Source organism: Pan troglodytes, chromosome 2 (assembly GCF_028858775.2).
Source record: "Pan troglodytes isolate AG18354 chromosome 2, NHGRI_mPanTro3-v2.0_pri, whole genome shotgun sequence".
Classification (NCBI taxonomy): domain Eukaryota; kingdom Metazoa; phylum Chordata; class Mammalia; order Primates; family Hominidae; genus Pan; species Pan troglodytes.
In genome coordinates this window covers 114,789,140-114,861,228 of record NC_086015.1, presented here as the reverse complement: position 1 = coordinate 114,861,228, position 72,089 = coordinate 114,789,140, and the positions used below count along the sequence as shown (strand labels likewise).

Sequence of the window (72,089 nt, the reverse complement as noted above, 5' to 3'; positions counted from 1 at the left end):
TAAATGTTTGCCAGGTGCCAAGTGTGAATTGGGGCTTGACAGCTTAAAGTCCCTACTGTGTGACCTCAGAATCATTTCAAGCTGTCTCTTCATCTTTTATAAATGTTATGTGAGCCAATAACACTGATAAGTAATTCTTTTTAGCATTTTAAGTCTTAGAATAATACTTCATTTTTAAAGAATATTTCGTAAAATGAGTGAATTATGGTTGAAATTAATGCAGTGTCAAAATTGGTATTTTAATCACATAGAAAGGCAGAACATGTAAAGTCATGACTCTCTGTGCTACCGCAATACAATGTCCTAGCAAATTTTTTTTAAAAATTTAATAAATATGGTATTCTTTCCCTCTCTGCTGGTACAATGGGTTCTGCTATGTTTGCCTTGGGATTTTACTTTTGGGATTTTTGCTTGCATTTACATGATTAAAGACACGGCATTAATTTTGCCCTAATACTTAGTTGTGATTTATTTTTAACTTTCCTCTTTAAGAAATAAAAGTTAGTAAGAGCAGAAAGGGGATAGGGACATTCATTTGGTAACTCAGTCAGAGTCTGAGTTGCTAACGCAAGCCTTATGAAGGCCCCTGAAGGCAAACATGAAATGCAGGACAAATAGCAACGCTCTCACGTGTGGTTACCCACAGGCATTCTCCACTGAACTGGACCAGCCAGTTGATTTACAAAGGGCCTCTCCCACCCACAGGATTACAACTGAATTTCAACTGTCAAAAGCACTGGATTTAGAACAACAAAACCTGGACTTGAGCCCTAGCTCTATCATTTACTAGCTCTGTGAACTTAGGCCAGTTATTTTACCTTTTGTGTCGTGGTCTTATCTGAAATGAGAATACTCCAGGTTCTTCTTAACTGGAACAGGAATTTTCTTGGGTTTTTAGAAGGCTTAAATGAACTCACAAAGGGAGAACCACTTAACACAATGCCTGGTGCACAGCAGACATCAAATAAATATTGGACCATTTTCTTTCATTCCATTTTAATTAATAAAGAATGGCTTTTAAAAAATTATTTCTGGGAGTCACATTTCCAACTACCTATAGCTTAGGCAGAGATATCTATGCAAATCATTTTATAACAATTTCCAAAGCATTATTAATCATACATTATCCCAGTGAAAAGAGGTCTGACCCTGAGAAACTTCTAGTCAAGTTCCCTCATTCTATGGATAAGGAAACTGACCCAGAGAGGTTCTGTGAAACACCCAAGGTCATAGAGATACATGGTGGCAGTGAGAACTGGAATCCAGTTCTTTTGCCTCACGCCCAGTGCTTCCCTCCTTTACCAAGCTGGCACTACTGCTGCTGTGCCACAGAAGTGCACATGGCCAGGGTGCCTGTGAATCTGAAGGTTCAGGGGTACTTGCATATTTTCAGTCAGCTCACTGGTCTGAGCAAATGGCCAAACCTGGCATGTACCCAAATCCCTATGGAAAAAAGACTACTTAATATGACCAATAAATACTTCCAGGAATTTATGGAGGAGCCGAGAGCTAACTTTGAAGCTAACCTAGATCTGATCTCATACGCTTATCCTCATAGCTCACAGTGGTCTGATTGACTGTGTCCTAAATAGTTCTACCCGATGGTGACAAATGAGAGTCTAGACATGATGGATGGGATCAAAAATAGACGGGTGAATTCTAAGTTTAGCGTACACCACTTTTTCCCATAGGCGTCTCCTCTTCAGGTTGTGCTCGCAGTCGAATCTTTAAAAGCAGATAACATCTTGTGGCATACTTCAGGGAATACTCCCCAGCCCCACTGATGGACTGTATGGGATTCTGATGGAGGTCATTTGGAGCAATGGTTTCCAGAGGCCAGTCTGAAGGCTCGTGCCAGGCTGGCTGGCTGTACATCTAGGGAGTCCCTCTGGGGAGACAGCTTTAAGAGAGCTTTACTGCTCCCCCCACCTGCACAGACTCCTTTCTTGGAGATTCTCTCTCAGTCAGCCTGTGGTGAGGCTTGATCATCACTATTTTTCAAAAGATTCTCAAATGCTTTGATGTGTAGCCATTGCACTAATTCAGGGTGGGAGGGGTTGACCGAGATCTAAGGGACTGGTATAAATGGCAGTGTGAGGGCTTCTAAGCCAAGAGCATCACCTCATGGCACAGATATAATATAAAAGAGGGCAGTTAAGCATCATCACCTCATTCTGCTCTACCATAAGCTACTCCTTCCTGCAGAGTCAAACTTAATCACCCATCCACCAGAATCTAGCCTTATACTTTGAGCATACCTCCATTTAGTATTTACTCTGCCAGGTGGGGGTTCCTGTCTTTCTCCTTTAGAGAGGCAGGCTCCTAGAGTTGAGAATAGAGACTGGCATATTCTTCAGTGACCCCTGTTCCTAGTGCTGTGCCTGGTGCATGTTAGCAATAGCCTCCTTTCTATCAGGAAGTGGCATCATCTCTGTTTGGACTTCAAGCAAAAGACATTGACGTGTTTGGGGAGAATCTTACATCACTAAAAACTTGGAATTATTTTTCCAGAGAACTGGTAGACTCAGTCCCTGAGCTTAATTTCTGTGAGACACATCTTAACCTGATGACAAATAATAAACACACACAGTGTCACCTCAGATGTGCCATGTGGCCCCTGGGCCATCCACATGGCTTCATAACTCTCAGAGTCATTCAGCCAGTGGCTGTCAAACAAATACAGATGCTGATATGGGAAGCAAAATGAGGCTAAAAGCTAGTGAGCCCACAAACCTACAATAAATTAGCCCCTAAATCAACTGGGATACTTTGGGAAGCATGTAGTCTTCTGAAGTAGATTCATCTTCAGCTTCTCTGAATTAATTTGGGGATTTATAAAACTGAAATTTCAGAATGAGAAAACAACGAAAGAGTTATTTGCCATGATCCAAGAGACAATTATACTTTTTATTGAAATGAAAGATAGTGGCAGTCTCAGTTGAACCTAAACTCTGTTCCTTCTTGGCTGGGGCTCAGACAAATCTGGTCAATGCTAGCCGACTCAGGATTGAATCTGCCAGAATTTTGTGGGACTAAGAGTAATCTTGGGGAGAATTTGTCTCAGGGAAGGAAAGAGACAGTCAGACTTGACTGTGAAGTGAAGTCTCAGCTTCAGGAGGCAGTGGGAATTCTTTGGACATCTTGTTGCCTCTCCTTCATATTTGTCTCCTGACCTAATCCTTATGAACTTATGTCTTGGTATATAGAGAGGAGAGGAATAGGGTGAGAATATGGTAGTATACAGTACATAACTACTGAAATATTACATAGTGTCTATAAAGCTGCACCTGGTACAGGCTGAAATGTAAAACTTTATCTCTGAAGCATCATGTGAATAGAGAAACTTTGCTCACAGCTATTCTAATGAAAACATGCTGTTATCTCCAAATTCTTGCTGTCCTTCCACTGCATCCTAACAGAATTCTCCCATCTACATAGCCTTTTCTTCACCATCCTGGTCCATCATCTCCTTTCTCTGCACAGAACTTTCACAATATGCATCTGGTATGGCATAGCTTTCTACTACAGGCCTCGCTCCTCCAGGAATGTGGTTCTTTTTCCCTGATTGCTTTACTCAAATTAATCCATCTACTTAGATTTTTTTCCCATCATCTCTTCAGAGAGGGGAGAGGCAATGGAGCTAAAGTAGGGGAAAAAAGGAAGAAAAAAGCTGTGAACACATATATGTCAAAAAGTTTATCTCATCACAGCTTTCAATAAAAATTCTGTAGAGCATGCGACCCAAACAGCCCTTTTCTGATATCTCACGAAAGAGAAGAACGCAGTTTTTCACAGAGCCCCATGTAGTATTGGACAGGGTTTCTTGATGGTTCCTGTGCAAAAACAGGCCCAATGTAGGTGACGGTAGCCAGAGTGTGTGTCAGGGGTGCATTGAGATGGCAGTGGCATATTGTAGCAGAAGCATCTGATAGCACTCTCTGAAAAAAAGCAGTACCAGGGAGAGGCAGTGTCCATGCCTAGTGGCAGCATCAGTGCCCTGTGGAGGTGAGGGCAATACTCATGAAAGCAGTGGTACTGGTGAGAAAGAGAATCACCATGGGCTCTGCCAGCAGATACAGGGCACCTTAACATGGTCCACATACACTGGAGACCTTGACAGCAGAGCAGTGGCTCCGGAGCAGAAGTATACAAAGAAGGCCTACCCACTGTGGTCAATAAAGGAACTATTTGAAGCACATGTGAGAGACCCTTAAGAGCTGGAGGATTGGTGTTGGAGCTGGTGATGCTATAAAGCAAATAGCAAAAGACTGTGCTAATGTCACCGTGTTTTTCCTATTTTATGCCCTTCCAGAGAATAACACAAATCCAGGAATGAAGACATATGGCTTGAAGACTCATAGATCACTTATTGCAAAAAGTTACAGTATGCATTCCAAACTGACATGCTGATATCCAAGTTTTCATAGCAAAATATAGGCAAGAAGTTCCTCTTTTTAATTTAAATTATTTTTGGAAGTCCCCAGGAATCTATGATCAGAAGCCCTGTATTATGTGTGTGTCTACTCCCTGGTCAGTGTTCTCTTCCATGTAGGATCTTGAATACGTGCCCTCCATATAGTCCCTGAAAGACAGGCTTCTATCATTTAGACTCTGAGTGCTTGAGAATTAGATGGATTTATTATAGTATTTGTGCTGTAACAACTATATAATCAGGAACAGATTTCTATTATTGGCCTATATCTCTTTGGCTAAAGATGGAATGATGAATGCATAAATGTATGCAGATAAATATGGTTTGATGTGATCTAGAGTATCTCTGAAGTAGCTAATAACATTAAATTAGGCAGCCCTTGGAAAGATATTTCCTCAGTCTTCATTCTTTAAGCATCACTGACATTATAGAAAAATAAGAAAGGATATTAGAGTAGAAATCAATAGATTTATATCTGCAAATCACTATGTATACTCAGACATGTTTCTTCATTTCTCCCTAGCTCAACGTTCTCATCCATATAATCAGAGAGTTGGATTGTCACTTAAATCCCTTTTGGTTCTAAATTTTTATGATTCTGCTTTTCTTCTGTTGCTTTAAATAGGGTAGAGCAATGGTTTTCAACTTCTTAAACCAGTGGTTCCCTTAATCCATATAACATATGGATTAACCTTAATATATACAGAAAATAATGGCAGAAGTTGTGTGAATGAAGTGTGGATGGGAGGGGAGTTGACAATTCCTTGACTCTCCTCAACTTTCCTGCTGATTCCTTGAGTGTTTCTTTTATGCCAATTTATAAACCATTTTGCTAGGGAAGTGGGAACTAAAGAACTTGAAACTAGATGACTCTGAAGTGATAAAGTAAAAGCTAAATATTGAATGCATCCCAAAATTGAAGCACCAGTAGTTCTAGTTAGTTCAGGAGTCAGCTAGGAAGAACATAAAAATTTCAGAGAGACGCTCAATAGTAGAGGGGTTGATTCAACAAAACACCAATTTTCTTCCTATGATTTCAAGACCAAATTCAGTAGAACCCTTATGTCAACTTCTCATCCCTTGAAAAATGAAGACATGAAGAGGGGAGCATTCCTGAAGGAATTTTGGACAGACAAACTTAAATCAGACTCATGGAAAGAAAAATGCATTTAAAATTTTTTCAAGTAGCACGATGCAATGACATGTCAATAACAAATGCCTGTAGCCACATTTTTAAATGATGGCTTGGAATCTATCCCCATTGCCCTCCCTCTCCCTTTCAAAATAAATGGCAAAATCAGGTTGAGTAAGAAATGTCATCTATGCTTTTCCCATTCTTCTTCAATTCAGAAGTGAAAATGATGTTGATGTTTTATTTTGGTCACATTTTGTTAAAATCCTAACTGCCATCCATCGTGTCCTCTAAAAATATTAGCAATTCCTTTTGACCTAGTAGAAGACAGTGAGTTTCAAACTGACTCACTGGTGAGGATAAGTGATAAACTATGCTACTTTTCAGCTATTTTGGGTAAAGCCTATTCTTGACATAACTCTGATGGATGGTAGTAAAACACGCTATGGGCAAAAGCAAAAAGGAGGCAATGAGAAAAAGTAATCATGATATTTTCTCCACCTTCCCCTCTCACTTACCTCCCCACAAGAGAATGGTATGTCAGAGAGACCTCCAATATTAAATTTACAATTGTTCCTTTATTTAGCACAGCTGAAGGCTGTAACTGACTGTATCACAAAGGACTCTTCAGGAAAACTTGCTGAAATAGTTATTGAAAGTAAAGAATAAAGAATAGAAAAAAAAACAAAACTTCTTCAGAGTGATGTCATTTCCGGCAAATGAGAGTTACTATCCCTTTAATCCTCATATATTCTTAATTTATCCTATCTTATCTTCAACTTTGTTTAAAGAGAATAAGATTTTGTTAATTCAGATTTTAAGTATAAATTTCTCCTTAGTGAAAAATTAAAAATCAGAGATTTATCTGCATAATTTTTCACACATCTTTTGGCTTATTCATCCAAACATTAAGAATTTATGAAGTTCCTATGTAGTAAGCACTATTAAGTGGTGGAGAGACAACAAGTGAGTAACACATGAATCCTCTCTGTGTTAGTTCATTTGCACTGCTATAACAAAATATCTGAAGCTGGGCAATTTATTAAAAAAGGGCTTATTTTGAATCATGGTTCTACAGTTTGTATGAGATGCATGGCACTAGCATCTGCTCCTGGTGAGGCCTCAGGAAGCTTTCAATTGTGGTGGAAGGCAAAGGGAGAGCCAGTATATCACCTGGTGAGAGAGGGGACAAGAGAGAGAGGTGGGAGGTGTCAGGTTCTTTACACAACCAGATGTCATGTGAACTCAGAGCTAGAACTCCCTCATTACCATGGGGATGTCGCCAAGGCATTCACGAGGGACCTGCCCCCATAACCCAAACACCTCTCACTAGGTCTCACCTCCAATAGTGGGGATGACATTTCAGCATGAAATTTGAAGGGGACAAACATCCACACCATATCACTCCCTTCAAGAAGCCTAAGGTTTTATTTTTCTGCATTAAAACCACAGCTTGAGTCTAGATAGAGTTGTCTCTAAACTGAATGCATTATCAATAACAGGAAGCTAAAAGTAAAACCAAGATAAGCTGGGACTTAATAGCAGAAATACAATGAGAAAAAGATCAGCTCATTCCTAGTGTTCTATTATAGCCCAGTTGCTTATCATTATACTCTCTCATTCTCTCCTGTATCATCTGGATAGGAGGTGCAGTGCCTTTGTACCAGGCCATATCCTTTTTTCTAATACTAATGGCAGACATAAGCAGTGATTTGAGCAGAATCAGATCACTGGTCCTTCTTATTTTTACCTAATGTTGTATGAAATGTAAATCTAAATTTTGAAAGGAAAACAAATTCTAAAAAGCAAAGAGAACTTTTAATTTCCTTGAAGATATTCTCCTTATTCCACTTTTATGTAAGACAATGTAGTGGGGATTATTTTTATGTCTATCTAATTTAATTCTGTCAATGTCACTGTGAGGGAGAAATGATCGATATTGAGATTCAAACAATTGGGTAATTTACAGGTAGAAGAAAGTGGCAGCAAACATATAGTGGAATAGTTGCAGATTATAATACAGGCTCTGAAATTTGGTTTGTTAATAATGATGTGTGTTTATTATTAGAAAAGTTTATTTATTAGAAATAATAAATACCTATTTATTAGAAATGTTTATCTATTAGAAAATGTTTTCTCTTAACATATTTCTTCAAGAAAGGAATTTTAGTAGTATCAAGAGACATCATAAAATATTTTATCTTAATCTACACTTATTATAGCTATAAACAATTATTTATGTAGAATGTGTGTACCAGTTGGTCAAGAATTAATGGTAGAGTAGGAGAAAGGAAGGAACAGAATGAAATAGTTACAGAATCATGTAATTCACCTATTTAAGAACATGCGGGTGTGAAATTATAGATTGTCTCTCTCAGCACAACTAGAGGAGGATTGCAAGAACTCTTCCACTTAAGGAAGCTCAAATGTATCAACTATTTATCATGGATGTATTCATCTTCTATGGTCTAAATGTGCCCCCCAAATTCATATGTTAGAGACTTTATCCTCAGCATAATAGTGTTAGGAGATGGGGCCTTTTGAGAGGTGTTTAGGTCATGAGGGATCTGTCCTAAATAATGGAATAATGCCTTTAAAAAGGGGCTGTAGGGGTGGGTTTGCTTTCTCTTGCCCTTCAACCTTCCTCCATGTGAAGATGCAGAGGCTTGTGTCTGGATCTTGGATTTTCCAGCCTCCAGAACTTTGAGATAATAAATTTTTGTTATTTATAAATTATTGAGTGTGTGGTATTTTCTTATGGCAGCACAAATGGACTAAGACATCATGCTATAGGGTCCATTGGAGCATCTAAATGAAACGAGTTAACTTTTCAGTGCGGATGAACAGAAACATAGCAGAAACAGCATGCCCACTTTTAAATAACTATACTGCTTCACAAATAATACAGGTATCTTACAACGAAGCATTCCCAATTCTTCTCTCCTGTCCCTTATTACATTGCTGTCATTCATTTCACTTATCCATAAACTATACTCACCTAGTACATTGTTGCTTTTATTATTTTGAACTGTTATCTTTTAGATCAATTAAAATTAATAAAAATAAAAGATTTCATTTTACTTCCATTTATTTCTTCTCTAATGTTCTTCCTTTTTTTGGATATAAATAGGTTTTTGTCTATAGTATTTTCCTCCCCTCTGAAAAACTTTAAACACTTCTTACAAGGCAGGTCTACTGGAGACCAAGTCCTTCAATATTTGTTTGAGAAAGTGTTTATTTATACTTCACTTTTGAAAAATAACCCAATTCAGAATTTTGGGTGTTAGTTTGGTTTTTCTTTCAACACTTTGAATGTCTCATTCCACTTCCTTTTTATTTGCATACTCTCCAAATGGAAGTCCATTGTAATTCTTATCCTTGTTCCTCTATAGGTAAGGTGTTTTTCTTCTGGCTTCTTTTGAGATTTTTCTCTTTGTCTTTGATTTTCTGCAGTTTAATATAATAGGTCTAAGTATAGTTTTTTAGTATTTATTCTGCTGCTTGTTCTACCTGCCTTCAAGGTGACTGCCTCTGGCTCTCTCTCTTTCTTTGGGCATGCCAGCACAAGCCCCGTGCACAGCATCAGCAGGGTAGTTATACCTTTTACAGACAATAGTGGCTGAAAGCCAACCAGGAGCTTACACAAACAAGTGGAGTTATACACCTGTGCTCCAAACTCACAGAGTCACTCTGGCCCAGATGTCTGCCTCAGCCTATTCCTGACCAAAGCACATCCATGTACCTCACACATTTCCTTTCGATTCTTTCTCAGACTTCCATCTTTCCACTTACATTACCCATTTTTTTCTTGTGTGTTAACCACTTTATCCATTAGAACCCTGAGCATATCAATTAAAACTATTTTAAATTTCTGGTGTGATAATTCTGAAATCTCTGCCATATCTAAGTCTGCTTATGAAGTTTGCTTTGTCTCTCAAGACTATTTTTGCCTTTCAGTATGCCTTGTAAATTTTTGTTGAAAGCTGGACCTGATGTATAGGTAAAAGAAACTGAGGTAAATAGATCTTCGGTGTGAGGTTTTACGTATCTGGGTAGCAGTTAAACTGTGTTTATTGTTTGTTGTAGTTGCATGCATCAGCAGTTAAAATTTTCTCTAGTGTCCTTTCTGTTGTCTTATAGAGTCCTAGTGTCTTTGTCCTCTTTGTCCTGTTGTCCTCTAGTGTCTTTTCTGTTGTCTCTGTTGTTTCTAGGTTTTCTGTTGTTCTGTCATCTCTAGGTTTCCTTAGAGACTTCTTAAATAGGATCTGAAGCTTGCAGTTCTCTTAGCTGTAATCCTCTGTTACTATACAGAAGCCCTGTTGATTTGGCAGTAACATATGGGGGAAAGGAAGCATTCTGTAGTTGCATGATTAGGTTTCTGTCTTTTAATGGGCTTGTGTCCCTGGGTTATGACCTTCACAAATGCTTGTCATTGCTTCCCTTTCCCCTGCTTAGGTGAAACAGGAAAGCGAAAGGAGACTAGAGTTGTTTCTTTCCCTTTCCCCAGGTAAGTTAGGCTGTGGCAAGGCCCAGGTAGGTAGGCTCTGGTTAAATAGTTTCCTTTGAGGGCAGGCCTTTGTTAAGAACAGAGCATTCTGGACTTATTTCAGAATGGTTACTTATCCTCTCCCCCCACAACAGATATGATAAATTTTTCTCTGATACTTACCCTGAGAGCCTCATGGTTCTGGGCCCTCTTGGAGTTTTTATCTCTCAAGCTAGTTCCATGCTCAGTCTCTGTCAATTAGCCAAATACCATTTAATTTAGTTACTTTTAATAGGCTCCAGCAGTGGTTTCTAATTTCAATAAGCTGTGGTTCTCAGTATTTTGTCTCTCCAGTTTTCAGGGCAGTGGTTTGCCCTGTGACCTCAGTTCTCTGATAGATCAATTAAGCATTACTGTTTTTTCGTTTGTTCAGCTTTACCTTGTGAGGATAGAGTGATGGCTTCCAAACTTTTTACATATCAGACCAGACACCAGAAGTTTCCAAATTTGCAACTTTATAATCTATCTACCTACCTATTCTGATCTGAGATATATGTTGGAAATGATTTTTTAACAGATTGTCATTTGCATTTTTGTCTATAGTGTTTTAAGTATAATTTTATGTAATTAAATTTATAGACTTTTAATCTTATTGCATCTAGATTTTTAATCACATTTAGAAAGTTTTTACCACCATTGAATTAAAAAAAATCGATCAATATTCTATATTAGAAATATGAATGGTTTTATTTTTATCTTCAGAGATGTGATTCATTTGGGGTTTATCCTACTGTGTGATTTGAGGCATGGAATTAATTTTTATCTTTTCCAAAATGACTATTCTGTTGTTTTAATACAAATTATTAAGTAGTCCATCTTTAACTGAGTGAATTGAGATTCAGTCTATTCCTATACTAAAGTTTCCAGATGTGCTTGGGTCTATTTCTGGATTTTGTGTTCTGTTTCATTAGTCCGCCTGCCTAGTCATATGTGAGTACCATCTGTTTTAATTACAGAAGATTTGGTGTATATTTTAATTTCTGGTAGAGCTAGTCCTGCCTTACTGCTTTGTTTAGTGTTTTCCTAATTGTTATTCCTTGATTTTTTTTTTGCATATAAACTTTTAAATGAACTGTCTAGCTCCAGAAGACAACTATTGTTATTGATGTAAGATTAAATTTATGGTAACATTTTTATGATGGTGAATCATCTTGTTAAAAAACAAGAAGTGTTTTTCCATTTGTTCAAATCCATTTTGGATCTCTCAAGGATCTTTTCAGGTTTACCTTTTATAACTTTTGCTTATTTCTTTTCTATAACTTTATAGAGGTATAATTGGAATACAAGAAACTATGCCTATTTAAATGTACAATTTGAACAGTTTTGACATGTACAGACCTGTAAACTAAGACCAGATTCAAAATATAAAACAATTCCATTACCCCGCAAAACGTCTTCATGCCTTTCTACAGTTTATCCATCCTTGCACCCTGCTACCCAGGAATCACCAATCTACTTTCTGTACTACAGATTACTTTGCATTTTCTAGATTTACATGAATAAAATTATAAAGTATGGACACTTTTGTTGGCCGGGCTTCTTTTACATAATTTTGAAATTCACCTATGTTGTTACATGTATCAATAGTTTGTTCACTTTTATTATTGAGTAACATTCCATTGTTTAGATATACCACAGTTTACCCATTCACCTGTTGATCATTTGAGTTGTTTTTAGTTATTGGCTATTACACATAAAGGTGCTATAAATATAAGCATACAAGACTTGGTGTGGGCATGTTTTTTTTTTTGTTTTTTTTTTGTTTTTTTTTCTTGAGTCCATACCTTGAAGTGGAATGGATCAGCCTTATGCTGGCTGTGTGTTCAACTTCCTCATAAATTACTAAACTGTTTTCTAAAGTGGTTTTACTATTTTACATTTTCGTCAGCAGTATTTGAGACTTCCACTTTCTTCAGATTTTGCCAACTGTTGGTATGGTCAGTTTTGTTAGTTTTAGTCTCTCTAGCGGGTGTATAGTAGAATCTCATTGTGGTTTTAATTTGTATTTCCAGAATGACTAGTGATGACCGTCTTTTCATGAGCTTGTTTTTGGTATATCTTCATTGATACAGTGTCCATTCAAATCTTTTGTCTATTGGTGGTGGAAGTGGGAAGCAGGAAATGTTTATCTTACTATTAAGTTGTGTGAGTTCTTTATATATTCTGAATACAAGTCCTTTGTCTGATATATGTATCCTGAATATATTCTCCTATATTATGGGTTGTCCTTTATTTCCCCCTTAATTATGATTTTGGATATGTCCACATTATTTTTATGGCTTTTGCTTTTTTGTATTATATTTAAAAAGTACTTTCCCTACTCTAAAATTGAAAGGAATTTCTTTGTATTTTCTTCTAAAAGTTTTATAATTCTGAGTTTTACATTTAGGTCTATAATAGATTTTTAGTTATTTTTACAAATGGCAGGAAGTAAAAGTCCATTTTTTCCCCCAAACAGTCAGTTGATTTAGGGCTACTATATGAAAAGGCTTTTTTTCCCCCCTCACTTATTGGGTTACATTTTTTATAAATTGAATGATCGTATTTATAGGCAGTAAGATTTTGGTTGTCTTTTATTAGATATATTTCTACACATTCTAATTTTTTGGTGCTTTTTAAATGAGATTATTTAAATTTTCATTTCCAATTGTTTGTTTCTATAACATAGGCCAATATTTAATCTTGTATATTAACTTTGTGTCTTATGATCATGCTCAAGCAATTTATTAGTTTTAGTAGCTTTTTTAAAGATTTTCTGGCACTTTCTACATGAACAATCATACCATCTATGAACAGAGACTGCTTTACTTTATAATCCTAATACCATTTTTCTTGACTTATTGTAATGACCAGGCTTCCAGTACAATGCTGAACAGAAAATAAAATTAGTCATCTTTTACTTGCTTCTCATCTCAGAAGAAATAGTATCATTTAACATTAAGTAAAATGTTAGGTCTCAGCTTTTTGTAGATGCTCTTTATTAATTTAAGGAAATTGCTAAAGGTTCTAGTCTCCTGGATTTAAAAAAAAATTGTGAATAGTGTTGTTGAACTTTGTTAAATGTTTTTTCTGTATCTATTGAAATAATAATATTTTTTTCCTTATTCTATTAATATGGCAAATTACACTGATTGATTTCCTGAATGTTAAACCGTCTTATATTTCTGGGATAAATTCAACTTGGCCATATAATTAATTGTTCCTTTAATATATTGTTGAAGTCAATTTGCCAAAATTTTGCAAAGAGTTGTTGCATCTGTATTCATGTACATTCATAAAATATATGGGTCTATAATTTTTTCTTTCCTTTCTCTTTGGTTTTCATTCTCATGGTTTTGGCAGGTTTTGACAGTATTAGAGTAATGTGAACCTCATAAAACAAGTTGGGGAGTGTATTAATTTGCTAGCGCTGCCATAATGAAGTACCACAAACTGGTTGGCTTAAACAATAGAAATTTATTGTCTCATAGTTCTGGAAGTTCAGCCTCAGTGTATTGGCATGGTTGGTTTCTTCTGAGGGTTGTGAAGAAAAATCTGATTCCTGCCTCTTCCCAAGATTCTGGGTGGTTTAATGGAAATCTTTAGTGTCCCTTGGCTTGTAGAGGCATGACTCCACTGCCTACTTTCATGTTCACAAGACATTCTCTCTGCAGCATGTCTACCTCTAGATTTTCTTTTTATAAGAACACCAGTTAGATTGGATTAAATTCACCCTCATGACTTCATTTTAACTTGATTACCTTGGAAATGCCCCTATTTCCAAATAAGGTCACATTCTGAGGTACTTGGGATTATGCTACAACTTCAACAAAAGAGATTACCTATAATATGGGGTAATTTAACCTTCTTTACATTCTAAAAATCTTGTGTAAGATTGGTGTTATTTCTCCTTGAAGATTAGAAAAGATTTACCAGTAAAACCACTTGGGTCTAGACTTTCCATTTTGGGAGGGTTTTTGATAAATTCAATTTATTATGTATAGGACTATTCAGATTTTCTTTATCTTCTCATGCCAATTTTGGGAGGACCACTTTTTAAGAACACTTGTCAATTTTAAGTTATGATCCTTTTAATGCCTGGAGAATATGTAATGATAATCTTTTTAAAAAATTCATTATAACTGTGATTTATGTGTGTATTCTTTTGTTCTTAATCAATCTAACTAGAAGTTTGTCAATTTTGTTGATCTATTCCAGGGATCAGAAAACTTTTTTCTGTAAAAGGCCAAGTAGTAATAAGCTCATAATTTAGTGTAAGCATTGTGGACCATATGATCATCATTGTAACAATGCAACTCTGCCATTGTTGAATAAAATCAACCATAAACAATCCATAAACAAATGAATATTGCTGAGTTCTTTTATTTTCTTTTTGTGAAGATAGAGTCTTGTTATGTTGCCCAGGCTGGTCTCTAACTCCTAGGCTCAAGCAATCCTCCTGCCTTTGCCTGCCAAAAATGATAGGATTACAGGCCTGAGCCACTGTGCCCAGCAACTGTTGCCATGTGCTAATAAAACTTTATTTACAAAACCAAAAAGAACCACATGAGTTAATACTCCACAGTCACCGTATAATCAAAAAGAGAGAAATAAATAACTGTTGGCATTTGTGTTGAGTAATAAAAACCCTCATACATTTCTGGTTGGAATATAAAGAGTTACAGCCACTTTGAAAAATTGTTTTGAAGTTTCCTAAAATCATATAACTACTCTCCCAAAACAAAAACATATGTCCATACACAGATTTGCATGTAAATATTCATAGCAGAATGTTTCATATCCCCAGTGGGGAAACAGTCTAAATGGATAAACAAAATTTGTTATATACATATATTCTAATACTATTCAGCAATTAAAAACTAGTAAAAAATTGACACATACTACAACATGGATGAACACTGAAAAATTATGCTATATGAAAGAAGTCAGTCACAAAAGAACAGATATCATATGATTCTAAGAAGTATGTATAAAGAACAGGCAAATATATAGAGACAAGAATTATACTTGTGGTTTGCCTGCAGCTGGGGGTGGAAATGGTGATTAACTATAAGTGATAAAAATGTTCTAAAACAATTATGTTGAAGAGTATACAACTCAAGGAATTTACCAAACATCACTTAGTTGCACACTTAACATGGATGAATTTCATAGTATGTAAATTATACCTCAATAAAATTGTTATTGTTTTATGAAACAATTTATTCTCTACAGGAAAACAAAAGTAAACAAAAATAGGCAGATTTGTCTTGTGAAAAGTACTTTTTTACGGCCTCTGATCTATTCAGAGAATCAACTTTTAGATGTAATTTCCTCTATTGTCTTTCTGTTTTCTAAATCATTGATTTCTTCTTTAATCTTTATTTCATTTCTTTTACTTAACTTGGGTTTACTTCTCTTCTTTTTCTAGTTTCTTAAGTTGAAACCTTAGGTATTGATTTAGATGTTTCTTTTTTTCTAATACAATATTTAAAGCTATATATTTTTTATCTAAGCACTGCCTTAGGTGCATACCACAAATTTCCATTGTCATTCAGTTAAAATATTTTTTAATTTTCCTGTGCTTTTGTTTTTGACACATAAATTATTTACAACTTTGTTGTTCAATTTTCAGGTATTTGATCATTTCTACTTATTGTTATTGATTATTTAATTCTATTGTATTCAGAAAATATACTTTGAATAATTTTAATTCTTTCAAATGTACTGAGTTTTTTATGGCCCAGGACATATTCTATGTTAATGAAGTTAATATTCATTGCAAATAATATGTATTCTGCAGTTGTTGGATGTAGTGTTCTATAAATATCAATTACATCAAGGTGGTTGATAGTGTTCACAGCTTCCTTTTCTGTGTGTAATTATTCTAGCAATTGCTGAGAGAGGGTGTTAGGACCTCTTACTATGGCTGTATCTTTTGGTATACTATTTTTGGTGCTTGATCTAAGGATTACAATATTACCTAATCTTACAGATTCTACCTTGAGTTAATATTGTACCACTTCAAATAAAATGTAGAAACCTTGCAGCCACATAGGTTCCTCCTGTCACTGACCTTTATATTATAGTCATCTTATGTTTACATCTACATATTTTGAAAACCCAAGCAGATGATGGTTTAATTATTGCTTTCAACAGAATTATGTATTTTAAAAAACCCAAATGGAGAAACAATGTTTATATTTACCCAATATTTGCCATTTATTTTGTTCTTCCTTTATTCTAGAAGATCTGAGTTTCTCTCTTCTATCACTTCCTTTCCACCTAAAGAACTTCCTTTAGTATTTCTTGTAAAACAAAACAAAACGAAACAAAAAAAACAAAAAACAAGTGATGAACTTAGTTTTCCTGTATCTTAGAATCTATCATTGCTTTAAAGGTTATTTTTGCTGGATATAGACTTCTGTGTTGAAATTATTTTCCTTCAGCACCACAAAGATGCTACTCCAGGGTTTTCTAGCCTCCCTAGTTTATATTGAGAAATTTGTGGTCATTTGGAATCATTATTCCCCTGTATGTAATGCATCATTTTGTAGCTGCTTTCAAAAGTTTTTATATGTCTTTGTTTTTTCAGCAGTTTGATTACGATGTGTCTAGGCATGTTCTTTTTACTTCAGTTTTGTTATATCCTCTTTAGCGTTCAGTGAGATTCTTGAATATGTAAATTTATGTCTTTTATCATATTTGAGCATTTTCAACAATTATTTCTTCTGCCACATAATCCTTTTTCTCTGGCACTTCAATAGCATGTCATTTAGACCTTTGTATTCACCTACAGGTCACAATGGCTCTGTTTGTTTTATTCTTTTCTCTTTCTTCTTCATATTGGATAGTTTCTATTGATATATGTTTCACTGACTTATAGTCATTTTCATGCCTTAATTGAGGTCTTTTGGTAAATTTTTTAATTTCAGAAATTATGTTTTTCAAGTCTTATGTTTCTATTCAGTTCATTTTCATAGGCTGTAGTTCTTTGCTGAGAAATTCTATATTTCATTTCTTTTAAATGTATTTTCCATGACCTCATGGGGTATAGTTGTAAAAGCTGCTTTAAAATCTTTATCTCATGCTTTAAACTCCAAGACATTTTATGGTTAGTGCTTGTAGATTGTCTTCTCCCTTGAGAACTGGTTAAATTTTCTGAGTAGTTTTTGATTGTGTTCTGCACCTTATAGAAAATTACATTGTATAGCCCCCAGGACCTGTATGTTCCTCTGATGAATTTGGTAACTTGTTTAAGCAGGCGGTCAACTCATTTAGGGTCAGACCCCAAGTACTGTCTCACTTTCTCTTAGTTGTTGTTCACATATCAGTTGAGCTCTGAAGGTTTTGCTGTGCTGATTTGGGTCTGTCCCACACGTGTGTAACTCAGAGGTGAGCCAGAGATCTGTAGGTTTATATGCATAATTAGGGGATGCCTTCTGTAAATCTTTCTGATCTGGGATTTTCTTCCTTATGCTCCAGCCCGCATGGTTTCTTTTTCCTGATTCCTCTAACCAGACAAATACGGTTGTCGGAGTTTCAGCGCTCTGCCCTAATCACTTTGCAGCTTGGCAACTAGGGTCTGTGAAATGGAAAAGCCTAACATAGGAGGCAGAAAGCAAACTGGGAAACTCACTTTGTATGGTCCCTTCTTCAAGTTTTAATTTCCCTCCACAATCTTTTTGCTTTTGTTTAGCTTTGGGGCCCTAATTCGTTTTTCATATTTTATCCAGGGTTTCTAGTTGTATTCAGCTGCAGTAGCAGGCTATAGAAGACTTATGCCACCATACCAGAATTGGAATCACTATGCTTATTTCTTTTAAAGCTTATTCTTAAGTATTTTATTTTTAAATTGTTGCTAAAATAAATGGGTTTTTTCTTCCGTTATAGGATTGCATCTTTTAACTGGTTATTACTGGTATATCTGAAGGCTCTTTATTAGCATATATTAATTTTATATCTTCCTACCTTATTATTTGTGTTAGTTTTATCAATAATTCTTTTGAGTTTTATAGTTATTTTATCTTTGCTTTTCCAAAATGATATAGTTTTGATTCTTTATTTTCCATCTTTCATGTCTCCAATCATTTATCTTATCTAATTTTAATTACTAATACCTGTAATAGATGGAAGAAATAGTGGGCATCTTTAACTTATTCTTGACTTTAGTTAGACAACCACTGAAGTGTCTCTTCTAAGTGGAAATATGGCTTTAGAACTGACATATATATTTAGTGTTAAAAAAGAATCAATTTTTATTTTACTGAGTGTATATTTTTTAGTAGGAATGGGTGATGAATTTTGTCAAAGTTCTTTTTATTATCTATAGAAATAGTCATATATTATTTTTCATTAGGTATTAATGGTAGTGAACAATATTAAGAGATTTTCTAATATTAAAACATCTTGGACTAAATCACATTTGATCATAGTATATTTTATTAATATACTATTGGAATATGTTTGCTGATATTTTATTTTGATTTTTGGCATTAATATTCAAAATGAGACTGGTTTATAAGTTTTCTTTTTATATATGATTTAGACATCAATATTATACGTGTTTAATTAAAGTAATTTAGAATTTCTCCTTTTTCTATGTTCAGGTGCAAAGATGTTCAAATGTCCCTGTTACTATATCTTGACCTTGATTTTCTGTTTCTTTGGGGTAATTGTTATTACATTGATTTTTCCTGTGAAAAATTGTTTTAAGCCTTTTATCTCTACTAAGGTGAATTTTAGTACATTGCATTTTTCAAGGATGCTATCCAATTATTTAATTTTTCAAATATATTTGTATAGAGTTGAACAAAATAGTCTGTAAGAATCTTTTAAAATTTACTTTGTTTCAAGGTTATTTCCCCCATAACATTTTTAAATTTATATATCTGTGCTTTCTCCTTTTTTTCTGAGTTAGATTAGGTGGTAGTTTATCTAGTTTATTAATTTTTCCTCAAGAACAAGCATTTTGATTGATTTATCAATTTTGTTATATTTTTGCTTCCTGTTTTATTAATTTCTACTTCTATATTTAAAAAAATTTTTCTTCTGCTTCCCCCATCCCCTACCTACTTTTCTGAGTTGGGAATTTAATTCATTTATTTTTATTTATCTAAGTATCATAAGTATGTAGAGCTATGTATTTTCCTATAGTCACTGTTTTAATTGTATCTCATAAATGTCTTAGGAAGAGTTCATGAATATTTTCTGAGTTTCCATCTGTATCAAACTGTTTCCCTATAGGCTTGGTACTTTAAAAACAGTCTGCCTACATATAACACTCTGGGCTCATATTTTCCTTTTTTGAGTTTCTTAAAATTGTTCTTCCACAGTTTTCTTGCTTTGTATGCTGTTTTATGATCTTATTTCCTTTGTAAGTGATTTGGCCTTTTTTGCTTGGATGCGCAGAAGATTGCTTGTATATATTTAATGTCTAATAGGCCTATTATACTGTGTCTTAGATGTATGTCTATATATTACAATTGACCATTCTGGGTTAGTCTTCTTAGGTACACAAATATATCCAAGTTTTCTTTTATTTATACAAAGTTTTATTGGATTGTGGTTTAATATGTGATTAAATACGTGATTTCTCTCATTTCATTGTTTTTGTTTTTCTTGCCAGAAACCCAAATGATAATGCCCAGTCTTCTTTCTCTCTGATGGTTTTCACCTTATTTATTTTGTTTTCATTTTCTTGGAATTTTTCATATATTTTTAAACTTCTGCTTTGAGAGAAATCAATTTTCTCTTGAGTACTTTGAAATTATTCTTACTACATAAGATGTTTTTGCCTTTTTCTTTAATTTCCCTCCTGGGGACTATCTTTTTTTCGTATATTACTTCATTTAATTCTGCTTTTCTGATTTAACATTTTTTCTTTTTGCAAAATATTTGTTTAAAATATTTAATTCAAGATGGGGTGTTATGTTACAGATTGTTTTCAGAGCCGCCAGTTAAATTGGGGTTCCAGCACCTGTGTGGATAGCTAAGGGGAAATGAAGGGGAGCTGGATATGGTTGTTTACAAGGTGTCTTTCACGGGATGCATCTTTTACCTGGCAGACAGCCTAGTGTCTAGTTGTCTAACCTGTGACCAGGAAGATTTCTCACACAGGAAACTTGTTTATACTGGCAGATGCCCTTTTGGCTCTTGTCTGACCTGTGTTCAGTTTATGCCTGCCTGACCATTGCTCTGGTTCTGGGAGCTCAACTTTGTGCTTCCCCGTCCCATGTCAGGGAAAGATAGGCCTGGCGTAGCCCCTGATTCTTCAGATGGAAGGTGGGAATTCAATACTCCAGCACAAAAGTAAACAATTAAAAGATTGTACTTACAGATCTTGGGCAAGGAAGGTGGGATGGCAGTCCTCTGTCCTAGGGTCATGCGAGGCAGAAATGAAGGAGTCAGGCAGAGAGACAGGGCATGTGGCAAATAGTTGTATGTATAAGGGAATACAGTGTGGGTTATTTTAAGTTCTTAGGCAAATATCTGACAGACTCACTTAAAAGGAAACAGCGGAAGAGTGGGTAGTCCTATTGAGAGACAGGACTAGCTGGATTTCCTAAGTCGACTAAGAATTCCTAAGCCCAGCTGGGGAAGGTTACCACACCCACCTTTAAACGCGGGGCTTGTAACTCAGCTCACACCGGACCCATCAGGTAGTAAATAGTGCTCACTAAAATACCAATTAGGGTAAAAGCAGGAGACAAAGAAATAGTCAAATCATCTACTGCCTGAGAGCACCGGGGAGAGACAATGATCGGAAAATAAATCCAGGCCTTTGTGCCAGCAGGGGCAACCCCCTCTGGGTCCCCTCCCATTGTATGTGAGCTCTGTTTTCATTCTATTAAATCTTGCAACTGCACACTCTTCTGGTCCGTGTTTTCGCCGGCTCAAACTGAGCTTTCGCTCTCCATCCACCACTGCTGAACGCCACAGTCGCAGACCTGCCGTTGACTTTCATCCCTCTGGATTTGGTAGGGTGTCCACTGAGCTTCTGATTCAGCGAGGTGCTCATTGCTGCTCCCAATCAGGCTAGAGGCTTGCCATTGTTCCTGCACCGGGAAGTGCCCGGGTTCATCCTAATTAGGCTGAACACTAGTCTCTGGATTCCATGATTCTCTTCCGTGACCCACAGCTTCTAATAGAGCTATAACACTTACCGCATGGCCCAAGGTTCCATTCCTTGGAATCCCTGAGGCCAAGAACCCCACGTCAGAGAATAAAAGGCTTGCGGCCATCTTGGGAGCAGCCGGCCCCATCTTAGGAGTGGCCCACCACCATCTTGGGAGCTCTAAGAACAAAGACCTGCTGGTAACACTATCTCTGGCCACCTATCTCTGGCCTATCTATCTCTGGTTCCTATCTCTGGCCATGGCTTGAGCCATTTGGGTGCAGTGAAGAACAGGAAACTGTAAAGAGTGGCAGCCCTGCTTCTACATAATGGATGCCAAGGTAACATAAAATTACAAGAATTTACTACACAGATCTCTGCTTTGTAGTTAGTTTTAGTAGGGGAGAAGTTTCATCAGTAGAAACGTTTTTGTTCTCATAGATTTTTTTTGGTTATTTTTTGTTTTTTGTTTTTGTTTTTGTTTTGTCTTGTAGCAGTTTTTGTGGCTATTGCCACACGTTTTTCATTCATTCCTAGTGAATGGCAGAGAGAGAGAGAGAAAGAGAGAGAGACAGAGCATGTGGCAACTAGCAGTATGTATAAGGGAATCCGATGTGGGCCATTTTAAGTTCTTAGGCAAATATGTCTTATTTTTTTCTAACCGGCCTTAATGTGAAGGGGTGAAGTGTTTGGGAGGTTTACTATTTACTAGGTTTCTTGCTTCAAGAGAGCATTCTTCTGTTGATTTGTTAATGCAATTTTTTTTAAATTGATGGAATTGTTTTGAGGCAGAGGAAGAATTATGTTTTTGTAAATCTCTGGATTCTTTTGTTTCTGTAGGACCTTTAATTTCCATTGCTGACTTCCTTCTTTCCCTTTATCACTAAGCCTTCAAAGAATGCCTCTCATTTCCAGATTGCCCCCTTTCCCCCAGAAATTATATCTTACCAAGAATTCCAAAAGTTATCTTTCACCCTTTAAGCCATTTCCTTTGGATTACTCAGAAGCTATGTTCTAAGACCTGTTCTAAGTGTGTTCCCACTAAGGATGGGATCCTTATCGGGGGTAATTTTATCTATGTTCTGCTAAGCTAGTCTCACGTTTACATTACACTTTTCCATGCATAAGCTGCCGTTGGAATATTTTGCAGTATTTATTACCCTATACACATGTCATTTGATGCATTACATTGTCTTCTAGTTATGCTGTAAGAATTTATGGTGGATGGTTTTACTTACTCTTCATGTGGACCTACATGCTTTTTTGATAATGAATAGGGATATTTAAGAAACTGCAATCGTCCTACAGGAACTCAAAAGTCTGTAATTGTATCCTTGGCTTCCTTTTGATTCAGTGGCTTTAGAGAAGTTGCTCCCCCCTCATCCCCACATCTCTGTATTAAATTTTTATTTATTGTCATATTTATTGTTTAAATAAATAAATTGGCACATGGCTATTTGGCATCAGACTTATACATACACACACACATAATTACATTATATATGATTTATATATCATTTATATCATGTATATATAATGTAATTAGCTTCAGTGTTCATAATCTTTTTATACCATTATTTTCCCCATTTTTTAATTATTTATTTTATTTTCCTTAGTTAAAACGTTTAAAAACAGATTTCTCAGGCACAGTGAGTAGGTTATTTATTTTACAAACCTTTGCATATCTAAAATATTGCTTTTCTGTTACCTTCACACCTGAATGACAACATTTTCTAACTCAAATTATTGGGTCACAAGATTTTCCGTTGCTTTATGATTTTCTGGTGCTCAATGTCAAAGAAGTTTAAGGTTCATCTGGTTCTTTTCTTTTGTAAATATCTTGTTTTTTCTTTTTTATTTTTTTTGTTACCTGTGGTTTAAATATCAATGTTATATACTCATTTTATAAAATTAATTTAGTAGATTTCCTTTTTATTCTATCTTGGTGAACATTTTAAACAGCATTAAAATTATACTTGCCTTAGAGCTTTAGTAGAATTTCCTTGTGATACTACATGAGAACTAGTGCATTTTTAAAAATTAGGTCTATAACATCTTCACATATTTCCTCTATAGTAATTGATCTGGTTGTATTTTCTGTTATTTAGGTCAGTGTTGGATATTCATGATTTCCTAGAAAAATCACGTGTTTTATCCTATAATGTATTCTCTCAAAACTAATAAAATCATCCTTTTAGTTATTAAAAAAATCTGTCCTATCTCCCAGTTTTCATGACTTAGTAACCTATGAATTTTTCTATTTTATTATTGCTATTTTCATTATTATTACAGAGTCAGCTCTTGTCTTTATTAGTGTTACCAATGTCTGATTTTGATCTTATTAATTCCTAGTTATTTAGTTAGGTTTAGTTTATTGTTCTTTGTTTTTTGGTGGATTTTTGGAAATTCCTTTTTCTAATTTATTCATTAGATTCTTAATTTTTACATTTTCTGGGCATATAAACTCTATATTCGGCTCTGGATTATTTCTTTATATTTTCTTAAGGATCAGATCTATAGCTAAATGATTTAAATGCTCATTGACACACATTCAACATTTGTATTTGTTTGGCTGAAGTTTTCCTTGTGTATTCAAGCATTTGTAACTCTGGCTCAAGGGATCTCAGACCTAGAATATTCCAAATGACTTGTCATTTACCCTTACATCTTAATAAAAGATTAGGTAGGTATAAAATTCTTGGACTAAACTTTCTTTCCTTAAGAATTTGATAGCAACATTTAGAGTTAAAAGTTGCTATGAAAAAGTCTGAAATTAATATTTTTTCTCATACAAATTATTAGCTTTAAATTCAGTCTCCTTTTCTTACCTTTGAAGGTGATAGTTTTAACAGAATATATTTCTTAGTGTTGATAAGTGAGTAAGAACTGTTTCCATGATGAAGTGTGCCCTTACAAGCTAAAAATGAATGGTTTTATTTAAAAATTGGCAAAATTATGAATATTTTTATTATTTATTTTAAAATTATAGATTCAGGGGTTACATGTGCAAGTTTTTTTCCATGGGTATATTGCATAATGTGGGGGTTTGGGCTTCTAATTAACCCATCATCAAAGTAGTGAGCATAGTATCCAATAGGTAGTTTTTCAAACCTCACCCTCCTCCTTCTCTCCCCATTTTTGGGTCCTCAGTGTCAATTGTTTTCATCTTTATGTACCTGTGCAACCATTGTTTAAGTCTTACTTATAAGTGACATCATACAGTATTTGATTTTATTTTTATGTTAATTCACTTAGGATAACGGCCACCAGCTACATCCATGTTGTTGGAAAGAACATGATTTGATTCTTTTTTAATGGCTGTGTATAATTCCATGGTGTATATGTACTAAATTTTAAAAATCCAGTCCACCATTGATGGACATCTTGGTTGATTCCATGTCTTTGCTATTGTGAATAGCAATATTCTTCCTTAATTTCATTGTTTGCCCAAAAGTCATTCAGGAAAAATTTTTTAGTTTCCATGAACTTGTGCGGTTTTGAGAGTTTCTGTTGGTATTGGTTTCTAATTTTATTCCACTGTGGTCTGAGAAGATGATTGATATGATTTCAATTTTTTTCAATTCATTGAGACTTGCTTTAGACTATGTGGTCAATTTTAAAGAATGCTTCATGCACAGATGAGAAAAATGTATATTCTGTGGCTGTTAAGGGGCATATTCTGTAGATGTCTCCTAGATCCATTGGGTCAAGAGTCCAATTTAAGTCCAGAGATGTTCAGTTTTCTGCCTCAATGATCTGTCCAGTGCTGAAGTCCCCCCACTATTATTGTATGGCTTTCTATCTCTTTTCTTAGGTCTAGTAGTATTTGTTTCATGGACCTGGGTGCTCCAATGTTTGGTGCATATATATATATATATATATATTTACGATATTTAAATATTCTGGTTGATTTAAACCCTTTATTATTATATTATGCCTTTCTTTGTTTTTTGTTTCTGTTTTTTACTATTGTTGGTTTAAAGTCTGTTTTATCTGATAGAAGAATAGCAGCCCCTGCTTTTTTTGTTGTTTTCCATTTGCATAATAGATCTTTCTCTATCCCTTTATTTTGAGTCTGTAGGTGTCATAACATTTGAGACGGGTCTACTGAAGGCAGCAGAAGATTGGGTCTTTATTATTATTATTTTTTTTATCCAATTTGTCTCTTTAGTTCTTTTAAGTTGAGCATTTAGGCTGTTTACATTCAAAGTTAATATTGATATGTAAGGTTTTGTTCCTGACGTAGTGTTGTTAGTTAGTTGTTTTGTAGTCTCTGTTGTGTAATTATTTTATAAGATCCGTGAGCTTATACATGTGCTTTCATGGTAGCAAATATTGTTCTCTTGTTTCCATGTTTAGAACCCCTTTGAGCATTTCTTGCAGAAGAGGTTGGGTGGCAATGAAGTCTCTTAGTGTTTGCTTGTCTGGAAACAATTTTATTTTTCCATTTTTGAAGCTTAATTTGGGAGGACTGGCATTCCTTTTTCTTTTTTTTGTTTTATTATTATTATACTTTAAGTTTTAGGGTACATGTGCACATTGTGCAGGTTAGTTACATATGTATACATGTGCCATGCTAGTGTGCTGCACCCATTAACTCGTCATTTAGCATTAGGTATATCTCCTAATGCTATCCCTCCCCCCTCCCCCCACCCCACAACAGTCCCCAGAGTCTGATGTTCCCCTGCCTGTGTCCGTGTGTTCTCATTGTTCAGTTCCCACCTATGAGTGAGAACATGCAGTGTTTGGTTTTTTGTCCTTGTGATAGTTTACTGAGAATGATGATCTCCAATTTCATCCATGTCCCTACAAAGGACATGAACTCATCATTTTTTATGGCTGCATAGTATTCCATGGTGTATATGTGCCACATTTTCTTAATCCAGTCTATCATTGTTGGACATTTGGGTTGGTTCCAAGTCTTTGCTATTGTGAATAATGCTGCAATAAACATAATGTGCATGTGTCTTTATAGCAGCATGATTTATAGTCCTTTGGGTATATACCCAGTAATGGGATGGCTGGGTCAAATGGTATTTCTAGTTCTAGATCCCTGAGGAATCGCCACACTGACTTCCACAATGGTTGAACTAGTTTACAGTCCCACCAACAGTGTAAAAGTGTTCCTATTTCTCCACATCCTCTCCAGCACCTGTTGTTTCCTGACTTTTTAATGATTGCCATTCTAACTGGTGTGAGATGGTATCTCATTGTGGTTTTGATTTGCATTTCTCTGATGGCCAGTGATGGTGAGCATTTTTTCATGTGCTTTTTGGCTGCATAAATGTCTTCTTTTGAGAAGTGTCTGTTCATGTCCTTCGCCCACTTTTTGATGGGGTTGTTTGTTTTTTTCTTGTAAATTTGTTTGAGTTCATTGTAGATTCTGGATATTAGCCCTTTGTCAGATGAGTAGGTTGCGAAAACTTTCTCCCGTGTTGTAGGTTGCCTGTTCACTCTGATGGTAGTTTCTTTTGCTGTGCAGAAGCTCTTTAGTTTAATTAGATCCCATTTGTGAATTTTGGCTTTTGTTGCCATTGCTTTTGGTGTTTTAGACATGAAGTCCTTGCCCATGCCTATGTCCTGAATGGTAATGCCTAGGTTTTCTTCTAGGGCTTTTATGGTTTTATGTCTAACGTTTAAGTCTTTAATCCATCTTGAATTAATTTTTGTATAAGGTGTAAGGAAGGGATCCAGTTTCAGCTTTCTACATATAGCTAGCCAGTTTCCCAGCACCATTTATTAAGTAGAGAATCCTTTCCCCATTGCTTATTTTTCTCAGGTTTGTCAAAGACCAGATAGTTGTAGATATGCGGCATTATTTCTGAGGGCTCTGTTCTGTTCCATTGATCTATATCTCTGTTTTGGTACCAGTACCATGCTGTTTTGGTTACTGTAGCCTTGTAGTATAGTTTGAAGTCAGGTAGTGTGATGCCTCCAGCTTTGTTCTTTTGGTTTAGGATTGACTTGGCGATGCAGGCTCTTTTTTGGTTCCATATGAACTTTAAAGTAGTTTTTTCCAATTCTGTGAAGAAAGTCATTGGTAGCTTGATGGGGATGGCATTGAATCTATAAATTACCTTGGGCAGTATGGCCATTTTCACGATACTGATTATTCCTACCCATGAGCATGGAATGTTCTTCCATTTGTTTGTATCCTCTTTTATTTCCTTGAGCAGTGGTTTGTAGTTCTCCTTGAAGAGGTCCTTCACGTCCCTTGTAAGTTTGATTCCTAGGTATTTTATTCTCTTTGAAGCAATTATGAATGGGAGTTCACTCATGATTTGGCTCTCTGTTTGTCTGTTATGGTGTATAAGATTGCTTGAGAATGCTTGTGATTTTTGTACATTGATTTTGTATCCTGAGACTTTACTGAAGTTGCTTATCAGCTTAAGGAGATTTTGGGCTGAGACAATGGGGTTTTCTAGATATACAATCGTGTCATCTGCAAACAGGGACAATTTGACTTCCTCTTTTCCTGATTGAATACCCTTTATTTCCTTCTCCTGCCTAATTGCCCTGGCCAGAACTTCTAACACTATGTTGAATAGGAGTGGTGAGAGAGGGCATCCCTGTCTTGTGCCAGTTTTCAAAGGGAATGCTTCCAGTTTTTGCCCATTCAGTATGATATTGGCTGTGGGTTTGTCATAGATAGCTCTTATTATTTTGAGATATGTCCCATCAATACCTAATTTATTGAGAGTTTTTAGCATGAAGCGTTGTTGAATTTTATCAAAGGCCTTTTCTGCATCTATTGAGATAATCATGTGGTTTTTGTCTTTGGTTCTGTTTATATGCTGGATTACATTTATTGATTTGCGTATATTGAACCAGCCTTGCATCCCAGGGATGAAGCCCACTTGATCATGGTGGATAAGCTTTTTGATGTGCTGCTGGATTTGGTTTGCCAGTATTTTATTGAGGATTTTTGCATCAATGTTCATCAAGGATAGTGGTCTAAAATTCTCTTTTCTGGTGTGTCTCTGCCCGGATTTGGTATCAGGATGATGCTGGCCTCATAAAATGAGTTAGGGAGGATTCCCTCTTTTTCTATTGATTGGAATAGTTTCAGAAGGAATGGTACCAGTAAGTCCCCAATCTCTCTGGCTTGTAAGGTTTCTGCTGAGAAGTCTGCTGTTAGTCTGATGGAATTTTCTTTACAGGCAACTTGGCCCTTTTCTCTAGCTTCCCTTAAGATTTTTTCTTTCGCATTGACTTTGGATAGTCTGATGACTATATGCCTTAGGGTTGGTCATCTTGTATAGTATCTTGCAGGTGTTCTCTGAGTTTCTTGTGTCAGGATATTGACCTCTTTTGCAAGATTAGGAAAATATTCCTGAATTATTCCCTCAAATATGTTTTCCAAGTTGCTTACTTTTTCTTCTGTCTCAGGAGTGCCAATAAGTCATAGGTTTTTTGCTTTGTGTAATCTCATATTTCTCAAAGGCCTTATTTGTTTTGTAAAATTCTTTTTTCTTTATTTTTGTCTGACTAGGTAAATTCAAAAGACCAATCTTTAAACTGAAATTCTTTCTTCTGCTTCGTCTAGCTTATTCTTAAAGCTTCCAATGGTATTTTGAAATTCCATTTGTGAAATGTTCAATTCCAGAAGTTCTATTTGTTTTTTTCTTAATATAGCTGTCTCATCTTTCATATCCTGAATCATGTTTCTGTTTTCTTTGTATTGAATTTCAACTTTCTCTCAGATCTCATTGAGTTTCCTTGCAATCCATGTTTTGAATTATTTATATGTTATTTCAGACTTTTCAATTTGGTTAGGATCCACTTTTAGAGAACTAGTGCAATCCTTTAAGTCACTCTGGCTTTTTGTATTGCTGGTGTTCTTGTGCTGATTCCTTCTCATCTGAGGGAGCTGTCACTTCATATTTTTGAATTTGTTATTGTTTGGATGAGACTTTATTATTTTTAAATTCTTTTCTGTCTTGAGTGTATAACTGTTGTGTATGTTGTCTATGATTGTTTGGCTTTACTTCTGGGTGTTTTCCAGGAACCAAGGCTCTGTATGGGTTCCTTGGTTGTGGATAATTTCTGTTTGGTGGCTTTCTCAGATGGTGCTTGTTGTAGCAATGTATTGGACATAAGAGCCAACACACTATCTCCGGTGGGACTTAGGGTACAGGGGTCTCAGGAAGCTTATCTTGTGGATTTGCACTAAAGTCCTTCTGGCACTAGGATTTTTATTTGGTGATGCAGTTCAGTATGCAGACGAGTAGACACTGCTTAAGTTTGCCCTCAGGTAGGCTAATGTTGAGTGGAAACACCTTCCTTGTTAGGGGACCTGGGGGGAAGGGATCATGTTGGGTTGCACTGAGGTCTTGGAAAAGGGGTGTGGGGTGCACCAGCATCTCACCTGGAGCTGGCAGGAATGTTCTCTGATTATCTATCACACCCCTGTTGCACGGCTCATGACTTCAGTTCATAAAGACTTTGTCCTTTGGTTTCATGGTGCAGTACCATTGTGGGCTGCACATATGACCCTCTGATGGCTACCACCAAAATCGACTTATGGTAGAACCTCTTATTCTAGTCCAGAGAAGGCAACTCCATAACTTTTCTGTCTTCTGTTGCCAGATTCTACTGCTCTGTGTAGGGAGGGAGAGTTGGGCCCTGCTCTTTTTTTAAGCCCAAGTGGCATGGACTCACTTTCACTAGCAGTGTAGCCACTAGGAAAAACATAAAAAATTTTTTCTCTGAGTGCAAACATGCTGACCCTCAGCATGAAGAACCACTGTTGCATTCACAACAGTGTGCTGTGAAGGTGGTAGATAACTCCCTCTTCCATGTCCCTTCCTAGACATAGATACTGGCCCCTTCCGCAATTGGTGTTGGCCATTTCTTTTGTCCCAAAGGGGATTTAGTAGTCTTGCCTGCCTTCCCTTAGAAGAGACCCACTCTGAGGGTTAGATCTCCAGGTAACTGAGGACCCACCAGTCCCCTATGCTTGCCAATATCAGAGTGGGCTGTGGAGTATGTTTGCAGAGCATCTGGTGGTGTGCTGACTCAAAGGCAGAGAATCCCTGGCAGGGCAGTGGCCCACATTGGATGTACAGCCAGTATGGTGCCCACCTTCTCAGCTTGGCTCTGAGGAGAGCGTGTGTACATTTTCTTAGGTTGGCTACCTGGTTCTCTGTCCCCAGAAATTTCCCCAATTACCAGTGATAGCAATGTCCTAGGCCGTGAGGGCAGAGGGTCTCTTTAGCAGTTTGGCAGTAAGCAGATTGTCAGAGGGGTAAGGGAAGCAGGGAACACTTCCATCGACCCTTTCTGTGGGGGTCTTAGTTCCTTTGGGGTCAATCTCTACTAGATTCTTTCTGATTCTTTCTGATTTCCATTTTTGCACCTTAGCTTCTTCCTGAGGGCACTCCAACAGATCTTGATTCTCTTCCCTCAATTTTCTGGGTTTTTTTTTTTTTTTTTTTTTTTTTTTGACAGAGTCTTGCTCCGTCTCCCAGGCTGGAGTGCAGTGTGCAATCTTGGCTCACTACCTCCTGGGTTCAAGCTATTCTCCTGCCTCAGCCTCCCAAGTAGCTGGGATTACAGATGTGCACCACCAAGCCTGGCTAATTTTTGTATTTTTAGTAGAGACAGCGTTTCACCATGTTGGTCAGGCTGTTCTCAAACTCCTGACCTCAAATGATTCACCTGCCTCAGCCTCCCAAAGTGCTGGGATTACAGGCATGAGCCACCACACCTGCCCTCTTTCCTCAGTTTTCTGTTCAGAACTTGTTCATTCACCAGTAACTTTGATCTTTCTGAGGAGAACTGACATCCGATGTCCGTAGTCAGTCATCTTGAAAAAAGCCAAAACTACAAAAATTTTAAAATATTTTTCGTCCTATTATTTCAGATCTTTTTTGGGGGGGGTGGGGTGGAGAAAGAGGGCACAGAGGAAGACATCAATTATAATTATGTTGGGTTTTCTTTGCCTGATGTCCATATAATGTTCTTTCTAACACTTTTCTTTCAAAAAAAATTTTTTTTATTTTACTTAAAGTTTCAGGATACATGTGCAGAATGTGCAGGTTTGTTACATAGGTATACGTGTGCCATGGTGGTTTTCTGCACCTATTGACCTGTCCTTTAAGTTCCCTCCCCTCACTCCCCACCCCTACGACAGGCCCTGGTGTGTGTTGTTCCCCTGCCTGTGTCCATGTGTTCTCATTGTTCAACTCCCACTTATGAGTGAGAACATGTGGTGTTTGGTTTTCTCTTCCTGTGTTAGTTTGCTGAGGATGATGGCTTCCAGCTTCATCCATGTCCCTGCAAAGGACTTGATTTAATTCCTTTTTATGGCTGCATAGTGTTCCATGGTGTATTTGTACCACATTTTCTTTATCCAGTCTTTCATTGATGGGCATTTGGGTTAGTTCCATGACTTTGCTATTGTAAATAGTGCTGCAATAAACATATGCGTGCATGTGTCTTTATAGTAGAATGATTGATATGATTGATATTCCTTTGGGTATATACCCAGTCATGGGATTGCTGGATCAAATTGTATTTCTAGTTCTAGATCGTTGAGGAATCACCATACTGTCTTCCACAATGGTTGAACTAATTTACATTCCCACCAACAGTGTAAATAACATTTTTCATTTTATTTGTTTTTATTTTATTTTGCTTCTTTCCTCAAGCCTATCATTTGCATCCTTTACTGTGTTTGCCAGTTTCCAATTTCTGCTTCTAATTTGTCCTTTATTTCTGTTATAGTTTAAGTTAGTTTTTGTGACTTCTTTTGTTGCTTTCTCATCTCTTCCTTCTTATTTTAGAGAGAATTTTTAAAAGGTAATTAAGGTTCTGATTACTTTAATCTTTATTTTTATGAAAATTCTCTTGCCTACATTATTATGTGCTCCATCAAAAATTTTTAGAATGAGTATATTTTATCTGTCAGTTATTTCTATATTTCTTTCCTTTGTTTATTTGTAGTACCTTTGTCATAGTTCTGTGTTAGTTTTTTTGATTTTATTACAATTCATATTTGAGTGAAGTTAGGACTTCTTAGACTTGGAATTCACTTTGAAGCTTCCTATGGGCTGAGAATAAAGACTATGTTTTAAGCTTGTGGAAATTCTCCTTATGACCCAGAAGTGTGTGTGTGGGTGTGTGTGTGTGTGTTTGACTTTTTTTGCCTTTACTTTTCCTAACACACTGAATTAACCTGGCAGTGTGACTCACAATATGCAAAATCTTTTATTCCCTGCCTTGCTGACAAATATCTTTCAGCAAACATGGCCTCTCTGTTTTATTTCTTACCTATCCTTGATTTACCTGTTGCTTGAGATATTGTAGCAAAATGAGTCTAGAGAAGTGATTGCTACCAAGCAATATTATTCTCATTAATTCAAACCAGTGCTCATTAGTTAGGAGTCTGCTTATTTTGGAGATCTGTGCTCTGACAGGTTTGTCTGATATTTATAGACATAAGCATATGTTCTACATTTCTTTCATGAGTCTGCTGGACTTTATTGAGTAGCTCTTTCTCAGAAATTTTGGTAAGTTATAGTTGTTTCTTGGTTTTGTTGAAAATGGAGATAGTACTCTTATTGTTTATTTTCTTTGAGTTTTGTGTGATATCTAAGAATGGAAAGGAGAAACCACAATCTTTTACTGACATTTTGAAACTGGGAGTACTCTCCTTTCACAATATTTTGAAGATTCAAAGCAAAGACAAAATAAATCCAAAGCAAATGAAAACAAAATTTTCCTCGGTTTATTACAGAAAATCATATTAAGAGTTTTTTCCTTGTAAATCTTCACAATACTCTCTTTATTGCTGCATTTTTTATGGGCCTAATGTTGGCGTTTCTTCTGGTTACTGACAGGGGACATTTTAATCAGCTAAATTTTAGAATTTGCATCACGAAGGATTGGTGCTATGTTCTAGGTCTCCACCATCTACTTCTGGGGGTCTGAAAAATTATCTTTCTTAAACAAACTTTAAGTTTGGTCTCTGTCCTTGTTAGAATGCAGGTGTTTAGTGCAAGTTTTCTGGATCTTTTCTTGCTCTGTCAGATTCTATCACTAAACAAAAGGGTATGATGCAATTTACAATTTTTTAAACAGTGGAATTACATGAAATACTATCGCTTTCTACTTGTGCTTCTAACAGTCTTCTTGTCTCTGCCTAGGTTTGGAGGATTAAATATGATATGTTTCAATGAGTCTCTTCTCATTCCTATGTACTTTCTTCTGTGCCACCTTCTGGAAATTACCATTTTGAAATGATGATAATAAAAACAGTATAATAGGAATAAATGTGGAGAGGGTAAAACCTTGGCTTTATTTGGTTCCTCTGAAGTTACAGAATGGGTACTTGTTTGTTTAGTCAGTACATCTTCACTGTTTCAGAGTTAGGCACTTACAGAGAAGGTGAATAAAAGCTTTTCCCCAACTTTACTGGGTCCATCTGGCCTGTTCTGGTTCAGAGATTAGAGCATGTGTTGTGCAGCTCAAGAATGTACTTCTTGATTTTATCCACACGGCTGATGCAATTAGTTGAAATTCCACCCAGATTTGGCATATGGTCTTCTGTTATCTTGAATTTGCAGTGATGTTACCAGCTTAAAAAAAAGCTTTTATATTTTTATGAATATTTTAATAGGAAGTGGGAGAGCTGCCATAAGCATTTTAAGCCTGCCACAATATTAACTTCCATATTCACACAATGAAGCCACTCCTTAAATGTCTTGAGAGCAGGGACTCATATACATATATATGTGTGTATATATATATATGTGTATATATATATGTGTGTGTGTATATATATGTGTGTGTGTGTGTATATATACATATACACACATATATAAAATCTCCAGGGCTCTTTACTAAGTGCCCAATAAGCACATTTTCCTCTAGAACTGATAAAAGTTAAGCTGTTCTAGGTTTTTACTTTAATATACTAATTATGAACTTTATATTAACCTAGCTCTGGATACTATGAGTACATGAAAGTGATAAAACTAATGTGTAAAAAATATATACTTCAAACTTTCTGTTAACTTTACAAATATTACTCTATTTGAAGTTTCCTGTCTTTTTAAAGAAAAAAAACTAGGTGTAAATAAATGTGACTTTAAAAAGACTTAGAGGTTGTACTCTTGTTAACTATGAATAAGGTTTCCTTTAGTTCAATGTGCCAAATTGCTCGCGACACAGTGAAACATTCAGCTTTGTCACATTATTAAATAACCAATTAGTTACAAAAATTTCCACTATTGTCAAGAGACACACAGGGGTTAAAGGAGCCTGCATATCATCCAGTTTACTCCGGGAATCATTTACTTTACTTATCAGTCTTCACTACTGTATTCATCAGTATCTTAGTATTTACTTTACTTATCAACAGCAGTATCTATCTATTGCATAATGACAATTATTATTATAGGGTCTATTTTTTTCCTTTTATTTTTGTTGACACGTGATAATTGTACACATATATGGGATACAGGGGGACATTTTGATACATGTATACAATGTGTTATGATCAAACCAGGGTAATAGGCATATCCATCACCTCAAATATTTATCATTTCTTTGTGTTGTGAGCACTCAAAATCTGTTCTGCAACACTGTAGGATAAATATAATTTATTGTATAGGGTCTATTTTAGACCAGTACATTTTGCAACATCATCAAAGATCCCATGCCTGTGGAAGTAGATTGTAAGTACTCCTTCACTTATATCATACCTATCTGAAGGTAAAGGTTATCTTTTTTTTTCTCCCGTTACAATGACCACTGGGCACAAAGTGTTCCATAAGGCTCAATCTAGAAGTATGCTTTAGTGGATGAATTATGAAATTTACAGTTAGAAGACCTGAGTTTGAGTTTCAAGCTCTGCCATTTATGAGCTGTATGACTTTGGGCATGTTGTTCTCTCTCTGTCTCTCTTATTTCGGAAAGGTATGTGAATGAGTAAATTTATTTGAATAAGCTTGGTAAACTATAAATATGCTATAAAGCAGCAAGCCGCATTGACTGTGTGTAGTGTTTCTTCAGATAGATGGCATTCAATTATGACCAGAGCCAGATCAACTGGGCAATTGACTGGACCACTAAAATGTCACATAAAATGTTAAGAGATGAAGAAAATTTATTTGTCAGAACTCCTGGATAAAGAGAGACGGGAAGTGAGTCTGCATGTGTTTTCAAGCAGCATTTTCATAAGCCACTTCAGATGGAGGAATAGACCCTGAAAGGATATGCTCAACTATCAACAGATGGTACCTAAAATGCTGTCTAAGGAAGGTCAAGCAGGTTAACTTCAGCCTTCTGTTCTTCCGAGTGGAAGACAGAATCTGGAACTGACAATGGGACCTTCTTTTCCTTTCCTTCCTTCAACACACCTGAGATATCTCTATAAATAAATACTGAACTATGATTTAGAAAAATATCAGCTTAAAGGGGTTACTACATCAGTAGCCTCTCTGGGAAAAGCACAAGATGTGATCTGGTCATCATCACAATGATATTAAAATTTTGCAGTGACATGGGAGTTGCAGTAAATAAGAGCTAAGTGTCATCAGTGCTAAGTTCTTGACCATCTTCATCTCCTGGCATTACTCATTCTGACTTAAATCTCTGTGGTTCAGCTTCTAACTTACAGATCAAAATCTGTCAGATTTCTTGTAAACTTATAGCCCTTGAAATATCCAATGGTGGCTTCCTGCTTTATTTAGTATTAAAGAAGTTTCTCATCACCTCTCCATGCTAGGGCCAAGTGTCTATATTTGTGGATGTGCTCAGCCCATAGGAATTAAATTGGCCATCTTCTGTCTTTCAGGGATTGGTTGCATGAAATGCTGATTATTTTGCCTTATGAGCCACCCCTGGTATGTGTAGGTAAGAAGTATAGACCATAGTTGATGTGGTTTGAATGTTTGTCTCCTCCAAATCTCATGTTGAAATGTGACTGCCAATGCTGAAGGCGAGGCCTAGTAGGAAGTATTGTATCTTGGGAGCAGATCCCTCACAAATGGCTTAGCACCATCCTCTTGGTGATCCATGAGTTCTCGCTCTGTTAGTTCACACAAAATCTGGTTGTTTAAAAGATTCTGAGACCTCCCCACCATCCCCTGTCTTGCCCCCCACCAACCCCTCCCTCTTGTTCCATCTCTTACCATGTGACATGTCTACTCCTTCTTTGCTTCACCTTCTGCACCTTCTGCCATGAGTAAAAGCTCCCTGAGGCCTCACCAGAAGCCGAGCAAATGCTGGCACCATACTTCCTGTACAGCCTGCAGAACCGTGAGCCAGTTCAATCTCTTTTCTTTATAAAGTACCCAGCCTCAGGTATTTCTTTATAGCAATGCAAGAACAGACTAACACAACAATAGATGCCACTGCTTGGGTCTAAAGATTGCTTTTTTAAAATACTAAAGTTCAAGAGATAATTTATAAAAGCTGACAATATTATGTGAGTTTCCCTGAAAATTGTTTTGACTCTCTGGACCTCAGAGCAAGCCCTTTTTAGAACAGAAACTATTTGTTTATACAGTCTGGCTTGGAGGATGATTTATTATATATTCATCTGAGAAAACTGCAACTCAGGCAATTTAGGACTTTTAACTATTTTTAAAACCTCCAACAGCAATGGGATATGTTTCCAGACAAAAGCAATGTCACTTGATGAATAATCCACTTGTTATTTATCTTTCTGCTTTTGGGAGACAATGCTAAGTCAGCTAAGGACATCTCCAAAAGGGTGTTATTATTAATAGAAATTAAGTGGTGTACCACACAGAATATGTTTTCTTCAATTAAATTCTAAAATGAGATGGAAAATAGTTCAATAACCCTAGAGCTGATATCTGATTTAGGATATTTTTCTGCATATAATTTAATTTAATCTTGGCTTTGTATGAAATTTATAAAATTTCAACGAGATTAAACCATAGATGCTAGTATTAATTTGCTTAATGCAACCTAATCCTTTTGGTCTTGCTTATGGTCTGAGAAGCCTCTCAGGACCTTGACCTCTTTTTGCTCATGGCTTTAAGGCTTTGTGAGGATATAGGTGGTACATAGAAGGGTGAAGCCATAAACTGTTATATAAGCTATGTAAATGCGAATCCATCACTTTCTTGCTTAAAATCATCCTAAGCGTCATCCTAGTTTTCAAGGCAAAGTTAAAATTGTTTAATATGCAACACATACCCACCATGATGAAACCCTTGATCACTTTTTAAATTTTATCACTGATCAATCCTTCCCAACTTCCCCTGAAAGATACACAAGATACACATACATACACAAAGACGGGCACACACACTCCCCATTGCAGCTTCTCAAGAATATTTTGTTCTGTCATGCTTCCTCACTTTTTCCCTGCTATTTTCTCTGTTCAAAATGTCTTTTTCTCCCTTATTTGCCTGATCAATTTATTTATCTTTAAAGACTCAGCTCTCCGCTTTAGTACCACTTTCCAAGTTTCCCCCTTCTTTGTGTTTCCTTGTTACTGTATTCATATCTCTATCATTAACATTCATCATCCTACGTATAATTGTTGATTTCCTCATCTGTCTCCTCCAACTAAACTGTGAGCTCCTTATTAAGGTAGGATCATTACATTTTCTTGCTATATTCTGAGATCCAAAGTAGTATCTAGGCTGCAGGAGGCATCCAAATCTGTTTTTGATGGGTGAATGAATGAATGCATCAACTAATGATACAATTGATCAATGAAGAGTGACTAAGTAAGATTAGTAGCTGGTCTCTGGCCATCTTCTGCTCTATATAAGGGATCAGAGTAGGAAAGAGACTGAAATTAGAGCTCATAGCAATTTTAGGGAGGGAATTTTAAGTTCAGAACACCATAGCTTTTCTTTCAATAGCTCTGCAGTAGTTCCTGATTTTCCAAAGAGGACACTTTTTAATACAGAGGAGCTTCAGTCTTTTACCTGACGCAGGACTTATCACTCTGTGCAGTTAGAGGTCAGTTCAGAGTTGGTAATGGAAGAGGGTGAAGTTCAAGGACTAATATAGACAGCTAACCACCGATAATTATGTCAGAGGCATTTGAACCAGAGAAACTCCATCTTGAATAGGGGCTGGGTGAAATAAGACTGAGACCTGCTTGGCTGCATTCTCAGGAGTTTAAGGCATTCTAAGTCACAGGATAAGATAGGAGGTCAGCACAAGATACAGGTCATAAAGACCTTGCTGATAAAACAGGTTGCAAGTAAAGAAGCTGGCCAAAACCCACCAAAACCAAGATGGCAACAAGAGTGACTTCTGGTCATCCTTACTGCTACACGCCCACCAGCGCCACGACAGTTTACAAATGCCATGGCAATGTCAGGAAGTTACCCTATATGGGTCTAAAAAGGGGAAGCATGAATAATCCATCTTTTGTTTAGCATATAATCAATAAATAACCATGAAAATGGGCAGCCAGCAGCTCTTGGGGCTCCTCTGCTTATGGATTAGCCATTCTTTTACTCCTTTACAGTCTTAATAAACTTGCTTTCACTTTACTCCATGGACTTGCCTAGAATTCTTTCTTGAGCGAGATCCAAGAATCCTCTCTTGGGGTCTAGATTGGGACCCCTTTCCGGTAACAATTAGACTGATCAAAAAAGCCAGTAGACAGATTATCATTAATGTGGAGCAGTAACGTGTCATGGTTACCATTTCCAGACAGTTGTTGAGAGAACACACATCTAGGACAGCAATTAAATTGGACACTGATTCTCTTTGGAGTGCCAGGGAAATGTGTGGTTCTATAAAGGTATATTTTGTACACACAGCCATAAGCACATATACACATTTATGTACACACAACTGAGAAAGAACAATTAAATTGCAGTTACTCCTAGGGAAGATAAAAGAGATTCTCTAATTTTTTGTTTTTGTTTTTTCTCACATCCAAGAACTTTACTGCCCACAGCTCTGCGCAGAGGCAAGGGCTGGTGAGAGCGGATCCACCCAGGAAGTCTCTGTAACGGGAACCCATAAGGGACACTCTAGCTAACATTCTAGATACCAGGGAGATGAGGGCGACTCCCCGGATGCGGGAACAGGCCAGATCTTTATAAATAAACATCCAGTGAAGAGAAATGACAACTCTAATTCATTCGCATATACAGAGCACTCTAGGAGGATGAGGCAACCGGGGACCTGGCGGGGTGATGAGTGGGCCCAGATGTCCGCGGCACCGGGAGACTGAGAGCAAGGCTGGGGCGGCAGAAGATGGGTACTTGGGGTATGGTGAATGTACAAGACCAGCTACTTGGGGCGGCTGCCTGGGGTGTGTGTGTGTGTGTGTGTGTGTGTGTGTGAGGCTGTTCGTTCTGGAATGAGGAGGGGTGGTCTTTACATCATATTCTGTGGCTGGTGGGCTCAGAGAGGGGCTACTTTGTGGAGAGGATTAGGGCCATGATGAGACCATAGAGGCCGAGCACCTCGCCAAAGACGAGTATCAGAATCATGCCCACAAATAGTCGGGGCTGCTGGGCGATGCCCCGCACACTGGCACCCCCTACGAAGATGATGGCACAGCCGGCTGCCAGGCTGCTCAGGCCCACACTCAGGCCGGTACCCCGCTGGAGGTCCTATGAAAATAAAATTTAAATCAGTGCACGTACTCTTACCTTAAAATCTGCACATTAAATGAAGCATTAGAAACAGATTTGTTGGTCAAAATCATGACCTGCCTTATAATTAGGCAGAGTGTCTGTATTTTGGGCAAGAGAAGGATCCCATTGATCCAACCACTTGCCAGAGGGCTTGACATTCGCATCACTAATTTGTTTAAGATGTCATGCTTTTGGAATTTTCCTATTGAAATATTAGTTTCCCTAGAAAGAATATATCACATTTACTTATAATGAACTCTAGACTCTTAAATGAATCAATTAGTTTAACATTGCCTAACAGAGAGCCAAAGGAAATGGGACAATAGAAGGTTTCTTTTTTATTTATAGGTAAGAAAAGTCCAGCACCTGGGATATTGCCCTAAGAGAGTGAGCATCATCAGGAAGGTCGATCACAGGAGACTGCACAGCCATGGACAGCAGGAGGGAGGTTGTCACCTGGGGAACTGGGGTGAAGGCAAATTAGAGCAAGGAACTGACAAAGGAAGATGAGGAGATGCTGAAATCAAATACATCCACAATTTTGTTAGTATTACAAACTAATTAATAGAAAAGGCAGCTTCTCAAAGTACCTAACAGAAAGGGAAATAAAAATAAAAAATATATTTAGTCTATGTTATACACTGTAAAGACAACTTGGGTCTAGGTTTTAGACCAAACTTAAGATTTTCAGAGTACTAGTCATAGCTAACATCCACAACTACAGTGACTGCATCTATTCTGGGTATCACATTTAGGCTTCATCAATGAGATATCTAGGAAATATACTCTTCTTGGCATGTCTCAAAGACACTAAAATCCAGATATCTAAGGACATGTGTCTTTATTGCTTCTCTAGAAGTGGTGATAATTATGCATCCTACATTCTAGTGACTTAATCCTTATTGCCACCAACTGAATCCCTTTTAGAGAATTTATCAGAAGTCATGTGTATTAGCAGATTTACTATATAACTCTATCTTATCTTTACATTAACTTGTACCAAGCCAAAGCAACCCAACCCATGGCACTGTCTCTACAACTACAAAGTTAATAAGTAGGAGACAGCTCCAGTCTTGAATTCTTTAGAAGAGGTACAGTTAATTACACTGAAATAGAATTTGTTATTGAGTGACACATGAAGGGTGAGTAAAAAGAAAAAAAAAATGGCCAATGGCTAGCCTCTTGATGATTGAAGATAGGCTTAATTTGGTTTGTAACTCATCTATTTATGAGGTATGTGATCTTGACTTTAAATAAACACATTTGGTTTCCTTACCTAAAATATAAGCCCAGCTAGAATATTGCCCAATCATGGAATTACTAGGGTTTATTTCCCACCCACTGGTGGGGTTTAGGAAAGAATTTCCTGGGAGAAGAGGCATGAAAAGCATAAAGAATTAGATCGCTGATTTCAAATCTTTGGAGTGTTTGGCTGTGAGCCATGAGCATTTTTAAAAGTTCAAAGAGCAGAGGCAGGTCAGAAAAGGGGAGTGAAGAGTTAAGGGTCAGAGACCAAGTCAGGCCTTAGCTTAACAGGAAGGAACAGGGCTAGGATCCCATGGAAGTGGGTGACAGCTGGGGACAAATTAGAAGGGGTTATGACTTGCTACAGATCAGCTCAGACAATAAAAATGCATTAACTCACAAGGTAACTGTGAGCACAGACTATTAAAAGTCATGTAAGTTGAGACATTTAAAAAACTGTACAGCCCTAACAGATATTACTATTTTTATCTTATGCAGTAAAGATGAAACAACTGCCAAAAAAAGTTTGTCAAGATAACCCCATCAGGGGACAACAAACAGCTGTCCTCCTTTTATGCTATGGAACATGCACTTGGCATTCACAGAAAACGTGCCTTTGCTTCTCCTCATGTGTCTGACACTCTATTAGACTCAGGGCATTCACCTTCTGCTTTGATCTCTGGGTGCTTTTAGTGAATCCTCTAATTCTCAACCATAAAGGCTAATGCGATAGCAGACTTCAGGCATTTTTCATCAAGAAATCTCTCAACTCCTGTTACCTAAAGTTAAAAAATGCATTTCTGAAGGGCACAGTTATTTTTTTCCTGTTCTCCTATTTGTTGAGTGCTTTGTCCTGGTGGGCTGATGTGCTTACATTCCATTACCATAAATTCAATTGTTGGAGAATTTGCTCTCAATATTTTGCCCTCTGGAGACAAAGATACATTAAGAATGAATTGTCTTTAGCAAGTTGCTTGCTTTTGTTTTGTTGATGAGTTCTCTGAACTTTTTACTGCCTGTTTGAAGCTATTATTCCTTTTAAACAGCTTTTTATTTTCTCAAACATTACTGGTCACTTTACTGTCCAGTGAATACTTTTTCTAACTACAGGTAGACATTTAACTGCTAGCTATAGAGGAACCAGTGTGCTAGAGATCCTTCCTTTATGTGTTAATTCAAAAGATCAATTTGTCATCATTTTTCTTATGGAACTATCTCTCTCCTCATTGGTCCTATTGCTTTTCCCTCATTTTTCAATGATGTGCATATTCTTGGGCAGGCAGGTTATGCTGCCCTTTTTTTATAATATTATTCTAACATTCAGTCTGCTCCATTAATATGCCTCAGTTCAGAAACACAAAGTGGAATGCTCATCTCAACCTCGCTATCAAGAGCGGTTGTTGTTCTACACACTGCAATATTGGGGGGTCCTGAGGCCACAAACCATATGCATCTTCTCTGCATATAGAATATTAAACTCACAGTTTGATACAGCCACAACCTAGTGTGAGGAAGACAGCCTTGGATTAGAAGTAAGGAAACCTGGGTCCTAATTTCTGTTCTGCATCAAAAAGTTTAGAAATTTTGATTAAATGATCTCTAAGGTTCCTGATAAGTTTAGAACTCCATATTTTTAAAATTTCCTTTCTTCCTCTACATATACAGCCTTTCAGCAGTGGGAAAGGAACAGAATGCTTGGGAAAGTCTCAACAATATAGATATTTGAGCTGAAGCTTGAAAGATGAGTGTAACATTCCCAGATAAATAAAGGAAGAAAGGGGATCTAAGTACAGAAAATAGTATGTGCAATGTCACAAAAGAGCAAAATAGCATGAAGTATTTTGAGAACTTTGGTCAAATAGCTAGTTTTGGACTCAAGGGAATCTCAAACCCAGAACAACTTCTGAGCTAGTGAACTTTGTACTGTCACATCATATCACTACCTGAATAGACAGAACTTAATAGCTGACAAATTGACATTGAATCACAACTATATGAGGGATTGCAAAGGCTGGTGGGGTAAGTGGGTTTTCCCAGCTCTCAGAAAGAGGGAGCTTCACAACAGAGGCTCTAGGTCCAAGACCAGCAGATTTTATTTCCAGGATGTTCTGAAGCTTCAGTCTGGTCTGAAGACCAGACCAGTGAAAGGTTTCTGGAGCTTGAGTAAGAAACAGATTTGAAGGAGATTAGTCCTTAGTATGATTGTCCATGGTGCAGCCAGAATGAAGAGCCAAACACAGTATAGTTGCTAGACAAAGAGGCAAAAACTAGATATGAAGTTCTGGGAAAGCAGACTCAGGATGGAAGTTTGGAAGTACAGCCTGGGGATAATAGCAATAATATCTTCTACACAGGAATTTTGTGGTGATTAAATTATATAAGGCAGTTAAAATTTAACGTAGTTTCTGACATATAACAGGCACTCAAAAGTAGCTTTCGTTGTTTAAGGCACTGAAATGTAACCACTAAAGGCCTTACTCAAGGCCTTACCAGCTTCAAGTATAAAGGAACCAGACCAAAAAAGAGGGTCACATGTTCCCCAAGCCCAGAAATTGTTTTATTTTTCCCCTCTCTCCATGGGGTTCCATGTGATCTCCCAGAGAGCACTCCCTAGTGCTTTTGCACTCTTATTATGGGACCCAGGCCTTATTTCACTCCTCCAGTGTTTGGGGTTACAGTACATTGAGTTTGACATGGTGCCAACATGACACCATGACTTTGAACTAGAAGTTCTCCCCACCTCCAACTCAGAGGCCCAAGGGGCAGCTTTAGTGAACTGTAGTCAGAGAGCACTAGGGTGTGAGTTGGAAGATCTTGGTTTTCTTTGAAGCTCTACCATTAACAAGCTGGATGTCCTGTGCAAGTACTCAATTTGTCTCTACTGAATTTCTTACCTGGGAAAAGAGATGACTGAACTGGATGACACCCAAGGACTTCTCCAACTCCAGCACTATGAAACAATTACAGCACCTAAAAAACTCTTTATCAAAGTTGCCAAAAAGGCTTGACACATCATCTTGAGCATTAAATTAGCATCAGCTATATAATGCCAGATACTAAACTTTTGCTAGAAGGAAAGTGACAAAGAGAGAAATAATGCCCACAATGCTCCAAAGTCATTCTTTTAGTCAACAAGATGTTCTTCTTAATATCTCTGTGTTTGGATTGAAAAAGACATCAAAAGAAATTAGGAAGGAGGGACCAAGATGGCCAGCTAAAAACAGCTGCAAATGGAGGCTCCCACTGAGAAGAACAAAAACAGTCAGTGAATCCTGCACCAGCAACTGAGGTGCCCAGGTTCTCTCACTGGGACTGACCAGGCGGTTGGTGCGACCCACAGAGAGTGAGGAAAAGCAAGCTGGTGTGATGGCCCACCTGGGAGCCACACAGGGCAAGGGGAACTCCCACCCCCAGCCAAGGGAGGCTGTGAGTGATCATGCTACCCTGCTGGGGAAACCACACTTTTTTTCATGGATTTGTGCAGCCTGCACATCAGGAGATTCCCCCTCATGAGCCCATGCCACCAGGGCCTTGGGTCTCAAGCACAGAGCTGTGCAGATTATCTGCAGCCACTTGGCTGCAGACTGCCTAAGACTACTGGGTTCCCGAGGGGATGAGAAGGGCAGCCATCATCTGTGTGGTTGCCTGCTGCTTAAGATGACTGAGATCCCTGGGGGGAGGGGCGGCTGCCATCACTGCAGCTCCAGTCTGCTATTTTTTCCCCTGCTGGTGCTAGGGAGATTAGATGGTTTGGACCTAGGGGGAATTACCCATGGTGCAGCACAGTGGCCATGGCCGATTATGGCCAGACTGCCTATTTAGGCTGGACCCTGACCCATCTGTCCTCACCAGACAGGGCCTCCCTTCAGGAATTTCAGCAACTCCAGCCAGGGGTTTAGGCACAGAACTCTGATCTCCCCGGGAATGAGCCCCTAGAGGGAGGTGCGGCTGCAGTTTGCACAAATCAGCACACTTTGTCATTCCCCTGCTGGCTCCGAAGAATCCAGGCAATCTGGATGAGTGGGATTTCCCCCAGCACAGCACACCCCTTCTGACAAGGGGCAGCCAGAGTGTTTTGTTAAGCGGTCCTGGATCTTGTGCCTCTTGACTGGGTGAGACCCCCCAACAGGGGTCACTGGACACCTTATACAGGAGCATTCCCACTGGCATCAAGTTGGTGCACCTCTGGTATAGAGATCCCAGAGGAAGGAGCAGGCAGCCATTTTTGCTATTCTGCATCCTCCACTGGTGACACCTCCAGGTACAGGAGGGACCCTAGTGAATAGGGTCTGGATGGACCCCCAGCAAACCACCTCAGCCCTATGGAAGAGGGACCTGACTGTTAAAAGAAAAACAAACAGAAAGCAAAACAACAACATCAACAAAAAATCCCCCACAAAAACCCAATCCAAAGAACAGCAGCCTCAAAGATTGAAGCCATATAAACCCATGAAGATGAGAGAGAATCAATAAAAAAATGCTGAAAACTCAAATAGTCAGAGTGCTTCTTCTTCTCCAAATGATCGCAACACCTCCAGCAAGAGCAAAGGATTGGGCAGAGGCTGATACAGATTAACTGACAGAAGTAGGCTTCAGAAGGAGGGTAGTAACGAACTTCACTGAGCTAAAGGAGCATATTCTAACCCAATGCAAAGAAGCTAAGAACCATGATAAAACATTATAGGAGCTGTTAACCAGAATAACCAGTTTAGAGAGGAATCTAAATTACCCAATGGAGCTGAAAAACACAACATGAAACTTCACAATGCAACCACGAATATCAATAGCTGAACTGATGAAGTGAAGGAAAGAATTTCATAGCTTGATGACTCTCTTCCTGAAATAAGGCAAATGAGATTAGAGAAAAAACAATGAAAGAGAATGAACAAAACCTCCTAGAACTATGAGATTATGTAAAAAGACCAAACCTATGACTGATTGGGATACCTGAAAGAGACAGGGAGAACAGAACCAAGATGGAAAACACACTTTAGGATATCATCCAGGAGAACACCCCAACCTAACAAGACAGGCCAACAATCAAATTCCGAAAATCCACAGGACCCCAGTGAGATACTCCATGAGAAGATTAATTCCAAGACATATAATCATCAGATTCTCCAAGGTCAAAATGAAGGAAAAAATGTTAAGGGCAGCCAGAGACAAAGGCCAGGTCACCTATAAAGGGAAGCCCATGAGACTAACAGTGGACCTTCTCAGCCAAAACCCTAAAAGCCAGAAGAGACCGGGGTTCAATATTGAACATTCTTAAAGAAAAAAAATTTCAACCCAAAATTTCATGTCCAGCCAAACTTCACTTCATTTCATAAGTGAAGAAATAAAATAAAATCCTTTAAGGCGGAAATAGATTCCTTTTCAGATAAGCAAAATGCCTAGGGAATTTATCACCACCAGGCCTGCCTTGCAAGAGCTCCTGAATAAAGTGCTAAATATGGAAAGGAAAAACTGTTACCAGCCACTGCAAAAACACACTGAAGTGCAAAGACCAATGACACTATGAAGCAACTACATCAACAAGTCTGCAAAATAACCAGCTGACATGATGACAGGATCAAATTCACACATAAATATGTTAACCTTAAATGTAAATGGGCTAAATGCACCAATTAAAAGACACAGAATGGCAAGCTGAATAGAGTCAAGACCCACTGGTGTGCTGTATTTAACAGACCCATCTCACCAGCAAAGACACACACAGGCTCAAAATAAAGGGATGGAGGAAAATTTACCAAGCAAATGGAAAGCAAAAACAAAACAGGGGTTGCAATCCTAGTCTCTGATAAAACAGATTTTAAACCAACAAAGATCAAAAAGACAAAGAAGGGCATTACATAATGGTAAAGATCAATTAAACCAGAAGAGCTAACTATTCTAAATATATATACGCCCAATACAGGAGCACCCAGGTTCATAAAACAAATTCTTACAGAACTACAAAGAGACTTAGACTTCCACACAATAATAGTGAAAGACTTAAACACTCTACTCTCAATAATAGGTCATTGAGAGAGATAATTAACAAGAATATTCAGGATTTGAACTCAGCTCTGGATCAAGTGGACCTGATAGATACCTACAGAACTCTCTACGCCAAAACAACAGAATATACATTCTCCTCGGCACCACGTGGCACTTACTGTAAAACCAGTCACATAATTGGAAGTAAAATACTCCTCAGCAAATGCAAAAGAACTGAAATCATGACAATCTTTCAGACCACAGCACAATCAAATTAGAACTCAAGATTAGGAAACTCACTCAAAACCACACAGCTATGTGGAAATTGAATAACCTGCTTCTGAATGACTCCTGGGTAAATAATGTAATTAAGGAAGAAATCAAGAAGTTCCTTGAAACCAATGAGAACAAAGAGACAATGTACAAGAATCTCTGGGATGCAGCTAAATTAGTATTAAGAGGGAAATTGATAGCACTAAATGCCCACGTTAAAAAGCTAGAAGGATCTCCAATTGACACCCTAACATCACAACTAAAAGAACTAGAGAACTAAGAGCAAACAAACCCCAAAGCTAGTAAGAATACAAGAAATAACCAAGATCAGAGTGGAACTGAAGGGGATAGAGACACAAGTGACCCTTCAAAAAAATCAATAAATCCAGAAGTTTTTTTGAAAAAATTAATAAAATAGATAGACTTCTAGCTAGACTAATAAAGAAGAAGAGAGAGAAGAATCAAATAGATGCAATAAAAAATGATAAAGGGGATATCACCACTGACCCCACAGAAACACAACCATTGGAGAATAGTATAAACACCTCTATGGAAATAAACTAGAAAATCTAGAAGAAACAGATAAATTCCTGGGTACATACACCCTCCCAAGACTGAACCACAAAGCAGCTGAATTCCTGAATAGACCAATAACAAGTTCTGAAATTGAAGCAGTAATAAATTGCCTACCAACTGAAAAAAAGCCCAGGACTAGACAGATTTACAGCTGAATTCTACCAGAGGTACAAAGAGAAACTGGTACCATTTCTTTTGAAATTATTCCAAACGATTGAAAAAAAAGGAATTCTAACTCATTCCATGAGGCCAAGATTATCTTGATACCAAAACCTGGCAGAGATACTACAAAAAAAGAAAGCTTCAGGCCAATATCCCTGATAAACATCAATGCAAAAATCCTCAATAAAATACTGGCAAACTGAATCTAGAAGCACATCAAAAAGCCTATCCACCACAACGAAGTTGGCTTCATCCCCAGAATGCAAGGCTGGTTCTACAAACACAAATCAATAAATATAATTCATCACATTAACAGAACTAAAGACAAAAACCACAAGATTATCTCATTAGATGCAGAAAAGATCTTCAATAAAATTCAACATCCCTTCATGTTAAAACTCAATAAACTAGGGATTGATGGAACATGTCTCAAAATATTAGAGCCATTTATGACAAATCCACAGCCAATATCATACTTAGTGGGCAAAAGTTGGAAGCATTCCCCTTGAAAACTGGCACAAAACAAGGATGCCCTCTCTTACCACTCCTATTTAATATAGTATTGGAAGTTCTGGCCAGGGCAATCAGGCAAGAGAAAGAAATAAAAGGTATTCATGTAGGAAGAGAGGAAGTCAAACTGTCTCTGTTTGCAGATGACATGATCCTATATCTAGAAAACTCCATTATTTCAGCCCAAAAGCTTCGTAAGCTGATAAGCAACTTCAGCAAAGTCTCTGGATATAAAATCAATGTGCAGAAATCACAGGCATTCTTTTACACCAACAATAACCAAGCAGAAAGTCAAATCATGAATGAACTCCCATTCACAATTGCTACAAAGAGAATAAAATACCTAGGAATACAGCTAACAAGGGAAGTGAAGGACCTCTTCAAGGAGAACTACAAGCTACTGCTCAAGGAAATCAGAGAGGACACAAACAAATGAAAAAAAACAGTCCATGCTCATGGATAGGAAGAATCAATGTGGTGAAAACAGCCATACTGCCTATAGTAATTTATAGATTCAATGCTATTCCCATTAAACTACTATTGACATTCTCACAGAATTAGAAAAAACTGCTTTAAAATTCAAATGGAACCAAGAAAGACCTCATATAGCCAAGACAATCCTAAGCAAAAAAGAAGAAACCTGGAGGCTTCAGGCTACCCAACTTCAAAGTATTCTACAATGCTAATGTAACCAAAACACCATGGTACTGGTATAAAAACAGAAACATAGACCAATGGAACAGAGTAGAGATCTTGGAAATAAGACTGCACATCTACAACCATCTGATTTTCAACAAACCTGACAAAAGCAATGGGGAAAGGATTCCCTACTTAATAAATGATGCTGGGAAAACTGGCTAGCCATATGCAGAAAACTGAAACTGGACCTGTTCCTTACACCTTATACAAAAATTAACTCAAGAAGGACTAAAGACTTAAGTGTAAAACCTGCAACTGTAAAAACTCTAGGATAAAATCTAGACAATACTATTTAGGACATAGGCACAGGTAAAGATTATTATAAAGGTAATGACAAAAGCAATTGCAACAAAAACAAAAATTGACGCTAGGAATCTAATTCAACTAAAGAGCTTCTGCACAGCAACAGAAACTATCATCAGAGTGAAAAGACAACCTACAGAATGGGAGAAAATTTTTACAATCTACCCATCTAACAAAGGTCTAATATCCAGAATCTACAAGGAACTTAAAAAAATTTACAAGAAAAAAACAAATGACCCCATTAAAAGGTGGGCAAAGGACATAAACAATTCTCAAAAGAAGACATTTATGTGGCCAAGAAACGTAAAAACAAGCTCAACATCACAGATCACTGGAGAAATGCAAATCAAAACCACAATGAGATGACGTCTCATGCCAGTCAGAATGGCGATTATTGAACAGTCAAGAAACAATAGTTGCTGGTGTGGCCGTGGAGAAAACACTTTTACACTGTTGTGGGAATATAAATTAGTTCACCCATTGTGGAAGACAGTGTGGAGATTCCCCAAAGACCTAGAAATAGAAATACCATTTGACTCAGCAATCCCATTACTTCCCATTACTGGGTATATACCCAAAGGAATATAAATCATTCTATTATAAAGATACACGCACATGTATTTTCATTGCAGTACTATTCACAATAACAAAGACATGGGATCAACCCAGATGCCCATCAATGATAGACTGGATAAAGAAAATATGTTACATATACACAATGGAATACTATACAGCCATAAAAAGGAACCAAATCATATCCTTTGCAGGGCCATGGATAGAGCTGGAACCCATTATCCTCAGCACACTAACTTAGAAACAGAAAATCAAACACCGTATGTTCTCACTTACAAGTGGGAGCTGAACAATGAGAACAAATGGACCCATGGTGGGGAACAACACACACTGGGGCCTGTCGGGGCAGCAGAGGGAGAGAGAACATCAGGATAAATAGCTAATGCATGCAGGGCTTATTACCTAGGCAATGGCACATATTTACCTGTGTAACAACCCTGCACATCCTGCACATGTATCTTGGAACTTAAAATAAAATATTTAAAAAGCAATATAAATAAATAAATAAATAGACATCAAAAGTGTTACGTAGCTACTTTTGGATACCTCAATAATTTAGTAACTGTGTGCTATGTGATTCTTTTTTATAAGGCAACTGGAGAGTCATACCTTCATTGTATACCTACAGTATGTAGGTGTACTAGAGAGGTCCTCTCTGAACTGTATGTGTTTAATGCTTAACAAATATATAGTTTTAAAAACATATTCCATAACTTGGCTGATTCTCCCTAGAGGGGAAAAAATACTCCTTTTTTCTATTGCAAACAACATATGGTCTAATGTGTGAACTAATAACTAGATTCATTAGTTTACACATTCCTGATAAGGGAAATTTAACTTTCATAATTAAGACTCTGCACAACAATTGTGTTACATTGTTATCCAGAGATAAATTCTTGCCAAACATTCCCTGTTCTCAAGCAGTTTCAAAGAGAGTTTCCAAAGGTCCTTTTCCCTTGCAAGTCTTAATTTCCATTGTTTTATGAATTTAATGTTGTCATTCTGCAGAGCAATTCTCAAGAAAGCTGTGAAAAAAATTTAAAATTAGGTATTTTTGATACATTTCAGATAGTCTTGATTATCAAAGTCAGCATAAATAAAAAGATTCCTGTTAAAAATTTAAAGGCAACAATATTCTTATAGGAGAACAGTCTGTAAAAAGAAATGCTTCAGCTTTAGTGGAGTGAAGGAAGGACCTTCTTGAAAAAGAAGGGTTAATGGAGTGTGTGAATAAGATTTTTTTTGTCAGTTCTAAAAATGGATTCTTCCAAATCACATCTTAAGTTCAAGACTGTTTTTGAGAGAGAAAGATGTACAAACAAGAATATATGTATATTGTTCTATTCTATTTCTTAGGAGAAACATAATAAACTACAGTATGAGTGATTCATACTAGATGTTAGGAGAAATGTCATGCTAGTTTACAATAATATGCTCTGTAAGAGGTTACAGAGGAAAGAATTCAGTTATCTTTTTGTGGAGGCTCTAAAAGTAGAAGGGGACATTTAATCTGGGAGAGCTGGGACAAGTTAATACCTCTTGTTCCATCATTTGTAAAATGGGAGAATCTCTCAGCATCCTTCTGATTTTGAAAATACTTCTGCCATACAAAGTGTATCTTTGGTTGAAGCTGGTACTCTTGGAATGGGGGAGTTTAGGTGAAACTTGGCTACTCATGAGATCTCTGCCTTCTGTTCTATGCACAGTATTTTCCCTCTCCTGGGGCTCTGCACCTAATAAATAAAACTGGAAACACTAGAAGAAACTATGACTTTTTAATATTCTTACATTTAAACCATTCTTAAGTTTTAGTTCTCTAATGAAGTTGCTGCCATCCCATCAACCCCCTACTGTATTTGTTTGTCTTTTATTTTCCAGTATCTCTGACAAAATGCAATTCACAGAGGTCTTCTGGGTCAAGGGAGAGCTATCTTTCCTCAAAATCCTCAGATGACTTGAATGTATGAAGATGACCTGGCAATTCATCCTTGCTCACTGTTCCAGTGCTCCTACTAGTGAAAGCACTTAGGTGTTTGAAATGACACCAAAGAAGCTCTTTCTGAGTTGGGAAAAATTGGTAACAGTATAACACCTGGTGAATATTATCATCATTATTATTGGAACCCACTTTTTCTCCTATATCTATTTTGCTCATTTCCATGGAGCTAAAGACATTGTGAATGATAAAGTAGAGTGGAAACCTGACCATCGTGGCCCCTTCAGACTATACAGGAAATGAGGTTATCAGAAATTCCTTTTAATAATGCAAAAGCAGAAATGTTGAAACAAAGGCTTTGATGAATTATATTTTTAAGGCCAGACTGGTTCTCTGTGTTCAAATATAAGCATGAATTAGTTCCTTCACCAACATATTTGTACTGTTATATACACCAGTTTATGTCTCCTCGTAGTATGTGGTCCATTAAAACTGAGAAACATGACAGTGAAACTACTGATTTTTGACCATTTACCATAGCAACTCATCATGAAAAAGAACACATTGTAGCACTAAATCAGACAAATATTGCATCATGGAGACAATAAGGTTATTAAGAAGATTTTTTTCTCTAACTTTTAAATATTAGGATGTTGTACTATGAGTGATTTTGATGTAGAAGTTAGAGAAGCAAATTCAATTTATCAGGAAAATTGCCCTCATATTTTAAAGCAAGAAATGGATTAAACAAAGAGATGTTTCAGAAAAAATGTGATCTCCTAACAACAGCACTATATAGTCTGTCTTTTTCCACCTTGACAATCTACTTTCTGTCCTTTTTGTATTCATAAGATCAAAAAAGTGGCAATAAATTGTTGCTTTTCCTAGTTGTGCCTGGATTGTGTATAGTATATGTTAGACAAACCTACTTTCTCCTGATCACAGCAAAGGGTTATAAATCTATCAGCAGAGTGATTCCCAGAGCATATGGCTCTCGGGGGAAAATAGCTTGCATTTAGCCAGCTGTCCAGAGCTCAACAATGTTGGTAACATATTTCAGACTAGATAAACTAAAAAATAGATTTAGAAAGTGCAAGCCAAGAAATTTACATTAATCTCTTCCATTTGATTCAAAAACATAAATTGCCACTGCACTATCTCTTAGAGTAGAACTTAATTAAATTATTCCTGGTCACAAAAGATCTGATTGAACAGGAATAATATTCAACATTTTAGACCTTGAGCTGATGACATCCATCTGGTTAAAACCATAATAATAAGCTTTCTGATAACTGGTAAGTTATTCAAGTGCATATCTGACATGATTTCTGAAACTGTAAAAGTTAAAAGAGCAAGGGAAAATCCATATACATAAAATGAATCATCTGCAAGTTTTCGCTAGCCTTCAGACACTTAAGTAAATATAAAACTCATTTTAAGATTCAGAGTTTATGAATTAAAAATGAGTGAGTTAAGAAAGAGCCCTGGAGATATGGCTTAGTTAGGGGCTGGGACTGGGAAAACATAAGATGAGCCTAAAGTATCTTGTAGTACCAGGATGAAAGGAAGTACTTTTAAAAGAAGGACAAAAGAAAAGAGAAAAGGAACAAAGACAGATGTCAAAAAGATACAGTAGCCAACATGATAGAGCTTCCAGGGGTCAAATCTGAAGAAATTTGAGCAATAAAATAAACAACTATAGCACTGAATTAAAATCCAGTGAATTTAAAACAATCCATGAATCCATACTAATAAATAAAGAACTGAATAAGAAATAAATGGAGGATAAGGGACAAATCTTTCATAAGCAATAATTCCAAGTAATATACCTCTAGAAAGCAAAGCTTAATTCCTTTTCTCTTGAATGTGGCCTGGATTTAATTTCGCTTCCAAAGCATAGAGTATGAAAAGAAAAAATGGTAACTTTAGAGTGAAGAGACATGACAGACCCCACCTTAAGCCAGCGATCAGTGTTATCATCACTAATGATAAATTATGTTGATAATATGAGCCCATTATGATATGATGTAATAAAAAAGGTACTTCACCTCTCTGGTATGTTTCCCCAAAACTCATAACCCCAATTTAATCATGAACTAACATCAGACAAACCTAAATTGAGGAGCATTCTACAAAATATCTGACCAGGCTCTTCAAACTTTCAATACGTATTAAAAAAGGAAAGACTGAGAAATTGTCACAGTCTAGAGGAGACCAAGATGGCATGTTGACTAGATGCAGTGTAGTATCCTGGAGCAGATCCTTAAACAGAAAAACAGCATTAGTGAAAAACTAATTAAATACAAGTAAAGTCTGTACTTTAGTTATCAGTATTGTAACAAGCTTAATTTCTTAGTTTTGCCAAAGATACCATGATTATGTAAGAATTTAACATTAAGGGAAGCTGCGTGAAGGTGTAGTGTTGAGTTTGAATTTTAAAAAATATCTAACCTCAGTTTGTGAGTCTGCATTTTCAAAATAAAGCCAGAACCCCATTTAAGAGTGTTAAAATAGCCAAGATGGGAGGATCACTTGAGGTCAGGAGTTCAAGACTAGCCTGGCCAACATGGTGAAACCCCGTCTCTACTGGAAATACAAAAAAATTAGCAGGGCATGGTGGTGCACTCCTGTAATCAAAGCTACTTGGGAGGCTGAGGCAGGGGAATCGCTTGATCCTGGGGGGTGGGGGTTGCAGTGAGCCGAGATTACCCCACTGCACTCCAGCCTGGGTGATAGAGTGAGACTCTGTCTTAAAAAAAAAAAAAAAAAGGAATGTTAAAATAAATACAAGATCGCTTTGTTAGAGGAAGATTGCGCTCTCCACAGGTCTTCCTAATGACCTTTGAGAAAGATGGGATGGCCATCTGTTGATGGATTCATTCTTGCCAAGATCTTTCAGTTTTTATAAAGGGTGTTTGTTCTACCACCTTAATCAATGAATAAAAATATGTGTGTGTATGAACTAATCTTATTATATTATTGCATTCTCAAGCCTTACCAGGAAGGAAAATAATAAACTCATTGTTGCTTATGCACTAAAATTTGAATAAAAGAAATAATATTTATAGAGGATTGCTTGAAAGATATGCAGTGTGTCCATTTTTCTAGGCACTTTAAACTCTAGATCTGGTTGAAACATCATCAGGTTTGTCCAATGTGTTATAGGCATCACACTAACCCTCCTGGCAGTTGCTTTATACTGCATTCTTCTTTGATAAAATTCTATTAACCTGAATTAAGAGATATATAGACCAATCCATGAAACTTATCACCGTATTTTCTAGAAGAATGCTGCTAGAGTTACTATTTCTCACATTACTCCATGTAATTGAGGTGTAGGATGTTTCCCAAGTATCAACAACAGAATTAAGTATATCTTTCTTGAGAAGTTGATGGGGGATTTTAACCTTATGCATCTTTTGGATTATGAAATTGATGTGTTTCCCTTTTTGCAATGAATGCTAGAAAACTCAGGATTAAATTTGTGGTGGGCATCTAACAAGTACATATAACTTCAGAGCACGCATTCCAAACATGAATCTCACTTTGACTTCAAATATTTTAAGTTATTGCTCTTTTCTTTTATCATTTATATGTATTATTTATATCATATTGTTGAGATGTGTTTATTGTTGAGAAGTTTTGAGAATGCAGATAGACAATAGTTTTTTCAAGAAAATTAAAGATTAGCTATCAATCAGATAATCATTGTTAACATATTTCAGTATAAGCATAGGAATACTAGACTTACTTAATCATGCTGTATTTTAAGTTATTACCTTTTTAAAGTCTGATTCAAGTCTTTTGTTTTGGAGAAGAGCGGTATAAAAGAAGGTATAAATAAATACATTGATATAAAAATTTAAAAAGACCCATTTTTGTCCTTGCTCTTATTTTGTCTTGGTTAGATCTTTTCAATTTGTAGGTTGAACAAATTCTATTTCTGTGTCTTCATATAGGCATTGAGAATCTTAACATCTAGGAATATACCTGTAGTCACCAATTTATCTTTAACACTGAGGATATAGAACATATTTTGCCCAATGCATAATAATACAGTGACCGATCAATGATTCCTTAATTAATAAGGAATTGAGCATAAGCATTCTATTTCTTTTTGTCTTAATTGGAACTTGGAACAAATTTACCTTTTCCCTCTTAATTGAAGAATGGCAACATTCATTAGGTAACTATTGAAGTAAAAGTTTTACTCAGGGGCCTCTTTAGAGTTCTGCTAGTCTCTCTAGCAAGAACTAAACGAGATCTTAGAAGTAATCATTTTGATATATAAGGCATTGTAGAAGCATCAATGCCGTAATAATAATAATAGTAATAAGATTCATACCTATGTCTTTTTAAAATAGTGAAGAGAAGAGGAAAATAGAAGATAAGAATGAAATACATGGGTTGTGTAAATAACTTCTATTGGAGAAATCATGATGTTAATGCTTTTAAGTATGTCTTATTAAAGAAGATCAAGGTGGAGAAGAAAAAGAAGGAGGAGCAGGAGGAAAAGGAGATTTTTAAATAAAGGAGAAAATAGACACAAGCCAAAGGATTTTCATGGAAAAGCGTTAAAGAGGAATAAAAGAATCTCATTCAAAAAGGATGCTAAAGGCATTCTAAGACCATGGAAAATGCTCACTGGTTCACAATTTTGGACTGTTAGAGCTGGGAGGGCATCTTTAATCTACTTTAATCTCTGTCTCTCTCACTTCCTCCTATTCCATTTTTCTCTCTTTCTCTGTCTCTGCATTCTTCCTCTGTCTCTTCATTCTCCTTTGGATGAGGGAATTGGGATCCAAAATGTTAATATAATCTTTCTCAAATTATACAGCTCTGGGGCAGAGCTAAGGTTAAAAACCTAAACCTCTTGATTTCTAGCCCAATTTTCTTTTTGCTTCAGTGGATGGGGACAAAAAATATAGCAATGCCAAAATACAGTACACTCAAACATAAATCTTGGTTAACTAAACTACTGCTGAGGTTGGGTGGCTCAAGAACCGGACTTCTGTGTGTGTCTAAATTGGGAGTACACAGTTAAAGATTTCAGCAATTACTCGTATTTCTCTCCTGCTGATTTGTACATAGTAAGTGATGAATAAATATAATCTATAATAAACTATTGGATTATTGTTGAATTTCTCCCCAGGCTGACTCTTTAATTAGACCTTTGATGGTGGAGTTACTATGACCTCGAGCCCTTAGCTGCCTCCAACTTCTACCGCATTCCCCATGCCAGTCGTGAACCCTAGATCACCGTGTTCTGTAAAACAGCTGGAGACAGTCACACACTGAGTAAACTTCATTCTCTAAACCACTAGTCCTTGATAGATTCAGACAGTTGCTCCTAATTAATGTTCAGGAATTCTTTGTTCCCCTAATTAATTCTCTGGAAAGTTCACATTATAGACGCTGTTGTGTTTTACTTCCATCTTCATGTCTAGTTTTATCTTCTGAGCCAATAACCCCATCTATTATTTCACTGAGAAGCTTGAGGCCATTTTCTTTTCCTATTTCCAGAAGCTATCTATGTATGTAATTTGGGCACATATCTATGTACTTCTATACACTCATCTTCTTTCCTAGTTTAACTTTTACATCTGCCTCCTAGTCCCATTTTCCCTTCTCCATTTCCAACCTTCCCAATTTCCCCACCTCTTCATTTTTTTTTTCTATCATTAATATCTGGTTTGCTCAAAATATTTCTTCAGTATTACATGCCAGGTATATAACCACCCATACTCATGGAATTGATAAACATGTTTCCTGCATAGGCTCTTCTCAAGTAGCTGGTGATTAGGTAACTGTATGGCCAATTTCTTATTATCTCACATCCCAGTGATTAACAATGGTCTTCATGCAAGATTTGTAGCCAGTGGATTCTGAGCAAAAATGAGAGATTAAGCTCCCCAAAACATATTTTTGTTCACATCATCCATCTCTTCAAAATTCTTCACTGTCTTCCCATGATGTATTCTATAGGGTAGAGCCCAAATCCTTCAGTCTGGAATTCAGGGTTTCCACTCAAGTCCACATCTCTGATCTCCTCACATCTCTCATCAACATGAGTGCACCTCTTTTTACAAATCTACCAGATTTATCTACCCAGACCTGTGTGTGCTTTTTCACTGCAGCACTTTTGCTTATGCCATCCTTTCCACTATAAATCAATAACACAACTATATCCTATCTACATCTTACCTATCTGATGCCAAAAACATTTTTAAAATAAAATTCAACATCTATTACTGCTTAAAACTCTTAGTTACCTAGGACCAGATAGACTCTTCCTTAATTTGATAAAGGATTTCATCCTAAACCAATAGCCAGTATCATATTTAATAGTAAAATTCAAATGACTTCTATTAAAATTCAAAATAATATAAGGATGTTGGCTGTTACCAAAATGATTTCATACTGCATTTGATATCTCTATATTAAGAGACATTTATTTTGGAAAGGAGAGACCAAAGTTATCTTAATTTGCAGATTATATGGCTGTTGCCTACTTAGACAACCCAAGAGAATCAAACGTAAAGAGTAATGGAACTAATAAGAGAGTTCTCCAGGTTTGCTGATTATAAAATAAATATTCAAAAAGCAATAGATTTCTTATATACCTGCAATAACTAGTTAGAAAAAAATAGAATGAAATATTATTTACAAAAAAATATACAAATATTTTATAATAAGAAAGAATAAATTTAACAAGAAAATTTCAGGATTTATATGAATAAATCTGCAACATTTTAATGAAACCTATATATCATATCAATCATTCAATACTCAATTCTGTCACCTCCAAAAAGCTTTCCAAAACCAAGATAAAAATATTCTGTCTCATCTGAACTCCTGTCATTTTTATTGAAAATAACAGTCAACTAATTCTTAATCACATAGTTCTTCACATTTAGACTGAGATTCTCAAAAACAAAGGTTGTGCTATTTGTATGGTGCTTATCATATAACTTTGGTCACTTTAATCTTTTCAGCCTTGCTTTCTTATCTGTAAAATGGGAATTATGTGAATATGTTCATCACCAGGTTACTATGTAGGGTAAATGTATAATTCATAATTAATGGTAATTTTAATAATTTATAGTAAATAACATTAGATAATTATGAAATCACATATTAATTATTTAAATTACTAGGTTAAGTTTGTAATTCCCTAGTGTATGACATGGCACATAATAAGGCCTCAACAAATGGTACCCTTTAGTTGTAACTTTTGGTACAACTCTTGGTTACACAGAGTTGACCGAAGTGTTGACAATTGTCAAGAATGAATAAGCCCTTTATTTCTAGGGATAGAAATATGGGAAGAAACACAGGAAAAACACAGCAACTACAATTCAGAAGTAAAGAAAGTCAGAAACCAGGTAAAACAAGGTAAGGGACTAGGAATCAGGAGAACACATACATAGTTTGGGACTGCTTTATAGTAAAGGTTGCTGAGAAAGAATGGATCCAACGGATACTTCAGAGATCAGAAGTCTCCGAAGTAATGGAAAATCTTTCACATGTTTTTGAAAGAATATTACACTTATGCCAGTAGGAAGGTGGATGTATCCAGGCAGGTGACAATTTGGGTTTGCTAATGTTTTAAGAACTAATCATACAGAAAGATTAAAAATAGTAGCTCTCAAATCAACGGGAATATGAGTGTGGTGGCAGCAGCCAAACTATACACTATTAAAATGTCACGTCTATTCCTACAGTAAATGCACAGTAAATGTGCTTTGGATAAATGCCATGCACTTTAACAATAACTAAGATCACCTAGAGTGATCTTGATTTAAGGTATAATGAAACAATTGATTATTATCAACTGATTCAAAAGCCAAATTCCAATTAAAAATATTTATTCCACATGAGCTACAAAACTACCAAAGGATATTCTGAATCAGGCTTAAGCTAGCCAGTTTGACTTCAAGAGAAATTAATTTTTAAAATTATCCATCCTCAAATTCTTCAAAAAGAATTTAAGGCAGCAAAATTCCTATTTTTATTCTAATTCTGGTAAATAGTATCAAATCCCACTTCTAGAACAGATGAGAACCCTCGTGTAATTTATGTTACGTAACATTTATATGTCCTTAAGTATTTTATAATCAGCAAGTTTTCACCTGTATACCTAGGTAACAAACCTGAACATTCTGCACGTGTATCCCAGAAATTAAAGTGTAAGTTAAAAAAGTTAAAAAAAAAAAAAAAAGAGAGAGAGAGAGAAACGATAGTGTTCTGTCTGAGATCTGGGTTAAAATTCTGACCCTGCCGCTTACTAACGGTGTTACTTGGGTGAGTTATTTACCCCCTTAAAAACTCATTTTCCTCATCTATACATTGTTTGACGGTAATTTCCACCTTTTGAGTTGTTTTGAGGATAAAGTGAGATAATTTATACAGAAAAACCTTAGTAAATTGTACTAATTAACACCATGAAAATAATATAAACACTATAAAATGTGTGTGTGTGTTTCAAGGCCTTAAGAAGGCAAGTTTATCAAGTGAATTGACTAAGCTGTAAGTTTTATGAAGGTTGGAACCATAACTGATTTTTTTTAACTTGGAGTTTAGCTCAGTACCTGGTACTCCACAGATATTCGTTGAGTGAAAAAAATGAATAAACAGATATAGAGACATTCAAGAGGAGGCAGTTTTTAGAAGGAAGGTTTAGAAGGAAACTGGGTTACACTCACTCATGCACCTCTTTTGTTGCCTCATGTCTTTTTACCAGGACAATACAAATTCAAGGAATTCAGGGACACTAAAATCTGTATAGTATAAAGTGAAAACACTGCCATCCAGCTGATGAATGTTTATAACTAAGAGTAAACAAGATAACATGGATCATAGCCTAGTTGTTGCATAGTACTTCCATTCTTCAAGTAACCCTTTGGGTTTCTTAGTAACCTTATGTTCTCAAAGATAATCATGCAAATCAGGATGATGCTTATCAAAAAAGATATAAAAGCACACTGACAAACTATACATCCAATCAAGAACTAATCACACATCTTTGAAGATTTATGAGATGTCCCTATAGGAAAGGGTTGGTAAACAATAGGCAGCAGGACAAAAAAAAAAAAAAAAAAAGTGGCTACTAGAATCATTCAGCTCACAAATGTACCTCCCTCTTCCTCGCTTGGATAGGGGATCTTAGGGGTCACTCAGAGCCTTTGTGGTGTGGACTGCTTTGTCCTGGACCTTGTAGGAAAGTGAAGCTTGAAAGCACTTATCTAATAAAGACAAATGTGAAAGAAAAGATATGTAAACCCCATGCAACAACTAAAGAGAATATGGCTAAAAGAACCAACTTTAGAATCAGGTTTATTGGGGCAGAATTCTGGCTCCTTCACTTATGAACAAAGTGACCATATTAAAGTAATGTAAAATTTCTGTGTCTTGGTTCTCATGGGAGTGATGATATTTTGTAGGGTGACTTGAGTACTCAATGCAACAACACAGGTCATCCATTTGGTGAAAGCATTCGATAATGAAAGCTATTATTTTTATGTTAAGGAAAATGATCTCAATCTTGGAAATAAAAGCATTTTTTTCCTTCTTAAAAATCAATTAATAATAATCTTGCCTTTCCTTAACTTTTTAAATGCCTGAACGTTGAGAGTTGAATTGTTGCTAATTGAGAGAATAGAAAAACCAGAGAAAAAGGAGACACGGGGCCATTGCTGAGGAAGAAAGACCTGTTTTTCATTTCTGATTAAGCCCTATCTGAAACCAACTTTCAGTGTGGCTTGGAACTGGACAACCAGGTTCTAGTGGCACCCTGCCATTGTGTCCAGAATTGGTTCCTTCCGGTGGGTTCTTGGTCTCCCTGACTTCAAGAATGAAGCCGCAGACCTTTGCGGTGAGTGTTACAGCTCATAAAAGGTAGTGTGGACACAGAGTGAGCAGCAGCAAGATTTATTGTGAAGAGCAAAAGAACAAAGCTCCCACGATGTGGAAGGGGACCTGAGCGGGTTGCCACTGCTGGCTGGTTGGCCTGCTTTTATTCCCTTATTTGGCCCCGCCCATATCCTGCTGATTGGTTCATTTTACAGAGAGCTGATTGGTCCATTTTACAGAGTGCTGATTGGTGAGTTTACAAACATTTACCTAGACACAGAGCACTGATTGCTGCATTTACAATCCTTTAGCTAGACAGAAGAGTTCTCCAAGTCCCCTACCGGACTAGCTAGACAGAGCACTGATTGGTGCATTTACAAACCTTTAGTTAGACAGAAAAGTTCTCCAAGTCCCCACCCGACCCAGAAGCCCAGCCGGCTTCACCTGTCACCACTACCAGCTGTGTTACCTTGGGCAAAATTCCTACCTCCCCAAGCCTCAGTATCCACCCTTTTAAGATGAGAATGGTGCTACCTAATACAGAGAGTTTTGGGGGGTTTAAATGAAATTAGAGTATACAATGATTAGCACAATGCCCAGAAGATCTAAGCATTAAAAAAATAGATAACAATGAAAATAATAAGTAGGACAACTTGCAATCTAGAAGTTTAATGTCATTGAAGAATTCCTTATAAGGACTTAAAACAGTGAATTCAAGGTGAAATGAAGTATTACTGGCATTACATATTTCATAACTAGAGTTAAAATTGATATCAATTTGGGAAAGGTTTTTACAAACTTGTGATAGACAATAAGCTCTTATTTTCCGTCTGATTTCCCCCCAAATTCTCCATTATTTTTCTCAAATCTTCACTCACTTTTGATTAATTTTTTTCCTTTTAGTCTTTCATGATGAGATATTTGTCAAATATTTTACACTTAATTACATGCTGTCACATAAAATATCTCCAAATAACTTCAAATTCTAACCTGTAACCAAATGTGAAATCCCTGGGAAGACTGGAAAGTCTAGTAATGTCAAATTGAGCAACAAGGATACTTTGGGAACTCAAACCTTAAGGTGCAGTTAAAAAGAAGTTACCACTAATTGAGTACCTTTTACGTATCAGGTACTATGCTAGGCTTTTTACCTACTTAGGAGAATTCTCATAATAACACTGAAGGGTAAATACTATTATGCTCATATTTGGAAAGCAGACCTTGAGATGTGAGACAATTTGGTTAAGATCAAAGAGTTAAGGAATGGCAGAATCAGAGCTGAACTCTAAGTCTGTCTGACTTCAAAGCCTGCCCTTTCTTCCTTAAGCCTCAATCCCTCTCCCCAGGAAACTGGGCACCCACCCAAGCCCGTGGCAGGGACCACAGCAACCTGCTGGTGACAACAGGGCCCAGGCATCATCGCAGGCAGCACCATGAAATCCAGTCCCCATTAGAAGGTGGTGCTAAGGCAGCTGAGAGACTCCCTGCCCCAGATAGGATTGGCAATGGCACCAAGCTTGTCTGCAGGTGAGACCCAGAAAATACAGCTTCGGCTGGCTTGCAAGAAGAAGGCAGAAGGGCAGGTAGAACCTGCAAGAAAGGGGTTTATAATTAGCCTATTTGGTCCAGCAGATTTCACATGTCATTATTTCTCACAAAGATGTTTAGTTTTGCTGTTAACATGGCACTTTTTTCAAATGAACTTTTATGTGCTGCCTTTATGTAAATGAATATGTAAGTAAAAGCTCAAATGTTCTCACGTGAGATCATCAAGGTACAGAGAACTAGGGCCTCTGGGCCATTTGCTGGCTTATATTGGGTGGCCCCCACAGCACCTCTGTGGGTCCATATAGTTCTCAGGAGTAATTTAAAAATCACTACATTACATATTAATTATTATTTCTCCAAGTGTGCACAAAAATCAAACATACCGTTTTTACAATGCAGATTCTTGTTCCCCAGCTAAGACTTGCTATTTGGGGAGTTCTTAGCCAAATATCTAGAAGATTTCCATTCCTTGCCATGTTCCAAATAATTTATATATATATATATATATGTGTGTGTGTGTGTGTGTGTGTATATATATGAATGTTAAGCATATATATTATATATGTAGCTTAAAAGATTCAGAATTTAAAGAGCTCCATCATTCAGAACGTCTTTTTCTTTCTTTTTTAAGTGGATAATATTTTAATTTTAGTTTTGAGGTCTTAAACTAAATTGTCTTGGTATTTAAAGCTCTATTTCTGCAGCTTTCAGTACAGAGAAAAAGAGTGAATTGAAGTTTAATTAATGTTTTTGTTTAACTTGTACTTTAGCTTCAGGGATACATGTGCAGGATTGTTATATAGGTAAATTGCCTGTCACAGGGGTTTGGTGTACAGATTTTGTCATCACCCAGGTAATCAACAGAGTACCTGATAGATAGTTTTTTTGATCTTTACCCTCCTCCCACCCTCTACCCTAAAGTAGGCCCTAGTGTCTTTTGTTCCTTTCTTTGTGTTCATATGTACTCAATGTTTAGCTCCCATACATAAGTGAGAACATGTGGTATTTGGTTTTCTGTTCCTCTGTTAGTTCGCTTAGGATAATGTCCTTCAGCTCCATCCATGTTGCTGCAAAGGACATGATCTCATTGTTTTTTATGGCTGTGTAGTATCCCATGGTATATATGGTACATTTTCTTTATATAGTCTACTGTTGATGGGCATTTAGGTTGATTCGATGTGTTTGCTATTGTGAATAGTGCTGCTATGAACATACGCATGCATGTGTCTTTACGGAAGAACAATTTATATTTTTGGGGGTATATATGCAGTAATGGGATTGCTGGGTTGAATGGTAATTCTGCTTTGAGTTCTTCAAGAAATTGCAAAACTACTTTCCACAATGGCTGAACTAATTTACATTCCCACCAACAATGTATAAGCATCCCTTTTCTCTATAACTTCACCAGCGTCTGTTATTTTCTGACTTTTTAACAACAGCCATTCTGACTGCTGTTAGATGGTATCTCATTGAGGGTTTGATTTGCATTTCTCTACTGATTAGTAGTATTGGGCATTTTTCATATGCTTGTTGTCTGAGCATATGCCTTTTTTTGAAAAGTGTCTGTTCATGTCCTTTGCTCATTTTTTTAATGAGGTTGTTTGATTTTGCTAGTTCATTTGTTTAAATTCCTTATAGATTCTAAATATCAGACCTTTGTCACATGCACAGTTTGCAAATATTTTCTCTCATTCTGTAGGTTGTCTGTTTTGTCTGTTTAATCTGTTGACTTTTTTTCTTTTCTGTGCAAAAACTCTTTAGTTTAGGTACCATTTATCAATTTTTGTCTTTGTTGTAATTGCTTTTGGTGTCTTCATCATGAAATCTTTGCCAGGTCCTATGTCCTAGGCACCTAGAAAATAGATTTGTAAAGGGTTTTTGTAGTTTTAGGTTCACATTTAAGTCTTTAATTTATCTTGAATTGATTTTTGTGTATGGTGTAAGAAAGGGATCCAGTTTCAGTCTTCTGCATATGGCTAGCCAATTATCCCAGCATCATTTATCAAATAGAAAGTCCATTCCCCATTGCTTGTTTTTGCCAACTTTGTCAAATATCAAATCATTGTTGGCAGGTAGCGTTATTTCTGGGGTCTCTATTTGTTCCATTGGTCTATGTGGCTGTGTTTTTACCAGGTATCATGCTGTTTTGGTTACTGTAGCCTTATAGTATAGTTTGAAGCTGTGTAGTATAGTATAATGTGATGCCTCCAGCTTTGTTCTTTTTGCTTAGGATTGCCATGGCTATTTGGGCTAATTTTGGTTTCATATGAATTTTTAAACAGTTGTTTCTAATTCTGCGAAGAATGTCATTGGTAGTTTGATAGGAATGGCATTGAATCTATAAATTGCTTTGGGAAGTATGGCCATTTTAACAATATTGATTCTTCCTATCTGTGAGCCTGGAATGTTTCTCCACTTGTTTATGTCATCTCTGATTTCCATCAGTAGTGTTTTGTAATTCTCATTGGAGAGAACTTCTTCCTCCCTCGTTAGGTGTATTCCTAGGTATTTTATTCTTTTATTTGTGGCTATTACTAATGGGATTGTGTTCTTGATTTGACTTTCAGCTTGAAGGTTATTGGTGTAAAGGAATGCTGCAGATTTTGCTACATTGATTTTGTATTCTGAAACTTTGCTGAAGTTGTTTATCAGATCAAGGAGCTTTGGAGCAGAGACTATGGGGTTATGTATGTGTAGAATCATATTATCTTCAAACAGGGATAGTTTGACTTCCTCTCTTCCTATTTGGATGCCTTTTATTTCTTTGTTGCCTCATTGCTGTAGCCAGCACATCCAGGACTATGTTGCATAGGAGTTGTGAGAGAGTGTTCTTGTCTTGTGCTGGTTTTCAAGGGGAATGCTTCCAGCATTTACTCATTCAGTATGATGTTGGCTGTGGGGTTGTCATAGATGGCCTTTATTATTTTGAGGTATGTTCCTTCAATACCTAGTTTATTGAGAGTTTTTGATGTTAAATTTTATGGGAAGCTTTTTATGTGTCTACTGAGATAATAATGGGATTTTTTAACATTCTGTTTATATAATAAATTACATTTATTGATTTGTGTATGTTGAACCAACCTCGCATCCCAATGATGAAGTCTACTTGATCATAGGATATTAGCTTTTTGATGTGCTGTTGGATTCAGTTTGCTAATATTTTGTTGAAGATGTTTGCATCAAGGATATTAGCCTGAAGTTTTCCTTTTTTGTGTGTCTCTGCCATGTTTTGGTATCAGGATGATGCTGGCCTCACAGAATGAGTTAGGGAGGAGTCCCTCCTCCTCAAGTTTTTGAAATAGTTTTAGTGGAAATTGTACCAGCCTTTCTTTATATATGTGATAGAATTCAGTTATGAATCCATCTGGTTCTGGGATTTCTCTGATTGGCAGGCTTTTTATTACTGGTTAAATTTCAGAGCTTGTTATTGGTCTGTTCAGGAATTCAATTTCTTCCTTGTTCAGTCTTGGAAGGCTGTATATTTCCAGGAATTTATCCATTTCTTCTAGATTTCCTAGCTTGTGTGCATAAGGGTGTACGTAGTAGTCTCTGAGGTTTTTTTGTTTGTTTGTTTTGTTTGTTTGTTTTTGAGACAGAGTTTCGCTCTGTCACCCAGGCTGGAGTGCAGTGGCTCAATCTTGGATCTTGGCTCACTGCAACCTCCATCTCCCAGGTTCAAGCCATTCTCATGCCTTGGCCTCCTGAGTAGTTGGGACTACAGGTGCCTTCCACCACACCTCACAATTTTTTTTTGTATTTTTAGTAGAGATGGAATTTCACCATGTCGGTCAGGCTGGTCTTGAACTCCTGGCCTCAAGTGATCTGCCTGCCTCTGACTCTCAAAGTGCTGGGATTACAGGCATGAGCTACCATGCCTGGCTAGCATTTTTTGTATTTCTGTGGGGTCAGGTCAGTGGTAATATCTCCTTTTTCATTTCGGATTGTGTTTATTTAGATCTTTTCTCTTTTTTTCTCTAGTAGCCTACCTACTGCTCTATTTATCTTATTAATTTTCTCAAAGTACCAATACTGAATTCATTAATCTTTTGTATTTTTTTTTTTTTTTGCATTTCGATTTCCTTCTAGAAATTCAGCTTGATTTTGGTAATTTTTTGTCTTCTGCACCTTTGTTGTTGGTTTTCTCTTGTTTCTCTAGTTCCTGTAGTTGTGATGTTAGTTTCTTAATTTGAAATTTTTCTATCTTTTTGATGTGGGCATTAAGTGCTATATACCTTCCTTTTAATATTGCTTAGCTGTAACACAGAGGTTCTGGGATGTCGTATCTTTGTTCTTATTAATTTCAAATAATTTCTTGTTTTCCACCGTAATTTTATTGTTTACCCTAAGGTCATTCAGGAGCAACTTGTTTAGTTTCCATGAATTTGTATGGTTTTGAGTGAATTTTTTTAGTATTGGTTTCTGTTTTTATTGTGCTGTGGTCTGAGAGTGTGGTTAGTATGATTTTGGGTTTTTTTTTTTTAATTTGCTGAGTATTGTTTTACGTCCGACTGTGTGGTTGATTTTAGAGTATTTGGTAAAGTGTCGAGCTCAGGTCCTGCATACCTTTGTTAGTTTTCTGCCTCAATTTTAGGTCTAATACTGCCAGTGGGGTGTTTAAGTGTCCCACTATTATGGCTATATAAGTTACTTTGTAGTATCTATGAACTCATTTTATAAATCTAGGTGTGCCTGTGTGGGGTTCATGTATATTTAGGAGAGTTAGGTCTTGTTGAATCGAGCCCTTTTTCATTATGTAATGCCTTTCTTTTTCTTTTTTGATCCTTGTTGGTTTAAAGTCTGTTTTGTCCGAAATAAGGATTGCAACCTCTGCTTCTTTCTGTTTTCTGTTTGTTGGTAGATTTTTCTCCATCCCCTTACTTTGAGCTTATGCGTCTCATTGCATATGAGATGGGTCTCTTGAAGAAATTGTACCGTTGGGTCTTGCTTCCTTTTCCAGCTTGCCAGTCTGCCTTTTAATTGTGCCATTTAGTCCAATTACATTCAAGGTTAATATTGATATGTGGGATTTGATCCTGTCATCATGTTGTTAGCTGGTTATTATGCAGACTTGTTTGTGTGGTTACTTTATAGTGTCAATAGTCTATGTACTGAAGTTATGTTTTTGTTTTTGTTTTGGTGGCTGGTAATGGTCTTTCCTTTCTATATTTAGCACTTTCTTCAGGACCCCTTTTAAGGCAGGCCTGGTGGTAACAAATTCCCTCAGCATTTGCTTGTCTGAAGAGGATCTAATTTCTCCTTTGCTTATGAAGTTTAGTTTGGCTAGATATGAAATTCTTGATTAGAAGTTCTTTTCTTTAAGAATGCTGAATATAGGTCCCCAATCTCTTCTGGCTTGTAGAGTTTCTGCTGAAAGGTCCACTGTAAGCCTGATTTGGCTCCCTTTGTAGGTGATCTCCCCCTTTTCTCTAGCTGCCTTTAACATTTTTTCTTTCATTTCAGCCTTGCAGAACCTGATGACTATGTCTTGGAGATGGGGGATGGTGTTCTTGTGTACTATCTTGCAGGGGTTCTCATGCCCTATATTTCATGAATTTGAATGTTGGCCTCTAGTGAGGTTGGGGAAATTTTCATAAATGATATCCTGAAATATGTTTTCTAAGTTGCTTGCTTTCTCTTTCTCTCTTTCAGGGATGCAATGGGTCATAGATTTGGTCTCTTTATGTAATGTGCTCATTTGCACCAGTGGGGACATTGACCTGGGGGTAAGGTGGTGGTGGGCATTGGGCTGGCTGTCTCTGTGCATGTTTGTACCAGCTGCAATGGTTTTCCAGGATAGGGACTGGCAGGTAGGGACTGGTAGCAGTGACATGGGAAAAGGAGAGGCAAGATCCTACCAGGGGTAAGGAGAGGCAAGATCCACCTGCCCGCCTGCACACCAACAAAATGATGTGGGGGGTGGTCATGGGTGAGTGCGTGCTGGAAAAGTGGCACAGGGGAGACTGCGGTGGAGGGAAATTGTGGGTGGGGGGTCAGTTGGGGGAGAGTGTGGGTGGGCTGGTAGGGGTCAGAGGGGCCACTCTACTGGAGCTCTCCAAGAGTCAGGGGTGGTCTGCCTGTGCAGGAGCTGTGATGTGGACCCTGGGGAGGCAACCTGAATGGGCATCTAAGGGTGCACTGCAAACAGGCACGGCTAGGCTGGGGCTGTGGGAGTTGCCAGTAGACAGGAGAATGCTCAGGTCTGACCAGTCCCATATCATGGACAAGATCACCCTCTCTATTCAGGTCTGACAATTCACCTAAGGCTAAATTCTCCCAGGGGAGCAAGATGGGTCTTGGGGGATGGGCATCCCTGGGCATGCTCCACTGCAGATGATCCCACACCAAGACTTCTGGGCTCTGCACTGGTTAGAGTTCTGTGCTTACCATGTCTCTAAGCAGCTCTTCCTGCCTACTTACATATTCGTGGCATCTCCTGCTGCCAGGATTTCAGAGGTTTATGGTGAGAGTGGGTCAGTTCTCACATGCTCAACTCACCCCTTATTCAGGAGGCACTGGGGGCCAGGAATGAGTCCCAGTGCACAGTAGCCCAGTGCAGGATTCCAAGCTGTGTTCTCCTTCCATCCACTCTCAATGCCTTTCCTTTAAAGATCTGTTCAGAGTCACCGGTTTTCCCAATGTCTCAGTCCCTCAGTGTCAGGTATTCCTCCTGGCTGCATCTATTCAGCCATCTTGCCTCCAGCCTTAGAAGGTCTTTTTCAGTAAAGACTACAACTTGGCTGCAACCCTTCCCTGCTGAAATTACTTGCTTCTTGCTCTTGACCTAAAAATAATTGACAATGATGCCATACAGTGACAAACTTTTCTTGCTTACGTGAGTTACAGGATTCTTCCAATATCTAATAAAAGTGTGAAAAAGTACAGACATACAAAAACTGTCACGATACAGACTAAAGTAAAAAAAATCTTGAAAAAATTCCAACAATCTTTTGTTTCCTCTCCTAATTAAATCTTTCATAAAATATTTCAGAGAAATAAAAAAATTGGGATTTTTGGCAAGATGGCTGAATAGGAATAGCTACATTGTGCAGCTCCCAGCAAGATCAATGCAGAAGGTGGGGGATTTCTGCAGTTCCAACAGAGGTACCTGGCTCATCTCATTGGGGCTGGTTAAACAGTGGGTGCAGCCCATGGAAGGGGAGCAGAAGCAGGGAGGGGCGTCACCTCACCTGGGAAGTGCAAGGTGTTGGGGAACTCCCTCTCCTAGCCAAATGAAGCTGCGAGGGATTCTGCCATAAGGAATGGTGCACTATGGCCCAGATGCTATGCGCTTTTCCCGTGGTCTTCACAACCCACAGACCAGGAGATTCCCTCAGGTTCCTACACCACCAGGGCCCTGGGTTTCAAGCATAAAACTGGGGGGCCATTTGGGCAGATACCTAGCTAGCTGCAGGAGTTTTTTGGTGTTTTTTTTTTCATACCCCAGTGGCACCTGGAATGACAATGAGACAGAACCGTTCACTCTCCTGGAAAAGGGACTGAAGCCAGGGAGCCAAGTGGTCTAGCTCAGTGGATCCCACCCCCATGGAGCCCAGCAAGCTAAGACCCACTGGCTTGTAATTCTTGCTGCCAGCACAGCATCTGAAGTTGACCTGGGATGCTTGAGCTTGGTGGGGGAAGGGCATCCACCATTATTGAGGCTTGAGTAGGCTGCTTTCCCCTCACAATATAAACAAAGCCACTGGGAAGTTCAGACTAGGCGGAGCCCACCACAGGTCCGTGAAGCAGCTGTAGCCAGACTGCTGCTCTACATTCCTCCTCTCTTGGCAGGGCATCTCTGAAAGAAAGGCAGCAGCCCCAGTCAGGAGCTTATAGATAAAACTGCCATCTCCATGGGACAGAGGACCTGGGGGAAGAGGTGGCTGTGGGCACAGCTACAGCAGACTTAAATGTTCCTGCCTGCTGGCTCTGAAGAGAGCAGCAGATCTCCCAGCACAGTGCTCAAGCTCTGCTAAGGGACAGACTTCTTCCTCAAGTGGGTTTCTGACCTCCATGACTCCTGACTAGGAGACACCTCCCAGCAGGGGTTGACAGACACCTCATAAAGGAGAGCTCCACCTGGCATCTGGTGAGCGCCCCTTTGGGATGAAGCTTCCAGAGGAAGGATCAGGCAGCAATCTTTTCTGTTCTGCAGCCTCTTCTGGTTATACCGAGGCAAACAGGGTCTGGAGTGGACCTCCAGCAAACTCCAGCAGACCTGCAACAGAGGGGCCTGACTTTTAGAAGGAAAACTAACAAACAGAAAGCAATAGCATCAACATCAACAACAAGGATGTCCACACAGAAACCCCATTCAAAGGTCACCAACATCAAAGACTAAAGGTAGATAAATCCACGAAGATGAGAAGAAAACAGCGTAAAAAGGCTGAAAATTCCAAAAACCAGAATGCCTCTTCTCCTCCAAAGCATCACAACTCCTCGTCTGCCAGGGAACAAAACTGGATGGAGAATGAGTTTTACAAATTGACAGAAGTAGGCTTCAGAAGGTGGGTAATAACAAACTTCTTCGAGCTGAAGGAGCATGTCTTAACCCAATGCAAGGAAGCTAAGAACCTTGAAAAAAGGTTAGAGGAATTGCCAACTAGAATAACCAGTTTAGAGAACATAAATGACC

At 37.3% G+C, this 72,089-nt stretch overlaps 1 long non-coding RNA gene across 1 annotated transcript; it reads left to right on the top strand.

Moving 5' to 3' along the window:
* Positions 1-21,322: 21,322 nt before the first annotated feature.
* On the top strand, positions 21,323-52,944 carry LOC107970502 (uncharacterized). Its single transcript, XR_001713098.2, has 4 exons — positions 21,323-21,546; positions 36,009-36,067; positions 40,150-40,344; positions 52,000-52,944. It is a non-coding gene; the product is annotated as an uncharacterized LOC107970502 (long non-coding RNA).
* Positions 52,945-72,089: the final 19,145 nt, after the last annotated feature.